Source organism: Grammomys surdaster, unplaced genomic scaffold, assembly GCF_004785775.1.
Source record: "Grammomys surdaster isolate TR1022 unplaced genomic scaffold, NIH_TR_1.0 125901, whole genome shotgun sequence".
Classification (NCBI taxonomy): Eukaryota; Metazoa; Chordata; class Mammalia; order Rodentia; family Muridae; genus Grammomys; species Grammomys surdaster.
Genome location: NW_021620725.1, coordinates 1 through 71,018, shown reverse-complemented (window position 1 = coordinate 71,018; position 71,018 = coordinate 1). Strand labels below are relative to the sequence as shown.

The 71,018-nt window shown below is 38.7% G+C and overlaps 2 protein-coding genes across 2 annotated transcripts in view; one reads left to right on the top strand and one right to left on the bottom strand.

The window, feature by feature from the left end:
• Gtpbp8 (GTP binding protein 8 (putative)) overlaps nucleotides 1-5,882 on the bottom strand; it is a 9,899-nt gene extending 4,017 nt beyond the window's left edge. The window contains exons 1-4 of the mRNA XM_028752436.1: nucleotides 5,526-5,882; nucleotides 4,934-5,032; nucleotides 3,248-3,378; nucleotides 2,029-2,128 (exon numbers count right to left, since the gene is read on the bottom strand). Of these exons, the coding sequence (XP_028608269.1) occupies nucleotides 2,029-2,128; nucleotides 3,248-3,378; nucleotides 4,934-5,032; nucleotides 5,526-5,864 (669 nt within the window). The 5' untranslated portion in view covers nucleotides 5,865-5,882. The remainder of the gene's footprint in view (nucleotides 1-2,028; nucleotides 2,129-3,247; nucleotides 3,379-4,933; nucleotides 5,033-5,525) is intronic.
• A 20,130-nt stretch (nucleotides 5,883-26,012) lies between these two features.
• On the top strand, nucleotides 26,013-54,068 carry Cd200r1 (CD200 receptor 1). The gene is made up of 7 exons (XM_028752423.1): nucleotides 26,013-26,350; nucleotides 47,957-48,019; nucleotides 48,758-49,075; nucleotides 49,194-49,445; nucleotides 51,225-51,321; nucleotides 51,861-51,906; nucleotides 52,746-54,068. Exons 1-7 carry the CDS (start codon nucleotides 26,287-26,289, stop codon nucleotides 52,884-52,886), a joined length of 981 nt encoding a protein of 326 aa, XP_028608256.1. The 5' UTR covers nucleotides 26,013-26,286; the 3' UTR covers nucleotides 52,887-54,068.
• Nucleotides 54,069-71,018: the final 16,950 nt, after the last annotated feature.

Genomic DNA, 71,018 nt, shown 5'->3' with positions numbered 1-71,018 from the left:
ACACACACACACACACACACACACACACACACACACACACACACACACACACACACACTGACTTGAGAGTGGTAGTAGTGGTGCCCTGCACCATGCCCAGCAATTGTTATATCAGCTATAACTCCACTAGGCTAAAATATAAAGTCATCCTTTGGACTGTTTCCCCCCTTCTTGTGTACTTGGGTGACTGCTGATCTCTCATTTCCTTTTCCAAAGAAGAAAATAACATTCCCTTCAGTTTAACTTCAGCTAAAACTGAAGGGAATATATGATTTAACAAAATGATGTGTACGATAGTAAGTCAGGCTATGACTTCACAGCTAGCTTGATAATAGTCATTTTTTACACTAACCCCTTATGCATTACAACAGTGTCCCTAATACTTCACAGGACTCCTGCAAATCTGAAAAATCTCATATTTTGAGAAATTGATAAATGTGGCTGACGAGGTACATGACTCTGTTCACCTGAAACTTCTCTGCTTCAGTTTAGTGGTTTCTGACATTTTTTGAAAAATAAATTACAGTAATTGAGTTCCTCACGTTTCACAAAAAGGAACTTTAAGTCTTATTTTATCTGGAAGTATTACAGAGCAAAATTTATGTGGTTACTAACCTACCAATCTGCATTTTAGTGTGGCTCAATTTTATGCTAGCTGGGAAAAAAAAAACCAACAAACTAGTGAGATATTCCTAAAGTAAAATTTTGAAGATAATTTTTAAATTTTACTTTTATTTCATGTGCATTGGTATTTTGCCTGCATGGATGTCTGTGTGAAAGTGTCAGAACGTCTGAAGCTGGAGTTATAAGCTGTCATATGGTGCTGGGAATTGAATCAGGGTTCCCTGGAAGAACAGTTAACTACTAAGCCATCTTTCTAGCCCAGATTTTTTTTAAATTTTATTTTAAGAATATAAAAATTCTAGTTGTGTGTGCTGTGCTGGAATCTTCTACACTCTTTGAACTTCTTTGTTTTGCAAAATTTCTGCTGTAGAAATTTTGATTGCCTGGGCTATTGTTCAGAGCTAATAGGACATATGTTTGTATTGCCATAAAAACACCATGGATGTAAAGGCATCTAAGAACTCTAAATGAATAGCTTAAAAAACTGTGACTGTAGCTTTAAAAGCTCAGGTTGTAGGGATGGCTCTGGCATGTTAAGAGCACATGCTCTGGGCTGGAGAGATGGTTCAGTGGTTAAGAGCACTGGCTGCCCTTCCAGAGGTCCTGAGTTCAATTCCCAACAACCACATGATGGCTTACAACCATCTCATAATGAAATCTGATGCCCCGTTCTGGTATGCAGGTGTACATGCAGATATACACTAAATAAATAAAACTTAAAAAAAAAAAAAAAGCACATGCTCCTTCAGAGTCTGAGCAGTTCAGTTTCCATCACACCGAGTGGGTGCTCACGGCCTCCTGTAACTCCAGCTCCAGAGGACTCTGTTGCCTCTTCTGGCCTTCAAAGGTATCCCCATACATGAGGCATACGCATATACACATGTACACACACACTCCATACATTCAAAAGCTTAAAACTGAAAGAAGAAAAAAAACCAAAGTGTCACAGAACTTTTGCGTGTTTGATGTGTGTGATATATGCTTGTGTGTATAAACGTGTGCAGCATATGTGTGTACACGTGCACTTGTGACAGCCTGTGGAGGCCAGAGGAGGACATGTGTCTATTCTATCACTTGCCTTTTTCCTTTGAGCCTGAGCCTCTCACTGATCCTGGAGCTAAGTTGGTAGCCAGCGAGCCGAGTGGTCTTCTTGTCTCTGGCCTCTACAGCACTGCGGTTATGGGCATGTGCGTGGTCACACAGCTCTTTATCCGGGTGCTAAGGATTAGAACTTACGTCCTCATGCTTGTGTAGCAAGCATTCTTACCCCTGGACCCATCTCCCCAGCCACTCCTTTACCTTCTGAGGAAATACCTGCTCATTACTAACAAGTATATTTGCATATTCAAATGTATTCCAAACTGTGATTTCTAACTGCAACCATGAGTCTAACGACGCACTTACCACATAAGGCAATGCAAATTCTTCACACATTTCTATGGCAATATTGTCTAACTTTGTAATTCCAACAGCACTATCCACTAATAAAAATGTTCTCTTCAAACTGTAAGAATAGAAAGAACGTTAATGGCAATATAGGATATACTCATTCATCTGTCTCTCTCACTCTAGGAGCTTCACCCTGGGGTCTAAAAGGACTCAATGCAGCTTACTGTACTTCAAAAACTAAATTTCAAATACCAGTTAACTTGAATAAGAACACATTAACTGACTGAGACTTAACACACATATAAGTGAGATCCCCTCCTGTAAGACCTTAACGTCTAATGGAAAAAGGAGACAAAAATCAAATTATTATAATTTTTTTAAAGATCTGTTTATTTTATTTATGAGCACACTGTAGCTGTCTTCAGACATACCAGAAGAGGGCATCAGATCCCATGTGGTTGCTGGTAATTGAACTCAGGACCTCTGGAAGAACAGTCAGCGCTCCTAACCACTGAGCCATCTCTCTAGCCCAAATTATTATAATTTTTAATATTAGTTTAATTTTGCATCATTTATATCTAAAGTTGTAAGAAATAAAGTGTTTATATATATCGACACATATATATATATGTTTATATATACATATATATATTTTTTCAAATTTGTGATGCTGAGTTCAAATCCAGAGCCTTTTAACAAGTTAGGCAAGTAGTCTATTACTGAGCTACATCCCTAGTCCTTTCTTTATGATTACTTTTTTACACTTCAGAAGCCTGACATTATTTTCCTCTAGACTGTGTGATTCTTGAAACATATTATTGCTTGGTTACATACGGAGACCAAAGAATATACATAACACTCTCAGAGTCTGTGATGACTAAGTGGACAGTGTTTACTGAATTTTATTTAAATCAATTAGCTAACAATTTTCATTTTCAAAATTAGCCAGCTAAGAGCTTGGTTTAAAAAAGAAATGGATGAACTAGCTGTTGAATACTCTTTATAGTTTCAGCTTGATAAAGTAAATAAAGTTAAGACTTCCCTGAGGTAGGTAGAAGCTAAACAGGTAGTGTATACCCTGGTTCTCAATATTGCAGAGTTATATAAGGATAAAGTGCACCTACAAGTAAGGTGTTTAATAAATCTGAAGTATCCGTCATGTATAGAATCCCCTTGATTTAAAAAGTGCTTTGTGGTTAAATGTGTAACAACTGTAAGAAAAAATTTTCCTTACTTATTTCGTTCTTTTAGATAAGCCTCTACCATGTCAACAAAGTCTTCGGGTGATCTATAGCCATACCCTGGCATATCCACCAATGTAAAATGTTTTCCAACTCTGAAAAAATTCATTTTCTTTGTGTGCCCCTGATAAAATAAATGAAAAAAAAAGGCTGACTTAAAAATACATCCTTTATTTCATGCCTAGAAATGTTCATCAACATAAGTACTCAATCAACAAATACTTATTAAAAGTTGAAGTATATATTCTGAACTACTGTGAATACAAAGAGAAAAAAGGTGGAGAGAAGTGGCCACCAATAATTACATCATAATTAAATCTTTTCAATTTTCAAAAAATAGGCTTAGCTTAAAAACTTTACATATTAGAAATACACAGATAAAATATTTTAGGATTTTTCCTATTTTGCTGTCTATGAACATCACCCAGATTTAGGCTGTGTTTGCCATTAGCCAATTCTCTGATGAGCAGTGGATACAGAGGAATGACTTACAGTGCTGATCAAACATTTATCCTATCACACAGATTCTTATAACATCCAGATCCAAAGTCTGACAGTTATCATCTGCAGACTAGTGTTTCCATAAACCAAGATGTTTTGCATGTGCAGTTTAGTGTCCTCATAAATAATTTTTTAAAAAATGTACAACCCCACTACTACAATAGTGAAATTAAAATTGATGAAAAGATAATATGGCTACTTGCGATTTTGCATTCATGAAACACTTAGGAATCAGAAAAGGAAAGACAAACTAAAGTCAATAGTTTGAAAAGATATATCAAAGGAGACGGCTTTTTATAAATGATGACTAAGTTCTTGGTTAGTGTCTTTATCTCATCTGTTAGAAAGTGTTTTTAGAATTGTGTATTTGAGAATGAAAAGAATACACCTTCTTTACCTTTCTCTTATACAAGAATGAAATTCATCGTATCTAGAATTCACCGTTTAGCTGGCTTATGTAGTAAGGAAGAAGAGGGGTGAAGAATGGAATCGCTAGTGATGAAGCCAGAGACTCTACCACATGAAGTGGAGAGCAAAAAGATAGCTTCATGAAAGGCTTAAACTTTCATGGGGTGAACCAGTGAGAGTCACAGCTGGTGAAAGTGCTTTGTCTACACTAAGGTAAGTGGGGCCAGAGGTAGTTTGGAGAAAAGGTTCTTTTAGGTACCAGTTGACTGCATCACTGAAAAGGAAGCAGTAGGAAGGAAAAGATAGCAGAAGGCCAGCAGAGCAGTGTTATCTGTGAAGAAAGGCACAGTGTGGCCTTGGGTAAAAGAATATACACATCTGGATATATGCAAAAATATATGAATGTAAGAACAGAGAAAATATACAAGATTATAGAGGACAAAGCAACTTAAACCCCCTTTGTCCTACAACCAGTGTAGAACTAGACACTCATTTTTATAGATGGAAACAGAAAACAGCAATAAAATATTTAACTTAGCAACTAAGAAAAAACTTACAAAGGATGCTATCCTTTAGATATTGGCAAGATTACCAAAATCAATTCAGCTATACTCCCCCCTTTTTTTCAGAAAATACACAGCCACTAGTGATGTCTTACCTTATTACAGGTTTTTAAAAAAATCTTTTCTCTAGGAAGTTAGCGACTATGATCTCCTGCACCTGCTAATACCTACGTCTCATTTTATAAATTCAAGAGATATCCAGCATACCGGTTTTTTTGAGATCCTGACTTCTACATCAGGGGCCAGAGAAAATAAGGCTTTTATTAAAGAGGATTTTCCAACATTGCTTCGGCCTATGAAACACACCTAGAGGGAGGAAAGGAGAATGGAATACTTAGTATTCTCGAAACTGAAGAGTGGTTTATTTATTAAATGAACTTTCGGGGTTGGAGAGATGGCTCAACGGTTAGGTGCACTTGCTGCCAGAGGATTGTAGTTCAAGTTCCAGCCTACATGGCTGCTCACAACTGCCTGAAACTCCTGTTCCAGCGTGCTCTGATGTTCTCTTCTGGCCTCTGAAGGCTTCAGGCAAGCATGTGGCGCACAGACACACATGCAGGCAAAAAATACATAAACTAAAATAAAAAAAAAGCACGGGCTGCTCTTCCAGAACCCCGGAGTTCGATTCCCAGCACCCACACTGCGGCTCACTGCGGTCCTCAACCGACACCGCACACAAGTGGTGCATCCACACTGAGTGTTTTCTTTTGCTTTTAAAAGCTTTCTCGTTGGGTGACAGGAAATGAGCATAGGCGAACTCAAGCTCTCGCACGACAGTAGACAGGGCGGCCGATCTCACCTCCGGCTGCCGCAAACTCGGGGCGTGGTCTAGGCGGACTGCGGAGCTGAGGTACTCGATGCGGTTCCAGGCTGTGGCCGCGAAGATGCTCTCCGCCCTCTCGATGTCCTCAAAGCTCGGGTCGAAGAGTCTCCGTTCGATAAGGCCAGCCCCGGAGTCCACGAGGAGGTACTGCTCCAGTTCCCGCAGCGGGTACACTATCTTCGTTAGCTGTTTCTGTGGCAGCCTTAGCACGTCAGCGAAGACAGGGGACGTGCTGTAAGTCCGGGGCCAAGGTCCTAGTGCTGGCGCTCTCTCAAGGAGCCTTCCCATTCTATGCCTCAACCTAGCAGCTGCCATTTTTTTCCCATCATCCTCGCGACTGGATTTTATTCGTAGGGTCTGGACAGCGCAAAAAAGAACTCTCACTGCCGCGGCGCCTGCTGGGAATTGTAGTTTTCTTGGGCCTTCTCGCCTGCTCAGCTTCTCACCACCTCCAGACAGAAAGGGGGAAAACCCACTGACTTTTTTTTTTAACACCTTGGCTTTACCAACTATGTATCAGATTTGTGTGTTCTGGTCTTCAGCGGTTTCCAGATGTGAAAAACCTACCTTGTCCTGTGATCTTTGAGTCTCAAGAGAAGGAGCCATAGTGACAAACTAGTGGATTCCAAGCCCGTTTTGTCTTGTTTCCGGTCGTTTTATCATTGATTGACATTTATCATAAGTTCACATCACTGAGAAAAACACGTTTGCAAAAATTAAATGAGCTTGTGAGAAATGTGGTTGGAACAGCAACTTGTTTCCAGAGAAGGACTCTATCTCTCTGGCAGGCCCAGCATTGGTGCTGCAGTTGAGAACTGACAAAGATCCATAAACCAGAAATAGAGAGAATTGGGAACAACAGGAGGCCTTTGAAACCACAAAATGCATGCCCCTCACCTCCAACACAGTCATACCTTCAAATCCTACAAGGCTCCACCTTCCAATCCTTTCCAAACAGTTCCCCAAACTGGGGAGCAAGTATTCAAATATATGAGCTCATGGGGGCCATTCTCATTCAACCACTACAACCATTTAATCATTCCAGGCTCTGTCACTCCATTAATTTTTAGAGCATCTGCGTCTACCAGGAGCATGAACTTTAGAGTCAACATATGCTGTGTTTTCCATAGACATTTGTGATCAAACTTTTCCCTAATCTCTAGTGCAGGCAGAAGATCAAAGACGAGACATGTATAACAGACCTACTAAGTGAAAGGGTAGAAAGCTAGAATGGAAGGTTAAGAGAACTAACCCCATTAGAGTTGCCACAGGAGTTATAAAGAGTAAAGATAATTGTGACAATTCAGGAGCATCAAGCCAAAAGTCAGTATTGGAGGAGATCACATTTGGTGAATGGGGTCTTGCAATAGGGTTTCAGTAACAACTTTCAACCTGGCTGACATCATCTTGGTTCCTGGTGTTTTGTCACCATGAGGGAGATATTAGGAGTCAGAATCTAGCTTCCTACATCAAAAGTTTGTCTGGGCTAAGAATGAGAACAGAATTTAGCCACAGTGAGGAAACACAATATAAATTAGAAAGACATAGGGTGTATGCACAACGTAGCAATGTCCAAAATGGAGTTCCTAATATCTGTCCTCCCCTGTTCTGTTGCTTTTGCATTCATTTCCATCACAGTAAATAACAACTGTACCCTTTCAGTTGATGCAGTCAAACTTTCTAGACTTTCTTGAGAGAAAAATCTTGATTTCTTTCCGTATATCCCACACTTAATCTGTTAGCCATCTTGCTTATTTAAATCTTCAACTCATCCTAAATTTGAGACATATCTACTGTTAGTGAAAGGACTGAGTTAGCCAGAGCCAGGCTGATACCATGACAGGATGTAAACTGGCAGGTTGGGAGTCTAGGCCTGTTTCTGTTTCCCAGAAATGAGAACCCAGATCCAGTAACCCGTCGTCATCCAACCACAGCTGCAGACAGCCAATCCAAGGATGCCTTACCACCCTGGAAAGTCCCCAGAGCCCTAACCAATCACAAAGGACTCATATCCCTGGAGATATAGCCAAAAAAAAAAAAAAAAAAGATAAAAGAAACTTAATCCCACCCTAACAGGCTGCAGAGCACACTCTGTAGCGCACATACGGTGGTCTCCATCCTTAAATGGGAGACTCTTGCGTGTTGAATTCTGCTGAATAAATGCTCTTTACTGTTGCACATTATTTGAGTCTGGGGTATCATTCTATGGCGATTTCGGATCCTTACATTAACATCGTGTTCCCAATCCCCACTGTCTCTAACCTAGATAATTTCTGTAGCTTCCAAAATCTTGTGTATCATTGCTTGTTACTACTTTAGGTTTATTTCCAACATGATAACAAACATGATTCTGTTAAAATGTAAGTGAAAATCTCCAGCATTTTTTAGTCTCAAGGAACAGTCAAAGTTCTCCCACTAATGTAAGAAGCATATGTACCCCTGCGTTGCTGCATATGCTTGTTTGGAATGCTTCCTTCCAGATATTATTACATGCCTTGTTTCTTTACTAACTGGATCATTTGTAGTTATCCTTCAGAAAAAGTGGCTTTGATTTTTGAGAACCGAAGAAGTAGTTCACCACAGAGTTAACACATAAAAAAATGAGTATGATGTAGACAGGTATTATACATTTTGCATATAATCCTTAGAGGCATTTGTTTGTTTGGTTTGGTTTGGTTTGCTTTTGAGACAGAGTCTATTACACAGGTCAAACTGGCCTCAAATTCTTGATCATTCTATCTGAGCCTTCTGAGTGATGTACCACCACACCCAGATTTAGTGCTAAGAATTTTTTACTAAGAGTCAAGTGACTGAAATGCTGTGACTATACTCTGCTAGGCTTAGCTGTTAAGGACAGGAAGAAGGTTGGTAGATCAGTGAAGAGATTTTGACATTCTTACAGATCATCACAGTTATTTTTCCATTGTTGTCTGTCTCTGAAACGAATGGGTGTTTGGTTCCAAATGATCGTGAGCATGTAAATCCAGTAGGTATCAAGTTTAGGGTTTCCATCTAATCCAAGAAGAAGGTAAGCACTGTAAGGCTGAGGCAGATAGATGGAATCATGGATATTAGAGTCCGAGTTCAGAACTCTCAGAGATAAACTTTTTTCTTTCTTTTTCTTTTTTTTTTTTTTGTATAGAATAGAGTTTATTTAGGACATAGGAAATGGGGAGGAGAGTTGAGAGGGTAGTAGGGACAGAGAAAGGAGGGGGGGGGGAGAAGATAAGTAGAAGTAGAAGCTGGCCATGAGCATGTGGAGGGAGAGTTGGGGGGAGAGGAGGGGAGTGGGGAGAAAGGGGAGAAGGGGTGAGAAGTCAGAGCTGGAGCAAGAAGGCAAGAGCGGGAGAGCACAGAGATCAACTCTTATCTAGTTTAGACACGACATACTTTGAATACCTGGATAGAAGTAAGGTTAGAGACACTGGGACAACTTGCTTTTGGATATTGGGAAAGGTAATGGACTAGTATTCAAATGTTTGTTTTTTTTACAAAAGATCCTTTCGTATCTTCACTTTCCCCTTCTTTACAACAGTAATTACAATGTACTTGTGAAAACACTAAGCATGGTGCTGGTATATGGAATGGTAGCATTTGGGAGGTAGAAGGAGGAGGACTAGAACTTAAAGGCCCTCTTTAGCTACCTATAAAATTTGAGGCCATCCTGGAATAAATAGAGCCTGTCTTAAAAACATTATTGAATGCTTTCTAGAAAAGGAGATGATTTGAGTACCAAGGATCACTTATGAAAAATGCTTGGTCATATTAAAATTAAGATGGCTTGTATTGGGAAGGTAATAGTAGGGTTGAAGAGGGAATTATATAGGGAGTGACATGGAGAAACTCCCATACACAAATTACCTGAATAGTAATAACAACTGTCAGAATTAATTACATTTTAAATTTATCTTTATTTTCTCGTGTGTGTGTGTGTGTGTGTGTGTATGATGTACATATGGATTTCAGCAGAGATCAGAAGAGAGTGTTGGATCCTCTGGAATTGGAGTTATAGAAAATTGTGAATGTCTTAACTTGGGTACTGGGAGCCAAATCCAGGTCCTTTGAATGTCCAGCAAGGACTCTTTAACCACTGGGCTATCTCTCCAGGGCAATAAAATTGTCTTTAATTATATTTTAAATTCTTTGTGCTACTTTCCTATTAAACAATTATGTAAGCTATAGCTCCGATTGACACAGGTTTGTGACTCCAATACCTGCAACAGGTTGCATTACTTACTACCTAACTTATTCAATGGGTACAGGTTATTGTATGTGAGAGCCAGTATATAATCATCTTGAAGAAATAACAGACATGTTTTTCATGATCATCTTGGGCAGTTCATCAAATCATTGAATTTCATTTATATCTATCTATATGTATCTATTAATTTCATGTAGCTTAGTAATGTTCCTTCAGAGAATGTCTCCAAAGAATTCTGTGTTGTTTTTGTTGTTCCTTTTTCTCTCTACGAAGTCTTTTTGAGTTTCCTTTAAGATTGTATCTGCCATGCTGACAAATTTCTCTAAAGAGATCTGGAGATTAAATATCAAATACTAGGTGTGTAGGAGGTGAGTTCTGAGAATGATTTGGGTTCTGGAAAAAAAAATAAAAATTTGTTTCCATCAAGATTTTTTTTTCAATCAATAGAGGACAAGTTGCTTTAGATAATATTTTCCCATTGTTAATTGTGTATGTTCATTCTAATAGTCTTTGCTTTTGTATCAGTAAAAGGCGCGCACGTGTGCGCGTGTGTGTGTGTGTGTGTGTGTGTGTGTGTGTGTGTGTGTGTGCTCGCTGTAGTGGTTGGAAAAAACCATGAGTTTTCCTGTTCCAAGTAATGAATTCATTGACATTCTAAACTGTATTACTTTTTAGGCAAAGTTTTTTTTTTTTTTTTTTTGGTGGGCAATACTTGGCAGTAGACTTCTGTAAAGGTTTGAATGAGAGTGGCACCCACAGGCTCAGATATTTGAGTACTTGGTCCCCAGTTGTTGGAACTCTTTAGGAAGGATTAGGAGGTATGCACTGTTGGAGGAGTGCCACAGTGGGTGGGCTATGAGGTTTCAAAAGCCAATGCAATTCCCAGTTAGCTTTCTCTGTGTCACACTATTGCTCCAATGCCGTATCTGTCTGCCTGCTGCCATGCTCTTTGCCATAATGGCTATAGACTCCAACTTCTGAAACTGTAAGTCTGCATTCATTCTTTCTTCTCTAAGTTGCTTTGGCCATGGTGTCTCAGCACAGCAACAGAAAAGCAATAGAATCTCTAAACCACATCTCATTGCTTTGCTGATATGAACAGCACACTCTTTGACACACTAAAGAAACAGAGCAACGTTCCACAGGCAGATATACATGTTGCAGTTTTAAAGTCATTCACAGGTTTTTGTCAGGTATCCCTAAGCCTTGCCTCCACATTTGCAGATATAATAGGAAGATTCATAAAACTCAGTATATAGTTGTCTCTGTGGCTAGATTGTGTCACAGTCAGAGGACTCAAATGGAAGGAACGGATGCAGGTTGAAGCTTTGAGAAAGTAGGCTCAAGCTTCTCAGCATTCTCTCCCATAGCACAGGCTGGATTCACATCTACCATCCATGAATTATAATGTGTTAATGCTGCTCACATGGAGAGCTTGAAGCAGCCCGGGATTCTAGGGTTTATATCTAGGGCTGGCCATGTATCTATCTTGTAGTTGTGGAACTTACTCTACTTTTAAAATTTCAGATCCTCAGAAGGTAATCAGGCATCCAGTACTACTATTGTTGTCTTGTTTTTGAGACAGAGTATCACTATTTAATCCCAGTTGTCCTGGAACTCATTATGTAGACTATGTTGGCCTCAAACAGAGATCTACCTGTCTCTGCCTCCTAAATGTTAGGATTTAAGGCATGCACCACCATGCCCCACTCAGTGTTGCTATAGTTTTTATCTTTGTGGCTCCCAAAAGGCTCAGGTAAAAGGCTTGGCTAGTGTCTAAAGAAGTCATGCTATTGCTATTAACAGGTTCCAAAACCTTTAAGAGGAAAAGCCTTGTGGGAAATATCTCAGAGGTTCTCAACCTGTGAGTCATGACCCCTTTAGGTCATAGAAGTCACCTAAGACCATCAGAAAACACAGATATTTATATTACAATTTATAACAGTAGCAAAATTACAGTTATGAAGTAGCAATGAAATAATTTTATGGTTGGGGATCACCACAACACGAGAAACTGTATTAAAGGGTTGTAGCAAATGGAAGGCTGAGAGCCACTGATCTAGGGTATATATATATATCCTCAGAAGGGATGTTGGAAGTCTAATCTCATTATCTCTCTCTTTAGTTTCCCATGAGGTGGGCAGTTTTCCCTTACCAATCCCCTTGCCAGAGACATGCTGCCTCACCACAAGCTCAAACACAATAGGACTGACTGAAGGCTCCAAAACTATCACTTGTTGTGTTTACAGAAAGCTTTCTATAGTCCACACTGTACAAACAAAGCAAGTACAGAAAGCTACTTGAAGTGAGGGACATGTTCTCCAGTCTAGCAATCAGAAGCAGTTCAGGGCCAGTCTTACAATAAACTGGCCTTCGGCCTATGGCCAACTAGGTTGACTCTGTTGGTCTTCCGGCATCCCTGTGGCTCAAGGGGACTTGGTGTCAATGAAACCAACAAACATCTCCATGGTGAGCCTCAAGGGACCAGTGACAACAGGACTTGTCATCACTAGCTGCCAGAGGCAACAGACACACTCCTATTGTCTCCTCTCTCATGTCCTCCTGCGTGTGCATCACAGGCCTCATACAAGGCCTCGCTTCTCCCATTCCCTTTTCCCTTCCTCCACCCAGAGGCAGCCTCTGTGCCCCCTTATCTCTCCCTCTTAATAAACGTCCCACAGGAGACCTGTTGCATGTTGTGATTTTGTTGGATGTCACCACTTAGTTCCATCACACTTCTTTCTACACACAGACCTAAAAGAAAAACATTGAAAAGTGAAAAGTGAGAATTTTCTCATTTGTATTTATTGCCATATATATTTAATTATTATATCCTTATATTAAAGGGTCTGCTTTAAATACAAATAATTTCTTGGGAAATGTTTGGGAAAAACGGGATAGACTTGCCTTATCATTTTAATAAAATGTGTGAAATTCTACATGTCTAGGAAATTCTGATGAAAGTCATTGTCTCAGGCTAGGGAGTGGTACAGTGGCAGGGTGCTTGCCTAACAAGTCAGATGGTCACAGGTTCTGTTCTCACTCCCTCCCTGTTCCCTGCTCCCCAGCACACTACAGCTCCTGTTTAGTAGATCCTTGGCTGATTTAGTCTTAAGCTGGAATCAGATGCTGTTAGGTTATAGAGCATTCCCATTTCCTTTGACTTTCTTACCCTCTTCCATGAGCGGAACCATCAGTTAGTAAAGGGAGGGAGGGAAGGAGGGAGGGAGGGAGGGGGGAGGGAGGGAAGGAGAGAGGGAGGGAGGGGGAGGGAGGGGAAATATGCTTGCTCTAAAAGGCATAACGTGTAGAGTAGGTATGCTAGGGGATTTCCTGATGTTAGCATAGCATACGCAACCACAGGGTATGGGTTTCTTCATTCATTCTACCAACTTTTATACTAATCACTTCCAGAAACATTCTTACATGCACATCAATAACTAATATTTTTACTGTCATCTGGGCATCCCCAGTCCAGTCAAACTGTCACACAAAATCAGCCAACACATACACAACAATCAGAGATAAGCTTAGGGAAAACCAGTAGTCAAGGTAACCGAAGTAAACTCTTTGCAGCATAATCTTTTTTTTGAAGGCTCGTGAATCACATGCTTTAGGATTCTTCCAAACATGGAGGAGCCATCAAGATATCACCCAGACATTTTATAGCAACATCTTTGATGTTTATCCTGATACTTAGCCTTATAATAGATTTGCTTAAAAAAATGAAAGTTATACATGATAAGGAGGGTGGAACATATTTAAATATTTTGAATTAATTTATTTGTTTATGGTGTGTGTTTGGTGTGTGCATGTATGTTTGTACCTTGGCCCACACGTGGAGGTTCGTGGATACCGTTCGGGAGTCACTTCTTCTACCACAAGAGCTGAGGGGATCGAACTTAGGTTGTAAGCATTAGCTAACAGCAAGCACCTTCAACCTCTGAGACACCTTGCTACCCAAAACAAATTTTATTTAACAAATTATCATTCTTATTCATAACTTTAAAACACCTAGATATGTTATATGTGGACATACATCTATAGTTTCACAAGAGTCTCAGGAGTATAAAGCCCAGGCCTGGTAAGGACAGAGATATAATGAAGAGAATACCATAGAAGCATATACATGTTAGTATGTAAACACTATTACATACTAATTAATGAAAGCTAATTACAAGGATGCTTGGAAAAAGTTAACATGTTACAGAGATAAGTTAGATTCTGGGGTACTAGACGGGTTACCACAGAATGGGCTGTCATAAAATAAGTTCAGCTTTTTAAAACTCTTTCTTCTTTTTCTTTCTACCTTTCTGGCCACAAGTCCTGTCTCTCTAGCATGCTACTGACTCCGAGGCTCTCCACAAAAGCTAAGCTCAGTGCCAAGTACTGGTGCTTGGGAACTGTGAGCTAAATCCATACTTCTTCTTCCAAAAGTATTTATCAAGGCATTCTATGCACCGGGAGATGCTAGTATTAAGAAAGCGATAATCTACAGAACCATAGAGGTTAGATAATAAGGGACTGGGAGGGGGCTGACAGATCTCCCTAGGAAATGGAAATAGAATAGATAGTTATGGATGGATGAGGGGGAGCTGGAACAGGAGGATTGAATGAGGAGGAGAGGGATGAAGGAAGAAGAAGAGGAGGGAATTCTGGGAGAGATGGCTAAATTTAAGGGCTGTTTGTGGAACAGTATAGAAACCTAATACAGTAGAAGTTTCTTAAAATATATACATGTCTGAAAGTAAACTACATGAAATTGCCAAGTAACAGGGGAGAGAGCCCCAACTGGACAACTCTTGTCACCAAGTGGAGTTTCAGTACTAGGATTGGGTTACATTTAATTGAATTGCTGGCCAAAGGGGCCCCATGGGAACTCCAAACAAAGATGTTGCCAAGACTACAGATTGCTCTCCACAAACTGACAGCAAGGGCCCAGTGCTGAAGACAATACTCATGCAACTCATGGAACATGGACGAGTTGAGTTAGTGCCTACGTAGAGCCTACACCAGTACATGCTAGCATCTTTGGTACAGGGAGGCACTCTGCATTCTGACAAAAGAGAAACATAAGCACCAAATCCAGCCACGAACTCTTTGATCTACAATCTATCCTGCTTGCAAGATATTCTGGGACAATGATGACACTAAGCTGTGGGAGTAGCCGACCAATATCACATGTGACATAAGGCCCATTGCATGAGATGGAACACCAAGAAAACAAGGCTCTCTAAATCTCAATCAACATGATTGATGCACATATGAATTCAAACAGACAGAGCAGCCTGCACAGGGCCTATATGGGGCCCTAGACTTGAAAAGAGAATGGACACAGCCCCACTCCTAATCCTGAAGCCGTCTCCAATTGCTACATGCCCAGCAGTAGATGGCCAATAGAAAATGAACTCGACGGCATTTCTTGGAGGATCTTTGTCTCATAATGTTATCTCAAGACACTCCTCCCTCCCTCCCTCCCTCCCTCCCTCCCTCCCTCCCTCCCTCTCTCTCTCTCTCTCTTTCTTTCTTTCTTTTGAAAAAAAATATTGTGGAAAGACTTTAGAACGTTGGACTAGAAGAGTCATTGAGTGGTAAGGGCTCAGTGAGATGTTCTGTAGGAGCTTGGAAGATAAGATTGTTGAGAGCAGTGCAGAAGATGGAGGCCTGGCTTGTGAAGTTTCAGAGGGAGATAAAAGAGTCTTTTAGGGCCATTGCTATTTTGATTTAAGATTCTGTGGTTCTTGTTTGCTGGGGCTGATGAATCAGCTGTGATTAACAAGATACCAGAATTACTAAAGTGAAGCTTTCAGATTACTGGAACAATTGATGCTAATGCTGGAGGTAAGAAATTATGGTGATTAAGAAGAGACCAGCATCCCTGCACCTTCACCCAGCCAATATCCTGTTCTGAAAGATATCTGTATTCCCCCTGAACACCCACGCTCCAGTGTCATCCCCTTCCCCATGTCCTGCCTTTCTGTGTTTATAACCCCTGTGTGAATGAATTATGATTTGAAAAAAAAAATAAATTATTTTTTTAAAAAAAGAAAAGATCAGCATCACTTAGGTGAAATCTTCTAGAAAGTGTTTTCTGAGAGCACAAAGAAGCTGTGTTCCAGAGACAGTCAAGGTTGTACCTTGTGTTGGCAGCTGGACATGGCACTGTGTAAGAGTCACCCAGATGGCACTGATTTTGAGGACATGAAGGGGTCATGGAGAACAGCTGAGGCTTGACATTCTGAGAGGCAGGGAGAGACCATTAGTGAAGGTGCAGCCTCAGTGGCAGTTGAAGACCCAGGACTTAAGAGGTCACGCAGAGAAGTTGATCCTATGAGATCGTATAGAGAGATCCTATGAGAAGCTATTTGTGAAAGTGCAGCCTGGTTGCAGCAGAAGACCTTAGCATTTTGGAGATGCCAGTACCATAAGATGACCACCAAGAACAGCAGTAGCAGTGGAGTGGCGGCAGCTAGATCTTAGAAGACAAGCTGTGTGCTACAGAGGGCAGGGCTGGAGAAGTGACCCAAGACTTTTGGAGGAGTTTAGAAAATTGTGAATGGATTCCAAAAATTGGGCAGTTGGGGTTTGATTTTATTTGATTTAATTGTGACAGTGCCCTGACTTTTCCCTCTTGAAGTAAGAAAGTATTTTACTGGAACCCACAGTTAAGAGACTTTGAATTGTAAAATATTTTGGATTTTAAAAGAATTTGGATATTTTAAAGGGCCTGAAATCTTAGTATGTTTGAAATTGTAAAGCCTGTGGGACTTTAAAAGTTATTTAGATCCCGGGATGAATAAGAAAGAAAGGGTTGTGACTTTGTTGTGTGGTTTGTGTGTGTGTGTCAAAGTGACAAGGGTACAGTTGTACTGGCTGGTTTTGTGTGTAAACTTGACACAAACTAGAGTCACCACAGAGAAAGGAGCCTCCCTTGAGGAAATGCCTCCATGAGATCAGGCTGTACAGCATTTTCTCAATTTGTTATCAGTGAGGAAGGGCCCAGCCCCTTTTGGTGGTGCCATCAGGCTGGTAGTCCTGGATTCTGTAAGAAGTCAGACTGAGCAAGCCAGGGGAAAGAAGCCAGTGAGCAGCACTCTTCCCTGGCCTCTGCATCAGCTCCTGCTTCTGGGGTCTAGTCCTGCTTGGGATCCTGTTCTGACTTCCTCCAATGATAGATTATAAAGTATAATCTAAATAAACCCTTTCTTCTCTAACTTGCTTTTGGTCATGGTGTTTCATCACAGCAATAGAAGCCCTAACTAAGACAAGGCCCTTTGTGTACACATTATGATTTCCAGTTTAGTGTTTCTATGGGATTCCTGAATGTGTGAATGACTTGGTCTCTGTTCTCTATCTATTTCTTGTGTCTTTTCTTTGGCTCTTTTTGTTTACTTATTTTGTTCTATTCCAGTATGGTAGTTTTGGTTTTGTCTTTATATTATTCTATTCTATTCTATTCTATTCTATTCTATTCTATTCTATTCTATTCTATTCTATTCTATTCTATCATATTATATATTATTGTCCCTTAGAAGCCTGCTTGAGTTCTAATGAGAGATAGAAATGGGCTGGATCTGGATGGAAGGGGAGGTGGGGAGAAACTGGGAGGAATAGAGAGAGGAAAAATCATAATTATGATATATATTATGTGAGGAAAAATATTTTCAATAAAAGGGGAAGAAAAGCAAAACAGAAAGTGACTTCCCTGCCTCAACACAGCCTGAACAAGAGAGGGGGAAAGCCTAGGAGGCCTCAACCATAGACAGAGAACTTCAGGCCACTGAGGAGTTCTGAAAGTGGGGAAATAGTCTTCTCTAGGGTAGAGGGTAGAGCACACCAGTTGGTTATCCAATACCAACTGGTCAGCCCTGAAAATCTACATACAAATATATTATACAGACTGAGAAGGTTGTACGTATGTATTTAGGAATATGTGTGTGTGTGTGTACATATATACATGTATTATGTATGTTAAATATTTGTTATGTGTATACACATATACAACAACAAATAGCAAGAGGCTATGGATTTGAAAGAGTGGCAGAGAGGATGGGAGAGGTTAGAGCACCAGTTCTTAACCTGTGGGTCATGACCCCATTGAGGGTCAAAAGACCCTTTTACAAAGGTCCCCTAAGATCATTGACAACCATGAATATTTACATTACAATTCATAACTAACAAAATTACAGTTATGAAGTAGCAAGAAAAAATAATTCATGGTTGGCAGTCGCCCCAACTTGAGGAACTGTATTAAAAGGTTGCAACATTAGGAAGATTGAGAACCACTGGGTTAGAGAGCAGAAGGGAAGGGGAGAATGATGTAATTACATTATACTCTCAAAAAAAATAAAAGCAACATATAATAAAAGAGTGATTTCCATTTGACAACACGAGGCACGGCTGCTTGTGGTCCCTCTGCCACTGCTTCTGGTGTTCTGAATTTGCAAAATCAAGGTTTCTAGGTCACCTATGGTTTTATCTCATTCCAGGTCCATTTTCACCAAAGTTGCTACCCCTCAATCATGAGCTCAGTTACAATTGTTCTGTTTATTCTCAGGAAAAAAATTATTAGAAGCAGGGCATTATTTCTTATGGGTTTAGTTGTATTATGTTCAGCCAAGTAAAATATAGTAACACTACTTTGAAAAGGATCTTATCTACTTCCTTTTCTTGATAGGGAACATTTAAAACTCTAAACATTTGCCACAATCCTTACTTCTTTTTTTTTGCAAAGCTGAGATAATCATAACAGTATTTTTAATTAAAACTCCCCTAGATACACTTTTGAATCATAGTAAACCAGCCCAAAATTATTATCTATACTATCCATTAAATTAAAAGTGAGTTGAAGCATGCGATGAGAATCATTAGTAGAAAAACAGTCACAGAAATGAAACTTAGATGTTAATGTAACAAACTATTTTAAGGAAAAACATCTACATGTAGAACATCGGGCTTGTAAAATTCCAATATTTCATGTATGGAATGCCTTTATAGTTTGTTAATATTAATACCCAATACAAATGATCAAAGCCGGTGAGTACTGGTAACAGACCACACTGGGGAAGCTTGTGCTGAAGCCGTGCAGCTGTGAAATGCAAGGGATTCTTCAAGGCGTGCTGTCTTTTCTCTTTTTTTTTTTTTTTTAAGCTGAAGTCTACAAGTTAAACGGCACAGATTTTGTTTTTCAAAAACCATGCTTTTGAATGCAGAACTTTATCTCCGTTTTCCTAATATAGCTCAAGGGAGATTGGATGAAATGGTGAAGTTCAGGGAATGTGTTAAAGAGGAAAGGGAGGTGACTTGCTGCTGTATGATGTAAGGATGAGGGAACGTAAGGAATCAAGGAAAAAGACTTCAGTGCGATGGCCGTGATAGATCAGCCCTTCCACTGAAGAGAAGTAGAAATGTTGGACATCATAATAGTAATAAAATATGCTGGCAGGTAAGAGAGCTAGGCAAGTAATATGAATTCCCTGGGTAAAGTCTATAAGAATAAAGGAAGGAAGAGAAAGAAAGAAAGAGAGAGAGAGAGAGAGAGAGAGAGAGAGAGAGAGAGAGAGAGAGAGAGAGAGAGAGAGAGAGAAGGGGAAAGAGAAAGAAAAAAGAAAAAGAAAGAAACAGAAAGAGAAAAGGAAGGAAGGAAGAAAAGCAAGCAAGCAAGCAAGCAAGCAAGCAAGCAAGCAAGCAAGCAAGCTTTACATGGTAACTTTTTACCTGGTGGTGTTTATTTAGTGACCTACAAGAGCTGGTTGGAAAATTAACCGTGTTTCCATCGGCCTCTTGAATTTGGGAGAGTAGGATGAGGTAAGGCTGAGTGGATGGTAAAATCTCTCCTCACTTAGACCTGATCTTGCTTTGAGTCACAGGATGTCACCCTCTACTTTCTGCCATATCCCAGGATGAAGATTCCTGGAAGAAGTACATGAAAATTATTTCCAGAAGAAGATAAAAATCACACAGGGGCTCGAATTACCTCTAAATTTTCTACAAGAATGTCTACAAAACAGAAACAGTGCCAGATACTTGAGACGAGACTTCACTGAAAGAATAAAAAGTATTTATCTATCTATCTATCTATCTATCTATCTATCTATCTATCTATCTATCTATCTATTTATTTGACAGGGTTTCTCCATGTAGCCCTGACTATATTGGAACTTGCTCTATAGACCAGGCTGACCTCGAACTCACAGAAATCCACCTGCCTTTTCTTACTGAGTAAGATTAAAATCATGCACTATCATTGTTTGGCATGATAAGATTTTTAAAAAGAAGAATCAAATAGACATTCTAGACCAGAAAAAAATTAAGTGTCAGAATTGAAGGTTGAACTAAGGAATTTTGATGTTAGCAATGTTAACAGTACAGTTTTAACAACTACTTCAAAAGAGGGGGAAGCTCATGATATTCTTAAGTTCTACATTTAACACATTGGATTCTAACTATTTAAAACTGTCACTTATTCACTAAAACATTATATTATTACAAAATACAGCATGGTTGGCCATATATAGTTTGAAGGCAACATTCTTAACCTACTGGGAAACTAAAACCACAACAGTTCCCTAGAACATTAATCATTCCCTTGAGAAATCTTGAGCCAATGAAATTCAAATGAATTGCAGGGAAATACCAGGTTTTTTTTTTTTTTTTTTGACTGGCGTGGTTTTCATGTTTTATATTATTTCATTAGAAGTCTACATGGAATTTATTTATTTATTTATTGAATATTACCTAAGACATTTAAGATAATCTCCCTTGGAATATTCTGTTTCAACTTTTCTTCCTTAGTAATTTTTGGAGGTCAGATGATCATTGTCTGTTTGACTTCAGAATGTTTTGCTATGTTGTTAGTTTTTAGCTAAGATATTCGACAGGAATTTTCTTCTTTTTTTTTTCCCCTGTTTGACTTCTGTATTTTTCTGGACTTCCCAATTGGCACCCATAAGTAAGAAATGCTTTAACTAGGAGATAATGCAGAATAATACCTCAAGATTGTATTTTCTTTCTTTTTAAAAAAGAATATTTATATATTCACATTACATCCCAATGTCACTCCCCACAGTACCCCCCAACAGGCAGGCAACAGAATCAGGAACAGCCCCAACTCCAGTTGTTGGGGGGCCTACATGAAACCCAAGATGCATATCTGCTACATTTGTGTGTGGGGCCTCAGCCCATCCCATGCTTGCTCTTCAGTTGGTGGTTTGGCCTCTTGGAGACCCCAAGTTCCAGGTTAGTTGACTTTCTTTGTCTTCCTGTGGAGTTCCTGTCCCATTTGGTTCCCTCAGTCCTTTTGCCAACTCTTCCACAAGACTTCTGGAGCTCCATCTAATGTTTGGCTGTGGGTCTCTGAATTTGTTTCCATTGGTTACTGGTTGGATCTTCTCAGAGAATAGTTATGCTAGGCCTCTGTCTGCAAGTATAATAGAATATCATTAATAGTGTCAGGGATTGGTTCTTGCCTATGGGATGGGTCTCAAGTTGGGCCAGTCATTGGTTGGCCATTTCTTCTGTCTTGGCTCCATCTTTGTCCCTGCACATTCAATATTGTATTTTCAACAAAATTTCTCATTTGTTTGGCTTCTAGGGACATAAATATAGTTGGTAGCACTGAAAGCACTGTTCCTGAGTCCAGAATGGGATCTGATTACTTTCCAGTATTTATCTACATGGCTGACACTGCAAGATACCATGTTAGTCCTTTCAGGAAAGGAATTTGCTATTTCAATTTTGATGACATTGCATACAGTTCAGGCTTTTTTTTGTGAACTGTCTCACCACGTCTTCCTGTAGCCATCTCTTGTGACTGATGAGTGTGCAGCTTTAAATCTGGTCATTTGTGGCCAATAAAAGACATTCTAAAGGATGACTTATGCTCTGGAATTCTGTATGGGGTTACCTGAGTCTTGCGTAGTGATTCTTGTTGATCTGTTCCACTGGTTTCCTTTATCCCTTCATTACTACAAATGATGGCCTGCAGTTTCTCCTCACATGGAACTCCATCTCTGAGTTTCCTTTGCTCAGTACTCAACAAAGCAGTCTTCAGCTTTTCTCAAGAAGATGCAAGGGGTCTCTTATGTATCAATTTCTTTATATGGTTTGTACTACATTTGCCCAGCAACTCAGAAGATTCATTATTACTCTTTTAAATGACACATCTTCTGGCCATGACAACCATACTATCCATTAAGTAATCATTTGTAATTTTTTGTTGTTTTTAAGACAAATGACAAGGCTTCTCTAGGTAGTCCTGGCTGTCCTGAGCTTGCTATGTAGATCAGGCTGGCCTCAGACTTATAGAGATCTACGTGCCTCTGCCTCCCAAATTCTGGGGATTAAAGGCATGTACTACACCATGCCTGGCCCCGTAATTTAAAATAAATTCATAGAAGATATTAATTAAGTGTACATTGTGGTCAGAATCTCAAAGTGAAACCGTTAACAGAACTTAACAAATACAAGTTTGAAAGCATTTATATTGATTTCACAAAATTGTCTGCAGTGGGCAGCAGAGAGCAATATTAATATAAGTTAGGCACATGGCTGGTTTGTTAAAGAACCATACATAAAACAACAACAAAGACAATAACACAACTCAGTGAAACAGTAAGTGTGTGAAACTGAAAGGGAAATATAAATGGTAGATGACTACTCAGTGCAAGATGTATTGAAGACAAGACAGAGCCTTAGGGAGGGGAAAGAAAAGGATAGTCTAACTGGCCAAGGTCTAACTATGAAGTAAAGTTTCTTGGTCTCATTCTTGCTTCTGTCATGCGTCACATGTGTATCTTTGAAAATTTTAACAAGTATTTTTTTTTTGACTAAGAAAGGGAAAATGTAAAATGGGAATAATAAAGATATTATTCTACACAGGGCTATGGAGAGAATTAAATAGGGAATACCTAGGAAGTGTTTAGTACTCCACTTTGGTTGTTAAGCATAGGGGCTTAGCAAGTGTTATTTACCATGAATGTGACCAGTAAGATCTAGAGCTGATTCTTAGCAACAAACAAAGCATCACTAAAGTTTCTTTATATGTGCAAAGTATGATACCACACTAACTAGGGCACATGCTGCTTATTTGATATTATTCATACTTTGTTTTGATACATTATGTCTATTTTTTGCATAATTTGTAAAATTATAACAGAATGGTTAGCTCTTATATGATATACACATAAATATATCATACATATACATATATATGTATATGTATGTATATATATACACACACACAAATAATATATACAAATGTATGAATATAAAATGAAGATAATTTGATGCTGGTGACAGTGTCAGTAGAAGTGAAAAATTTCAAGATAAATATCGGCATAATGATAGGATGTGAAGGTAGACACATATAGTACATCAGCTGCATTCTTCTAAGCTAAGGACTGAACATGCTGGGCAGACACTTGACACTGAACTGCATCCTGGGCCCTTCGAGACTGAGGAATACCCCTGAGCAGAAGATGTTTGATCGAATAGTGTTTGAAGACAGATACATTTTTTTTTTTTTGAGCAAACAAAAGGTACAAGTTTGTGGTTGCCATGGCTTAAAGGGGCTCTAACTAACCTGCTAAGCCTTTAGCTTTTGGCTGCCACACCACTGATGTCGATCTATGCTACTCCATTCTGTTTTGTGTTTTCAAATTTACATCACACCATTTTGTTTTTTTTCTTTCTTCCACAAATTTCCCTATTCTTAATAAATAACAGTGAAAGAGAGTTGGAGGGTTTGTGTTTCTTCTTGAGCAATTTATTTCTCTTGATCTTTCTGTATTCTTTTGTCCTGTTTTCTGGGATCGGGTGCCAAAAAGTACACTCAGGAACAAACTAGGGCCTTGAGATTTTACAAGATGCACACATACCTTTCGTATAATGGTAATGTTCCATGTTCTCCTTAAAAGGAGAAGGTGGGGCTTGGGAAAGTTGGGATGTGGGACTTGAGGGCAGAAGATGTGAAGGAGAGAAAGAGTAGACTCTTTGCAAACCTACTTTGTGAGTTCCGTGGTGTGGAAGTTACTGAGTCAACTTTTACATAGCTGGTTAAAGACTGTGTTGTTCTCAGATGAGCACACAAGGAGAATGTCTGTGAAAATCACTGCCTGAAATCTAAGTCTGGTGGGATGGGGCTGTGGGGGCAGGAGCTGAGCCTGAAGAACTCAGCTGGGCCACTGGCAAACATGAAATCTTTTGCTTTGCTCAGTCATTAGGTCTCCTAGACACTTTAGAAGGTCTCTGGAGCTTAGTTTTGATTTTATCAAGCAAGCATTAAAACAAATGAAAGTAACTTAAAACAACTAAAAGTAATTTAAAAATTTTGAAGGCTGTGAATGTGGCTCAGTTTATAATGTGCTTGCCTAGCATGCGGGAATCCATGGGTTCATCCCCAGTACCACATAAACCAGCTGTGGTAGCATATGCCATAGGATAATCTAAGTATCGGGGAGGTGAAGACAGGAGAATCAGTTCCCAGTTATCCGTGGATACACAGAAAGTTTGAGTCCATCCCATCTCAAAAATAAATAATGAAGAGAATAAAAAAAAGAACAAAATTAAAGAATTTATTTTCTCTCTCTCCTCTCTCTCTGCTCTCTCTCTCCCTCTGTGTGTGTGTGTGTGTGAGTGTGTGTGTACGTACATGCCATTATACATATGTGACAGTTGGCTATGTTATCTTACGCTACTTTGATGTAGTTGCTGCGAATTGTAATCAGGTCTTCATGCATGTGTGGCAAACACCTTTACCTACTAAGCCATTCTGCTCCCCTGATCATCAAGAATTTTTGATGACGTAGACAAAAGCTCATGTCGTTATAATATCAAATAGAAAAAAAACAATACAGGCACAAATAAGAAAATTAGCTGGTTTCATGGAGATTGCTCGGCAGAGAAGTAAGCACTGCTCAGGCTGTCGTCAGAGCCTACAGTGTCAACAGCTTCTTGTGACGGAAAAACAGTGTTTCAATTTAAACGACATTTCTTCACTTTTATTTTTTTTTAAAGGCATCTGGTGAATCATCAAATGGAAGAGAGGATTTCTACTGGTCACTCTTTGTCATAGCTCAGGTCTTCAAGCCTTTCTCACTCTTAAGGATCTTATCTCATTATCCGAATCACATTCACTCACTGAAGCTTGAGAGGTGGAGGAGGGTAATATATATAGAGAGGTTAGTGTTTGGCAAGAGGAAAGATGGCATTGCTAACTTTGAAAGAAAATGCACGCTGTTTTTTTCTTTTTTCCTGTTGGCAATATTTTCTTCCCCTTCCTAGAGCATTTTGCTCTGGGGTAGGAAATTCTTACCACAGAGGTTGTTTTTTTTGTTTTGTTTTTGTCTCTCTCTTTTTTTTTCTGTCTTTCTTCCTCTCAACTGTAATCTAAGTGTATATTAACTAGTAACATTACACAGAATTTTTCTGGAAAGTTAGACTCTCAGATGTGTGACAGCTCAAAGGTGGTTATCTGTGATTACAACAACCTAACTCTTCGAAAGTCAAAGAGAATGGAAAGTCAGTACTGAGCCTCCCACAGAGGTCTGTGACTGTACGTTCACTGATGTGGCAAAAGGAACTCTGTGAATGTAATTAAATTAAGGATCTTCAGATGGACAGACAATGCTGATCACTTTCGAAGGACAAATTAATCACAAATGCAGGAGAGTCAGCATTAGGCGATCAGGTATGTCAGTGGAGCAAAGGCCAGAATGATGTCCACAGGCCAGAGAGCAGAGACATCTCAATGCTGCAAAAGGTTGTGTCTCCAGAAGAAGCAAAGCCCTGGCGATGTCTTGATTTTAACCCCATACAACGCCACTCAGACTTTCGATACTCAGACAAAAGTCTGGGAGTATTTGTATTGTGTTAAGCCACTCATTCTGGGATTGTTGGGATAATAACAGAGAAAGTGGTACCCATTTGATGCTTCCAGCATTATGTATGGGCTTCCAGACTAGACAGTAATTTCAACAGAGTATTTTCAAGTAGAAATATTTATTCTATATTTAAAGAATGAGGAAGGCTGTTTACACTTTTTTTAAAAAAAAAAATTGGAGAACTTTCCAGAAGTTCATTGTGGTTAGGCAATTTACAAGTATGGACCAAAAATCGATCAGTGACCCTCTTCAGTTTTGAATGGAGGTCTAGACATATCCATCTGTCTTGGGCATGTTCAGAGCCTTACTGTACAGTTTATCTGCGAGCAGCAGGAGAAGAGAAAGAACCAATGGGCTGAAAGTAACCCACTCAGTCAGCTTCCTCTGTCTTTGCTTCAGGGCTTTGCACAGGAAATCTATTGCTGTGTCAAGTCCCAGAAGTTTCTTCTCTTCCAAGTTACTAGTGAGACTAAAGCATGCCGAGTGGAAGGAGAGGACAGAGAGGACAGGACTGCTCCCTGCTGATGGGTTAAGAGGTGCGCTACTACGCAGAAGCCAACCGGAGAGCAGAGGGATCCTGGTCATGGTCACTGCTGCTCTCCTACCTGTGAGGAGTAAAAGTACTGAGTGAGCGGCGGAAAACCAGAAAACCGAAATGTTCTGCTTTTGGAGAACTTCTGACCTAGCAGTGCTCTTGATATGGGGGGTCTTTGCGGCTGGTGAGTCTGAACTTTCTTTGGGAGAATGACTAAGGGAGGAGAGACCTGTTCTGCAGCGTTTAAGCCTCGTCCCCTTTCGCTGGGCAATGTAAGCCAATTTCTGTTGTAACTGAGATGAGGGTTCCTCCAGATATGGGTTATCTCGTCACCCATATTTTCTGCTTTGTCTGATTTATTTTTGCTTCGTGTTCTATAAATTCCTCCACTGCCGCTCCGTCATCTCCCCTCCCCCTTTAGGACAACGCAGAATAAATTAAACACATATTCATAGCAATGGAAATTACATGGGTTCTCTGTATCTTCTTGGAAAAAAAACAACCAACTATCATCTCTGGTATCCCATCTAGGTCTCCTTTGCTAATTTGGGAATGTGTCATTTTATTTTTTTTCTGTTGCTTTCTGTGACTGCGGGTTTTATGCATACAGTTACTCTGGTGTATCTGTGATGTATGTTTGCCTTTATCTTGAAGGTATGTGGGCTACAGGAGACACTTTCTGAATCAGGAGGTGCACTCCTCAATGTCTGCAGTTTGGTAGGAGTTCAATAGAATTTGGGGCTACTGTGGGGGTGTCCTGATTTCACTGTAGAAGGTCGGTGGGAGTTGGTGTAGGAGGCTTTTTCGTGTTTCGCTTTTAGTAACTGCAGCAGCTGCAAAGGAACAACACGCTTAGCTCTAAAATGGATAGTTTAACAATGTAAAGGAGACACGGTACTTCTTTCCTTTCATCAGAATTCCTTTACCATCACATTTTTGTCTATTTTCCAGAAAAAGAATATCATATGATAATCTTACTGGTGAGCATACATAAGCTAACTATGATCTACCACCACACCCTTCTGCTGAGAGTTTCCAGTCATCTGTTCTCTTTGATGTGCATAGCAAGCCATTGAGGTAGGGATGGAAGAAAGCTCTGTTTTACAGAGATAGAACCTGAAGCTTAGGGAGCCAACATGGTTTGTCCACAGGAATGAAGGACTAGCAGCATACTTATTTCCATAAGCGCCACAACACATTCGAGTGAGCAGTTTACCTGTATTGTTTTCACTAAGGAGAACCATGATTGCTGCACAACTGAAAGTGCTAAGCTAATATTTGGTTATAATTTGAATGGGGGGGGGGAGAAAGAGTGTCTGGAGTCTTTCAGTAGTTGGGTTTCTCTAGAAAGCGCTCTAAGTCTGTGCAGGATCAGTTTGACAAGGAAAGCCAGACAGGCTGTGTCAGGTTGATGTTAACTTGGTGGACCAGACAGAAAAGCAACAAAATGGAAACATAACAGAATTTGAATTTTGAAGGCTGAAAGGTTCATTTTTTTTAAGCTGTGTCAGAACATAAGTTGGAGACACTACGTTCACCAAGTCTCTGAAATCCAAGCTTGCATCAGAAAATCATCAAGCATTTGGAATGCAAATCAGTAAATTACTTTATACACATGCTTTGGTATGAATAGTTTACCAAGAAATGACTTAGAATGGTGAGCTGAAAGCCAGGCCTGTGACTTTATGGCTTTGCTCATTGCTGCTGCCACAGGAGTAGCTCACTCTTTATTAAGATCCATTCACACAGGAGAGAGCATAGGGCATCAAGGTGAATGTTAGGATGCTCTTGTTTTGCCTACTTACTTTTAAATTTTATTTTAAACTTCAAGCCATGTGGTATTTATTTGATAAAGTACTTGAGGGGAAGTTAACAAGGATCTAAGCTCCTCATCTCATGCGTCCTCCACTTTCACAGACTGTGGCATTTCTTTCTCCTTATTTTGTCCCATTGTCATCTAAATTCTTACATTTAAATAATTTCATGTCCTGACTGAGATTATCCCACCTTCTTTTGAAGTTGCTGATTTTGCCAATATGAGTTGCTAAAAAGAAAAAGGAGCCAACCCTCAACTGTTTTCTTCCCTTTCAGAATTTTTACTCATTTTCTTTGTCTTCCACTAGAGGGCAGGTACCAACAGGAGGAGACACACTGAGCCCTATAGAGACTAAAGGCAACATCAGAAAAGCAAAGAACAGGCCTCTCTTACTTAGTCCTCTCCTCCTTTTTAAAGTTTGTGCTAGCTGTAAATTTGACAATTAACCTAACAAGTAGGTGTGTTTTCCTTTGGGCGTTAGTGCTCAAGATTCTGGTGAAAAGGAATACTAAGAGGTGTGTGTGTGTGTGTGTGTGTGTGTGTGTGTGTGTATGTGTCTCATGTGCAAGAATGCTGAGTGAAAGTTTCCAGCAATCTAAATGAGGGAGTTGAAAATAAAATGAAATCCCTAAGGAATATTGAAAGTCAGAAAAGAAGTAAAAAACTGTGAAGAATAGTAAAACCATGGTGTGTTGACAGTGTTATGGAAGAGTGGACCTGGACTGACAGGTTTGAGCAGATAGATAAAGAAGATAGATAGGCAAGGCAACTGGGAGGCAGGGTATGTAACAGAACAGAGACAGGAAGGTTCTGTGAGATAATGAGATCTAGCTTGCAGGAACAGTGTGTTGTATAATGAAAGAATAAGGCTGCTCTCCGAGGATCTTTAACAGAGAGAATCTGAATACTGTGCAGTTGATGGTGAGCTCTTCTGTTAGCTTGTAAAGAGAAGCGATAATCTCAGGCAGTAGTTTTGGAGAGTGTGGCAGCAGGATCCTGTTCATTGGCAATGACATTTCATAAAGGGTTTCCTTTGAAGCCTGAATCAGGAGTGTCGTCACAGAGGTTCCTACAAAAGAAGGTTCTGTGCCATGGCATTGGTGGCTGAGAAGGGAACTGTAGAGGAAGGGCATGAAGGATGGGCATGCCTATCCACACTGGGAGAATAGAAAAATCCAGCGTTTGTGAATCATTATGGAGCAGATGTTACCTCAAAGCCAATACAGACAGGCAAATGAGAGATGAAGCACCAGAAATGTTTATATTCATGTCTGGGGAGTCATAACTATCTGTGTGTAACAGAGAGCAAGCTCTAAGAAGAGATGGGAAAGGAGACATGTCACCTACAAACTGTATGCTTAGCCTTAACTAGGAGGGAAGAAATGCTCTGAGCTTGAGAAATTAGTTGATACAGATGCTAGGTACAGGGAGACCAGCTCGAGATGGCTAGAACAAGGTGGGGTCGATGAAGGTTCTCACTGTGATAAACTATTTCTCAATATGACCAGGTGAATCTCAGTTGAAGACACTACCCAATAAACCCATTCAGCAGTCGTTTGGCTTCATATTGTGTCTGAAGAATTAATCTACGTAGTCATTGAAATGTTATCAGTGACAATGAGCTTTTGCGTCCTCTCCCTTGATGTTGCTGACTCCCATTTGCTAGCTCCTGACTGGGTCTAGAGAGCAGGACAGAGGGTGTTATGTAGCTTTGGACAGAGGGATGCTAATACTCCCTAAGAAGCAATCACCATCCATCACGTTAAGAAATGATAAACATCACAAATAGATGAAATTTTTATGAGAGTTGACTATAATCTACTCATTTCATTCTCCCTCAAGAACTGATATTATTCATGCATTAACACTAAGCAAAGATTTCAAGGTTTTCATACATAGAATTTAGATGCCTTGCATGTCTGAAAATCTAGGCTCTGTTCATTCTGAGAACACAATCTTATTTGTGTTTAAGGGAAGTGCCCTAGAGAGGTGCCAGCATGGAGGCACAATTAGTTCTTCCATTTAGAAAGAAGGAATTTTCTTTAAGCATCTCCACTGCTCTGAACCATTGATGTGGGGTGGGTTTTCCTGGAGTCAGACTTAGATGCGGTTTTGTGTACAGACATTCCTGCATCTCAGTCACCACTCTCATTGGGCACAGTGGGGATGAGCTAGCTGGGTTTTTGAGAGCTTCCACACTGATTAGAACACTGATCGTTTATACTTCTACTTTATTCAGTTGTTAGGTGGGATGTCCTCAGATGGGATTGATTTTGAGCAAAGGAACCAAGCCATCCTTTGAAGTGTCTGAAAACTGAAGGCTGTCTACTTACTGCTCTCAGTCATAGGAGCAAAGGCTATCCCTGAAGGAGATTCTGGGTGGCACATTCTAGATATGTACTATAGTTGCAGCCTCCTATGTTCTTCATTCCTTCATGAAATTCTGAGCCTCTATCTGGTATTATTCTTCAAATCAACTTTATAGCTTTAATTTTTATTTTACTTTTGGCTGTTAAGTTCTCTCAGTTTTCTTTTATATGAAGTTAACTATTTTATGTCTGAAATATTTATTTTACTTTCGTTATCAAAGCATATATTTGCTGGAGAGGTGTAGAATTATGGGTTGAGATTGATCTCTCCACCCTTTTAGCACCTACAAACCTCTAATGGGGAGTCAGCCTGACTCTCATATCATTTCTCTGAATTTAATCTCTGATCTTCTAGGGCTGTTTTCAACATTTTGTCCTTATTGCTGGGGTATTGCCACACCTAATCTGTCTAACTATGGTATTTTCACCTATGAGAAATTGCTTAACTTCTTTAGACACAATCTCCTCACTTATGAAACAAATAGATATGACAATATTAGGAGATTCGGAATTATTAGACTCAAGGCACCTCTATGTTAAATTCTCCCATCTTGTATGTGGGCCAATAAAGACTAGCCATGCTCAAGGAACTTCTGATAATGTCCCCTCACCTTTCAGTGGATGAATCGGGTTGGAACAGCTCTGCAGGACCAACAGTAGAAGGGAAAGAGCTGAGGCAAGAGTCTCTGTGTGTATGGGAACCCTGGTTTTAGATGCGATGCACTGGAAATGAGAGTCACATTTAAGAGAGAAACAAGAGCAGTTAGAGACTTGAGATTCCTGTTAAGGAAAAATAAGTCACAGGCAAAATGAGGCTTGATCATTTGGTCAGCCAGTAAGCAAGGGAATGTTTCGCCATGAGTCAGTACTGTGCTTTGTACTGGTGATACTTGATGAAGAAAGATGTGGCAGGGTGAGGATGTATTTCAGTGGCAGAGCATTGGTCTACCGTGTACAAAGGTTTAAATTAAACCCCAGAACTTCAAAAAGACAGCCATAGACCCCACTTTCTTGGAGCTTAGAATCTGGCAGGGAAGATAGATGTTATACAAATTCTTGAAAATAATTCAAGAACATAAAATATGTAGGGAAATTACAGGATGGCATTAAAATGTAACCAGCGAGTCTGATCTTGTCTGGGTGTCAGGGAGGCTCCCTGAGGAAGCGACAGGTCAGGTGGGGATGGCAGAGGAAGGACTGTGAGATGAGCTATCTGGGCTGGTGGAACAATCTGCATGATACATGCAGAGAGCTCAGGTACGACAGGAGTGAGGGAACCAACAGTGTGGAGATTTAGCAGAAATTCTGGAAGATGGGAAGGTTAATCGGAGATGCAGAAAAGAGTAGATTACGAAAGAACTATGGATGGTGGTGCATACCTTCAGTCTCTGCATTTAGGTTGGTGAGGCAGGTGGTATAATCCGCCTAGGCTACATACTTAGGGCCTGTCTCAAATGGGCAAGCAAATAAACAAAACGTTTTTAAAAATAGAGGTGGCTGGGTGGTGGTGGTACATGCCTTTAATCTTAGCACTCAGGAGGCAGAGGCATGCAGATTTCTGAGTTTGAGGCTAGTCTGATCTACAGAGTGAGTTCTAGGACAGCTAGAGTTGTGCTGTTTCAAAAAACAAAAACAAAAATAAAAACAAAACAAAACAAAACCAACCAACCAACCAACCAACCAACAACCAACCAACCAACCAACCAACCAACTAACCAACTAACTAAGTAACAAACATAAAGGAGTCCTGACTATTGGGAGAATACCCACACCAAGGTGCCCAAGGAGAAAGGTGGCTTACAGAGAGAATATTGGAGTCGGCAGGGAAGGAGATAGAGAAGAAACATGTAGGTGTTGTGGTGGAGGTGAAGAAAGAGGCTTCGGAAGAAGAAAGTGACCATGTGTGTTGTTAACTTAGAGGGCAAACAGACAGAGATGCCTCAAAGACGAGTAAATATATTTAGGAGTTGCCCCACACTGGCAGTACATGTCATAGTCAACTATGTGTGTATTCAAAGAGGTTTCAGCAAAGGAAGGTTTTAAAGGTGGGAAGAGAAGGGTTACACGGGATGTTTTCAAACTATCCCCATTCCTGTAAGGATTCATGACATGAGTGGGCTCTGTCCATATTTTCTGATAGTTGTTGAGCAACTGTCTTGTTTTCTGTGTAAGGTAGCAGTGACCTTTATGGACCATTTTACAGAGTCACGATAGTGCTTTTTTTTTTTACCACGTATAAGCATGACATGCATGACATTCCTGCCCATCATAATCTTCTAACTTTATTTATTTGATTTGATTTTAAAAGGAAATAATTGATACAAATAATTGCATTTTAATTCTAACTTCCCTAATCTAAAAACCCAGCCAGGCAACCCAGGTGCACAGATCCTGCCTCGAAGACCTAATTTCCCTATAAGGAGGCGGGCGACCCCGAGATTGCAGTTTGAGTAGAAGGTGGGGGAGCAGTCAGATTGCTGCTACTGCTGGGGAAGTAAGTGGGAGGAAAATCGATGCTGAGAGCCCCAGCCACTCATTCTAGAAGTTAGGCAGCAAAGCAAGGGGAAGAGAACTGTAGCAAGAGGGGAAAGCAGAACCATCCCACCCCCAACCTCCATCGACAGTGGTAAACCTGGGAGCTTATTCAGGATACTTATCTGAGACGATGTGGTGACTCAGTAAAAATATCTTTTTGATCTATGTGTGTTCATGCAGTTTCAAGGTACTTAGTATCTATCTATCTATCTATCTATCTATCTATCTATCTATCTATCTATCTTTTTCTTTCTTTCTAACTTTATCATGAAATATCTCTGTCTGTCCAACTTATCCACTGCACGATACGGGAACCTTTACTTCCATGATCCCTTCTAAGGTGTCAACCAAAAAGTTGAAGTGGTAAATACTGGCAGATTCCAAATGATTAAGTCTAGCTACTTCTATTCCCAAAGCAAATCTTAACTAGTTCCTTCTTAGATGTTGCCCAGGTACTATTGTAATCCAGGACTTTTAAGTCCTGATACACAGAATCAGGTGGTGGGGGCACATGGCTTTAATCCCAGCATTCAGGGAGCAGAGGGAGGCAGATCTCTGAGTTCAAGGCTAGCCTAGTCTACAGAGTGAGTTCCAGGACAGCCAGGGCTACACAGGTAAGCCATGTCTCAAACAAACAAACAAACACAGCCAACCAAAACAACAACAACAACAACAAGATGTGCCACAATGAGTCTCCTATGAAGCCTAAGTTGCTAGAGACACTCAGGCTTTCAAAGGTCCAGGCATCTTGCCTTTCATGAACCTTGGTAGGTGATTATGGATAGAGCTGCAGTTAAGAGTACTGCCTTAGTTTTTTTTTTTTTTTTTTTTTTAGTTTCTATGCTACCTGGATTATCTCTGTTATTATTCCACAGTTAAAAGATAGTAGCTCATTTCTGATGGACTCATCTTCAATGTGGACTTTAACCTCCCAGTGATACGGCATCTGAGACCTGGTTCCATGCCGAGGGCCCTGCCAGCTACCAGACACTAAGCTACTTAACTGTTACTTGCCTTGAACATTTTTACTACCTCATGTATCTATAAGCACGCCTTCTTTGGTCTTTTCAAAAGGAAATCATTTTACTGTTTGCCTCTCACTACTTCAGTACCTCGAGGATCCTATTTTCCCAGGATTTAACTTCTATCTTCAAGCACACTTTGTCTTCCCCTGTCCTTAGATACTTCCTCAATCCTCAAGCACCAGCTGTTGCTCTATCTCTGTCCCAAGTTTGCTATGAACAGGAAACAAAGCCAAGGTCTCGTGCCTCCCGTCTTATCTAGGGCAGAATTCTTGTCTAAGCCTCCATTTTTGTGTATTCAGTCATCTCTGCTCTCTAGGTCCCTTTCAGGCTGGTTTCACCCCTACATCTCTACTAAGATGGCTTCCCTTACAGATCTCAAGGGCCATCACTGAAATGCTTTTTTCCAAGTAATAAAGTTCTTACTTTAAAATTTCCCCTATTAACTTGATCTGCATCCTTTATATCACAAGATCTTACTTCTGGACTTCTTGACACCACACTTGCTTTCTGCTCTGCTGCACTGTTTCCGTCAAGTTCATAGCCTCTAACAGAGCCCTAGGTGCACACTTTTGAAGGTCTGAGTTTGACCTTTTCTCTACTTTCCATACCACAGCTAGACACTTGGCGAATGACGGGCTTGAGCTAGCTTGAAGTCACTCTTGGTTAGTTCCTATCATATTTTTAAAATGTTAAACTAGCTGCCAGTTAATAGGAAACTCAGATTTTGCTGCAAATCCTTAATTTAGTTTCTAGAGTTGTTAGGATGATTAGGTCCAACAAAGTAACTGACATTTTTAGCACAGTTTGTATTCATAAACATTTAAAAATGATTATTTTATAGTTTTCAAAAACTTTTCACATGCATTGTAAAAATATAGTTAGTTTAGCTCTTTACAGATTGACATTTTGGCTATTTTCAGTTTCTTGAGAAATAAGAACCAATACTTGATTTAACATTTTATTATATGTCTTTGCATATCTATTTAATATGTATCCACTGGCTGTTATCCCTTGTGGTCATGGTTCATATATATACATATCTATAGTATTTGTCTTATGTCAGGGAACAAGTTTCTCTCGCTGACTATTTGATTTGATTTGATTATCAGGCAATTAGAGGTCTCTTTCTTTCTTTCTTTCTTTCTTTCTTTCTTTCTTTCTTTCTTTCTTCAGTCAAAGTCTTTATTAGTAGTTGGCACAAGTAGCTGACACAAATGGCTACTTTGCTGTGGAAACTAGAATAAGATTTATTATTCACCACAGTTATTGCTTGTTTTCTAAATTTTATGTATTCATTGAATTTGTTGTTTGAATTCTTTTTCTCCTTCTTTTTTTTAGTTTTTTTTTCCCCAAGACACGGTTTCTTATTATAGCCCTGGCTGTCCCGGAACTCTCTCTGTAGACCAGAACTCAGAACTCAGAACTCAGGCCTCGAACTCAGAAATCCGCCTGTCTCTGCCTCCCAAGCGCTGGGATTAAAGACGTGTGCCACCACTGCCTGGCTTTATTTGAATTCTTGTGTCTTGAGATTTCTTTCTGTAATCATTTTTTCATGTCTTTGTTTCGGAAACTACCTGGCTGTTTTATTTGATCTCCATGCTCCATTGGAACAGTAGAATTGTTCTAACATGTTGTTAAATCTTTTGTTAAGACATTCATCATTTTGTTTTCTTTGTTTTCATTCAGCTTCTCCATTGTTTTCAAATTGGTTGTACGCTTTCTGTATATTTTCTGAGAAAAATCAGCCTTTGTTAGTCATAAATGTTGCAGATAGTCTCTACAATTTTGCTTAGCAATCTTTTAGGTTTTTTTTTTTTTTTGGCCATACAAAGGATATAAGTTCTAGAGTTAAATATTTCGGTATTTTTATTTATGGTTTCAGCTTTCTATGGGGGTTAGAAAAGTTTCTGGTTAAACTCATCTGCCCCATTTTACCTGAAACTTTCTTTCTTGTTTCAGTACTTAAACTCCGACACTCCCAGGATGCCTTGTGGCTCCTGGCAGCATAGGGTCTTATCCATCATCAGCCCTGTTTAAGATTAAAAACCACAAATTGCTCACCTTTTCTTTCAACACTTTAAAAAATTACATTTAAATATTCCTTTCCTTTGTCTGAGGAGCTAGATAGGAACCTGATTTTTTTTTTCATGTGGCTAGCTATTTTTAAATTACATTCACTAATAATGTGACTAATCACCCTTGCCTATCGAAGCTCAAGTGACACTAATAATGTTAGACTCTCAGTTCTCACATGTGTAACTAAGCAGCTGAGCTTCTCAGAAACCTGTAAGATTACAGGGATAACGAATGAAAAGTCAGTAGATTGATTGGTGTTATGACTCGGATTTTGATATCTTCTTTCCTTTGTCTTGGGCTTCTACTCAAAATGTTGTTATTTAACACCCAGATAAGTACTGTCTGCTACTAAGTTGGAATTTCTAATAAGAAAAGACAGTTCCATAAAGCCAAAGACTAGGAAACAAATCCCATATCAATTGTGTCAGTTAGGCTAAGACTATTAAAAATAAAACACACCAATTTGTATTTTTTATTTATTTGCAATTATTTAAATTTTCTCCCATGTTAATGTATACTATGCTGTATAATATATGACATTTGTAAACATAAAGGGACAATTATACATTAAGGTCCTAAGTAAATGAAAAAGTAGACTATTGTGAGCCTCCCCCCAACCCCCGACTTCTGCTCTGACGGAAGCATATTCTGAGGAAATCACTCCCTTTGCGCAAGTGTTGTTTCCTTAATTGATTTCTTCATCACTGCATATATGTACTTCTCTGAATAATATAATATCTTACTTTTTTGTGTGTTGTGCCTGACAGGAATATTGAATATTCTATTTTATAATGGCTTTCAATTGCTCAGTGCAGATGAATCATCTCAGTTTACTTTTCTTCTGAATTGAGAACTAACATTTCTGCATCCCAGGAAATCCCTTAAGCCTAGCAAAGTAAGATCCTACTCATCATATATGCTGGTCAAGATTCAAAAACCAAAATCATGTCCCTCTGTCCCCCTCCCTTTTTTTTGTTGCTATTTTTGTTCTTGATGTTTAAACCCTCCGGTTAATTTTCATATGAGTGATGAGAGTAATCCATGGGGTTTTATTTTACATGTATGTGGTTTATGAATATGTTTAAATTTGTGAATATAGTGTGTGTGTGTGTGCGCATTGGATCTTCTGGCTAGCTATCACAGACTTCCGCCACTTTCCTATCATAGTGCTAAAACCATTGCATCAGAGTAGAATACAGTGAAGTCATTTGGATGATGATCATCTTAGTCTGAGAACCTCTGGAAAATTTAATTCCACAATTCAATGGAGTTTTGACCTCATTCCATTCGTTACTCGAAGAAATCTTGGAAGTAGGACACTTTTCTAACCTACAGCTACAGCATGTAGCTTACAAATGTAGAAAAACACTCACTAAGTCACAATTAAAGTTGCCACATTAGCCTTTACATAGGCTAGCAGTTCTCTACATCATAGTGACCATAGGCAAAAGTCACCCTGCAGCAGAGCTTAATAAAGATCGTAGTGTAACTAAGTAAGGGTGTCTGCCAAGGCCACCTGAATTTCTGGATCTTTTATGATGAAGATGTAAATCCTAAAGTTGCGTTCATTTAAAATAAAACCTTGACCCTGGTGTACTGGAAAACACCTCTAACCCTGGTACTTAGGAGGCAGAGGCAAGTGGGTCTCTGTGAGTCTGGTCTATGTAGCAAGTTCTAGGGCAGCTAAAATGACAAAGATAGGCTCAAAATAAATGAAACCTCGATTCTTCAGGAGAAATGTGTCCTTGATTACGACAGATTTAGTACCTCAGGTTGCAATGTGCTTTTATGCTATACTTATTCCTTGTCTGTAAAATAAATGACAGCATCCTATGTTTTTCAGAAAGGAAAGAACTGAACCACAATCCATCTAATTATATAAAACATTCAAAAGAAAAGGAAGACACAAAACTCCCATCTCTCGGGCTCTCTAGCCTTCAGACATAGCTTCCTGCTCCACGCCCCACGTGGCTCAGCCCTGAGTGTACTAGATTACTTGCGAAGGGCCGAAAGAAAACAGTTAAGGAGCTTGAAATGAATTGGCAAAGCCAGAAATGCTCTAGCTTGGTTTTCCTTAGCTAGTTGCACCAATTCCGACAGATTTTTTTTTTGTGTGTGTGTGTGTGTGTGTGTGTGTGTGTGTGTGTGTTAAAGAACAAATGAAGATGACAGGTTTTGAATTTGATTTATTTATTTTTTGCAGTGATACAGTTATGAATTTATATATTCATTTTTTAAAAAACCTAGTTTGGGAGTGATTTAAAGGTTTTAATATAAAGTTTGTTTATTAGTTTTTGTTGTTGTTGTTTCGTTTTTCGAGATAGTATTTCTCTGTGCCGCTTGGGGTGTTCTGGAAGTCACTTTTTAGATCAAGCTGGCCCCGAACTCAGGGATTCACCAGCCTCTGCTTCCCTAGTGCTGGGATTAAAAGCATGTGCCACCACACCAAGCCATTTAACCACAAGTTTGCATTCCTCTAAAAGACTTGGTAAGGAATGAAAAGGAAGGAAATCTCAATTTTTTGTTTCTTATTTTTATGCACTTGGAATACTAAATGACTGTTAACAGCTGCTTACCTCTACGGCGTGCTCTGCTCCATCTGAGCTGACGATGGCTCCCAACCAGGGGCTGTTAATGTCGAGGTTTCGGAAATGCCTCCCTTCAGGTTTTTCTGTTTTTTTTTTTTTTTTTTTTTTTTTTTTTTTTTTTAAAGAACTTGCCCTAAAAAATGCAGCATTTTGCAACGGATGAAAATTGTTTAATCTCACAAGGAAGTCATGTGCTGTTTCTGAGGGCCTTTTCCTGTCACTGAGGAAGCTTCTCTCCAACTCCGGGTTTGCACAGTCATGCCTTTAGCACTGTGTCCCGTGTGGGGGTGGTATTTGCTTGCTCAGGCAAATGACAAAGATGATTTGGGAAAGGAAACTTCTGCTGTTCAGAGTTACTAAGAAGTTTCGGTAACAGTAAAACCAAAAGGCATTCTACTTTGACGATTTTGATTTAGGTGGAAAAGTTTTCTTCCCTCCGTATTTAAATGCTACTTTCGTTCATCACTGCGGTCTTTGTTTTGTGCTTATTTGTGTAGCGGTGTATAGTGATAGTACACGTGTTAAAACTTAGGTGTTTCTTTTCTTATCTTTTTTCTTGAAACAATATTTTATTTTTAAATTAGCCTACAGACCACCAAATTTCCAGATGGGTTCTTTTTTTATATACATATTTCATTTCGGTTTAGTAGCCCCCTGCTCCTCATTTAACTGTCTTCATCAGTCTTATCTTTCCACTTTACTCTGTGGAAATAAAGAACCTTTGTTTCCCACCCCTTTCCTTAAAGCCCCACTCTGCCCCACTACGCCCCACCCAGCCCTGCCCCCACCCTCAGTCTGATGGGCTCCTTTGTCGTTTCCTGGCCTTTACTCATATTTACACCTACGTGGTTATAAATAAATGTAGATGCTAGGGACTACATATGAAAGAGGTCAGATGACATTTGTTTTTCTGAGCCTGGGTAACCTTACTGACTGTTTTCTAGTTCCATCCATTTCCCTTTGACCTCCGTTTTTTCCGTACAGCTGAACAAAATCGCATGAGTCTTACATGTACAAAGACATACTACATTTCACATAGCTATCCCTCCAGGCTGCCTCCAGTAACCTTGCTATGGTGAAGAGTAGCGACAACCATCATGGACAGATTTCTTTGGGTACATGCTCAGGAGTGATGTCGCTGGCCCATATGGTAGATCATTTTCAGCTTCTCAAGAAGCTTCTACGTTGATTTCCACAGTGTGGCTGTCCTCATTTTTATTTATCAAGAATGGGTAATGGCACCTCTTTCCTTACATCTTTGAAATATTTGTTGTCATTTGTTTCCTTCATGATGGTCATTCCGTCTGGGCTGAGGTGTAGTTTCCTGGGAGGTGTGGTAGTGCATTCCTTTAATCCTAGAACTGTGGGTGCCAAGCTAGGTGGATCTCTGTGAGTTCCAGGCCAGTCTGGTCTACATAGTGAGTTCCAGGACAGCCAGGGCTACATAGACAAAAATTTACCTCAGAAACAAAATGAAAAAGAACAAAAATAGTTTAAAATCATTCTTGTTTTTGTTTATGTGTGTTTGTATGTGCCATGCTCTGTGGAGGCCCCAAGAGAACACTGGATCCCCTGGAGCTGATGTGGGTGCTAAGAACTGAACTTAAGTTGTCTGGAAGAGCAAGAAAGATTCTTTACTAGTGAGCTATATCTTCAGCTGCTAATTTTTTTTAACTATATTTATTCCTATGTGCACAAGTGTGTGTGTGTATGTGTATCAGGTATGCAGGCAGAGGTCAGAGGTCAACTCATGAAAACTTGGTTCTCTCCTTCCTCCATTTGAGTCCCAGGATTGGACTCGAATCTATCTAGCTATTTAGCCACACCACTCCTGGGTCTAGTCCAGCATGAATCCAAGTCAGTGTACCACACAGATGCTTGCATGTTCATTGCTACACTATCCACCATAGCCTGTACATGGAAAAACAGATAATGAAAAGGTTTATGGATGAAATTATGTCACATGCTACAAAGCACATGAAGCTTCGTATCATGTTAAGTGAAACATGTTAGACTGTGGGAGAAACATCTCAGGCTTCTTTCTCATGCAGAATAGATGTATATGTACATGCATAGATGTCTGGAAAAGAGGACCAAAGGGAGAGATCTGGAGGTGGGAAGTCAAACCGAGATATTCAGGAAAATAAAGACAAAATCACAAGCTCATTCTCAAATATAGTATCTGTATTTGAACATGTATATGTATGTGAGTGTGATATCTATGTACATACGCATGTATACTTGACAGGAAAGTGGAAAGGGACTCTTTGAAGAGGCCCAGAAATATGTGGAAAGTAGGAATGGGACAAGGCAGTGGAGGGGACCAGAGAAAGGTCTAATGCCACATGTATTATTTTGCCACAATGTATTTTTTTGCTAACTCAAATTTTAATTAAAGATAAGTATCTTTTGTGTATTGTCTCTCATCTGTCTTGTCTCATTTAGCAGAATCATTTTGAAGATCATCAATGTTGGCTGTTTTCTTTTTGGTATTGAATATTCCACTTTATAGAGAGTTTATACATTTATTTATTTTAAAATATTGAATATTTTTATTTCCTTTGAGAACTTATAGGGTGTAGAACTTATTTTTTGACAATATATAGTGTATTTTATCATATTTGACCCATCTCTGACTTCTCCAGGATCCCCTCCATTGATGTTCTCTTAAAAAACAAAACCAAGACTAAAAATCATTGACTCTAATTAGTTCTGCCTGTATGCACATGGGTGTAGGGTCATCCACCGAAGTATGGTCAACCTACCCAGGCACTGCACCCATAAAGGAAGCACACTGTCCCTCCCCTAGTAGCTGTCCACTGTCAATAGCCTCAGCTAGGTGTGGAGACTTCTATGTTCCTCCCCTTCCCACACTAGAGTTTATTTTTATTTCCTTAGTATTTCATATAGTTTTTCTTGTTTTATTGATTTCTGATCAAAGATTATTATTATTATTTTTATTCTGTTTTCAGGTCCTTTGAATGAATTTTAAGATTAAAAAAAAACCCAAGTATTTAATGTTTTTAATTTTCTTGTAAGTGCTGAGTTAGTTGCTCATCTCACATTTTCTTGTATTTCTGCTTTCGTTTAGTCAGAACAGCCTCTAATTTCATTAGGGATTTCTTCTTTAACCAGTCATGCATTATGGTGTGTGATGTTTTCCTAAATAGGTGATGCTTTCTTAAGTGTCTCATTCTCACTGATTTCCAATTTAATTAGGTTCTGATTGGAGGTCATTCTGTATGATTTGAAGTCTTAAACTTTTTTTTGTGCACTTGAATGTGTGCTATGCTTGCTCTAAAAATAACTATTAGTTCAATGCTACATTGCTTTCTTTGCTGCCATGCAATGTCTGAGCTCAACACTTGGCAGCAGATAGAAACTATGTGCAGTGAAATACATCATGAGTTGACAGTGATGCTTATTATCCACACGTAGAATTTAGGATTGTTCCTGAAGCTTACTCATTTCATATCTGCATCTGGCTCTCTTTAGGTTGTAACCAAAGACTGACCCCTAGGTGTTGTGCATGTTAAGCTAGTGCTATACCACTGAGCCTCATCGTCAACCATTTGTCTGACTTACTAAAACAAATAAATGGTATTGACCTAAATCCTTTGATTTTTATTTTTAACTTAAGAGTTTTCATTTTTGGATGAAGAAGTATATACATTTTGAGATAAAACATGATGTTTTGACTCAGGTATAAGTTGGTTATCCATTTTAGTTAATTAGCATATTACATTAAATTATATACTTTCCATGTGATGAATGCATTCAAATTCTTTCTTCCAACAATTAATTTTAGATACTCAGTTGCATTGATTATATTTCCTATTGCCATTCTAGAGAACACTATGGTATACTCCTATCTCTAACATTGTACCTATTGGGCAAGTTTTCTTTTTCTTCTTTTTCCCAGACACTGGTTGTCTGTCATCATCTACTCTCAGCTTTTCTAAATAGATCATTTGATTTGTCTCATAGCAAATATACTCATAGTTTACAAATGACATCAAGTACTGTCGTCACTATGACTTTAAATTATCTTGATTTTGAAGTTATTGTCATCAAGTTACTAAATTCTGCAGGTGCCACAAGGTCAAATCTTATTTTTAAAGTTATTTGGGAGGGTTCCTCTACATGTGCTTATTCAGTAAACATCAGACACACTTAGATTTATTTGTTTCATTTAACCTGTAGCTTTACGTCTTATAAATAATTTAAAAATCATTTAAGTGTTTCATAACTGTGTAAAATGATTATTTTTTTTACAATCAGACCTATAAAAATAATTTATTCATAAATACTGATTTCTACTTCTGCTCTTATTTTATCTTCTCATTCTTGAAATTCTAAGCGAGAAAAGAAGACAAAAAAATGCACACCTACTATTCCTTTCATCTTATGGTAGATTGTAATAGAATGTTAGATGTTTTTTCACATACTGCATTTTTCTATTAAACAATATGTTCGGTTACTTAGTGGAAATGTATAGAACAATTCCTCACTATTTGAAAAGATTTTCATTGTACTTCAATTGAGGGATGTACCAGACTGTCAACTGATCTCCTGTGGATGGATATTTGGGTTTCTGAAGACTTGCTATTGTATAAAATATTGCTAGGAACCACCTTGTAAAAATATTTATCTTACTATTATTTATGTATCTTTGGGATATATCCCTAGAAGTAGGATGTATAGGTCAAGAGAAGAATGCATGAGTAACTTTGCTGTATATTGTTAAACTTCCTACTCTCAAAGTTGTGAAATTTCATCCACTTACCCAACAGGATATGTTCTCAAGTGATTATATTTTGTCCATCCCAGAGATCAGAAATGGTATTTCAATATAGCCCTAATTCGTATTTCTTCCATGTGAATGATGTTAAGTATCTTCCCATGTGACTAAGAAACATTGTAAATTTTCCTCATAAACTGATCATGCTTTCAGACTGGCTTGCTATAAAGATGTGTTAATTGCTAGTATCCATTCTTTTAGCAGAAACTACTGGAAAAGTAAAAAGGATCATTAGTAAATAAATACTTTTAGCCCTAGTTCAGGCAGCCATGTATCTAGTTTGCAAGCCACTGTTCTACATAATAACCATGCAGAAGAAGCCATATTCTCTTGGACCTCTCAACATGGCGAGGGAGTATTGCACTGGATCCTTGAGGTTTTAGGATTATCTTAAATCTGCCTCCCTAACCCACCTGTGTCCATTTACACTTAGAACTAGAGCTGTCCTTTCCCAGCGTTGATTCCAGAGATCCGTCTGTTTTTTGTTTTTTTGTTTTTTGTTTTGTTTTTGTCAACACTGACTAGCCATAGCTTTTTAAAACACCCATTCATTTCATGCTTCCCTTTAAAGTCATTTTTTCTTTGCAATCTCTTTTCTCAGAAGTTCCACATCCTAAGAATTCCAAGTCCCAACTCACATTTCATCTCTGATCCAGAAGCTTTCCCATTCTCTCGTCCTCATGGTACTCACTCCTGTTCAAAACCACACTAAGTATCTCTGATCCTGGAATAGTTATTGGTTATAAAAACGGAGAGTGGGGAGGGAAGCGGAACTGCTGGACACCACAACATATTTTTATCATTGGACTGAAATTTTACATTTTATTTTTGATATAGCTGTTTAGTTTCCAGGACCTTACAGTCTTGGGTAGAAGGAATATTTATTAATTAAAATTTTAATGACTCTTTTACTTTGCCAGTAATTTCTGTTAAAAAAATGGATACTACCAATTAGCACTTAGAACTTATCTCACAAAATGTTAAATTTCAAACCATCGATGTGCTATGATTTCAATCAAGGAAAATCCCTGTTTGGTTTGCTGTTCTTGTTTTGTGCTAATAACCAATCAACACATTACAACCATATTGGAAATGCTTTGACAGATAATTAAGAACATTCTTCACACTTGGAGATAACACTAAATACCTCTGATCCTGGAAGAAGAAATAGTTATTGGTTATAAAAAGAAGAGTATGGAGGGAAGCAGACGTGTCAAACAAGGAAGACCAAGTCAGAAGTTGTGTCTAGGGCAAACTGCTCAGCTGTGGTAATGCATGTATTCATCAGAATTAGCATTAGCTCTAGCAGTCTGAAAAGGCCTGAAGAACATAGCAAAAAGGTGTTAAGTTCAGCAACGAAAGGTCTTATTTCACCAAGGTACTGTGGGACTCTACTGCAGCAAATGTTGCAGGAAGCACAATGCGTTACTTTTTTTTTTTTTTTAAATACAGGGTTTTTCTGTGTAGCTCAGGGCTGGCCTGAACCTCATAGATATCCACCTGTCTCTGTCTCCCGAGCTCTGGGATTAAAGAAGTATTGCCACTACCGCTTCCTTGATGCCGATTCTTCAACAATAATCATAACAACAAGACAGTGCTTGGTGTTCAGAGAGTGTTTGGATTGTAGGCTCTCAAATTACTTTGTGTACAGTTAATGTTTATGAACTATTTTATATGGTTATGCCAGTCTACACTTGCCTGATCTTGTCTGATTTTGTAAGGTAAGCAGGGCCATCCTGGTCAGTACTTGGATCAGACATTTTTCATGTTCATTGTCCATTTGCATTGTCCTTTTTTTTTGAGAATTGTCAGTTCATTTCAGCTCATTTATAACTAGGTCAGTTGATTTTTTTGTTAACTTTTTTTGAATTTTAAAAATATTCTGTGTATCAGTCCTGTATTAGATATATAATTATCAAAGAGGTCTCTCCCATTCTGTAGACTTTTTGCTTAATTATTTCCTTTGCTGTACAGAAACTTCGTAATTTAATGAAATTTCTTTAGTCTATAGTTGGCTTTATTTCCCTAGTGACTAAAACTTTGTTTATTGCTGTATCTTGGATGTTTATTCTATACTTTCTTTTAACAGATTTGAGTTTCAGTTCTTATATTAATGTCTTCGATCCAGTTAGAGTTGATTCCTGTATGAAGTAAGAGATAGGAACATGCTTTTATTCATCCACATATGGACATCCAATTTTCACAGCGTGAATTGTTGTTAAGGTTATCTTCCTCCCATGTGTACTTTTGGCATCTTTGTTAAAATTTAGGTGGCTGTATTGGCAATGTTGTTGGTCTGTCTCCACAAAATGATGGTCAGGCTTTATTGCTAAAGACAACACCTATATTGTATATGGAACATGAAGAAGTTGGCTGCTGCCTACCTAGAATCTTCATCTTTACTATAGTTTATGGTACTGAAAGGTAATCTGCATCCTATCATAGGAAAAAGTTAACATTCCTAAATGGGATGTCTCCATCAAATTCTTTCTTCCAAGGCTCAGGAAAGTCTGTTGAAGAAGGGGCAGAAAAATAGTAAGAGGCAGAGGGGATGGAATATAGAAAGGAAACAAGGCCTTCTAGGCACAGAAGAACTGACACACATTATGAGCTGACAGACTGTGGCAACATGCAGAGAGCCTGCACAAGTCTTAGCCAGATGGAGTCTGAGTGGTGAGAGGGGAGTTGGATAGAGACCCAACCCTAACCCAGAAGCTATCTCCAATTGATAACTGATCACAAAGGAAAACTATCTTTTTCCAACTGAGACTCACTGAGTATGCAAACTACTCTTAAAGGCAGGTACCATGCCCAGCAGTAGATGGCCAACACAAAATAGACTCCATGGTACTTTTGGAGGCTTCTTTTATCCTAATGCTTTGTCTGGGTATTTCCCCCTTACAGATCTTTTAGTTATATATTACGCTTTCTGGTTTTGTGTGTTTTAATGGAGTTTCCATGTGTGAGACCCTGTGTGTCTACATGTGTTCCTGGTGCTTTTACTTTAGCTCCATTTTTTCCTGTTTTTTTTTTTTTTTTTTTTTTTTTTGCTTATTGTTTTTTGTTTTGTTTTTACTTTATCTTATTTTGTTACTATTTTTATATTTCAGATGTCTACTATTTGCTTTCTGATGAGAGAGAGCAAGAAAGGGTGTGGATTTGGGTAGGTGTGGAGGATCTAGAAGGAGTTGGGGAGGGGCAACCACAAATATAATCTATTTTATGAAAGAATCTATTTTCAATTAAATTAAATGGCTGTAGCTTTGTAGTTTATAACACATCCTCTATTCTGAAGGAAGGAAAGAAAGAAGAAATATCTTCTTCCATCACCAGCCCCTCCCCTTGCTCATACTCTTCCCAGTCCACCCTAATCCCATTTCTGCTTTTGGGTCATGGCATCATTTTGCTTTCACATGCAATAACATGGGTAACTCACCTCGCTGTACCTGGCTTATTCTGCTTAATAGCATGTCTTCTGATTCCACCCTCTTTCCAACTAATGACCAATTTTTGTTGTTATTTTATCCTTTTATGTTGTTAATTGCAGATTTCCTGTATTTTTCTTATTTCTCCTGATATTTCTCATAGGTGTTCTTGTGCTTTTGTTTGAAATATACATTTATAATTAGTCCAATTTTATTATTAAAAAACATACTAATACTTCATGGTAGTGTAGATACCTATATGGCCAGCTGTTCTGACATCATGATTCTCCTGTCTTCCCCTCTGAGCAACCAGTCCTGGTTTAGGACCATTATAATTGTGAACAATTCTACAGAACTCACGAGAGGAGTGGAAAGGAGAAAGGGCTCTCATCCTTCTCCTACCTTACTCTATTTCATTTCTGCCATTCAGTCACAAAATAGAACAGCTGGAAGGAAGCGTGAGGATGAGCTCTTTGTGATTCTGTTGAGAATGGCTTTGTTTCTTCATCTGTGGGAAGTGTTCATTATTGGACCAAATGGCTTATTTTAAAATTAATTAATTGATTTATTCACTGTACATCCCAAAATCAGCCACCTCATCCCAATCCCCCCTCTTGTAGTTCCTCCCCCAAACCCCCTTCCCTTCTCCTCTGAGAAGGAGGAGCCCCCTGGGTATCACCTTCCAACCCCCTGCACATCAGTTACTGCAGGACTAGGTACATCTTCTCTCATGGAGGCCAGACAAGGTGGCCCAGTTAGGGAACCTGGATCCACAGGCAGGCAACAAATTCAGGGACAGCCCCTACTCCAGTTGTTGAGGGACATGCATGAAGACCAAGCGGCAAATCTACTACATATGTGCAGGGGGCCTGGGACCACATGGCTTTAATTAGGGGAGGACATCTAAAGAAAGAGTTTAATGAAGTCAGCTTATGTGGTATGCCTACACTGGACCTGGCAAGGAGCTAGGAGAAGAAAGGTAGGTCTACTATACAAACTATTTGGCAAAATAAGGTCACGCATAAATAGGAAATGATTGTTTAACATCTTATAAATGTAATTTTCATGATGTTGACATATCAGTGATGGTAAAACTTTGAATTCCTGCTTACAATCATTTAAATATTTAAGCACTTGTATTTAAATATTTTCTAGAGTCAAATTGTACTGATAAGAATCAAACAACACAGAACAACAGTTCATCATCTATGACACAAGGTAATATTCTTGCTTACCCTGTGGCCAGCACTGTGGGAATGTGAGTTGATCTTGTTTAGAAGCAATAACTAATGCCTTGGCTGATGGACAGATTTAGGATGAGTAAAAGAATCTGGTGATGTGAGTGTTATGCCATAAGGGACACTGAATGCTTGCCTCTAAACCTTTGTCATTTTAGAGTGATGGGAAGACTGTGGCATTAGCACCCTCCCAGGTCTCTGTTGAAGAATTTCTTTCTTCATCTGATTAGTTTACCTTTATTTGAATGTGACTTGTGAGGATTTAAGTTTCCCAAAGAGTCAAGTGACACTGATACAGGACAGTGAAGACGTTAATGCAATGTTTATCATAAGCACGGATTATCTCATCAAGTTCTGCTCCTGTTAAGTCGATGACATTTCTGAATTTTTTTAACAAGTGATTGTGACAGATAATTTTGTTGAGTAAACCACCACTCAGCAAACTTGCATCCATCATGGACTCTTTACATCAGCATACAAGCAATGTAAGGATTTATGGTGCAAGTTGGGCGTAGCCCACATGCCTGAACTTTTATTTTAGAAGATGAATAACGTATTTAATTTTGATAGATTAAACATAGGAAAGTGAGAAAAAATCTATTGTTGGAATACATTCATTAGTCAAGCATTGTTCTAGTGTAACTTCATATAAGTTACTGTGGATAGACCTAACTCACAAGGTTTCCTTTTCTCATTCTCTCTCTCTCTGTGTATCTAGTTACCACTACAGTGTCTGTACAGATGGGTACAAAGGCTCTGCTCTGCTGCCCTTCTGTTTCACTGACAAAAGCAGTATTAATAACATGGATAATAACCTCCAGAGGATGGCCTTCCTGCATAATAGCCTACAGAGTAGAAACAAGGGAGACCAATGAAACCACCTGTAGGAACAGGAGCATCACCTGGGCCTCCACACCTGACCACAGTCCTAACCTTCAGATCAATACAGTGGCCCTCCAGCATGAGGGGCATTACTCATGTGAGACAGTATCCCCTGAAGGGAATTTCCTAACAGTCCATGACCTCCAAGTGCTGGGTAAGTGACAATGTCACATATTGTGGTATTTCAGGTCACCAATTTTAGTTAGAAAAAATGTCCTTGTGATTTGTGACAAGATTGAGTCTTTATATTTCCTTTTCATCTATCTCTACAGTCCCTCCTGAAGTAAGCTACTTTCCAGGGAAAAATAGAACTACAGTTTGTGAGGCAATTGCAGGCAAGCCTGCTGCACAGATCTCTTGGAATCCAGATGGGGATTGTGTCACTAAGAATGAATCACACAGCAATGGCACTGTGACTGTCAGGAGCACATGCCACTGGGAGCAGAACAATGTATTTGCTGTGTCCTGCTTTGTCTCTCATTCAACCGGTAACCAGACTCTGTTCATACAACTGAGTAGAGGTGGTGAGTACCTTCTTTAATTTTTTTTGCCTTTAGTATGTATGTATGTATGTATGCATGTATGTGTTTGTGCATGTGCCATAGGAAGTATGTAGGGGCCAGAGAACAACATGTTCTTCTACCATATGGGATAGAAATTTGGTCCTCAGGCTTGCCAGCATGTGCTTTTACCTGATAAGCTATCCACAAGCCTATCTACCTGGTTTCCCTTGCATTTTCTTTTTCTCTGTTTTTTTTCTACTCTTTATCTTCTTCTGAGATAAGATTTCTTTTTGTAGCCTTGACTTCATGGTCTACCTTTATCTGCTCCGAGTGGTGGGATTACAGAGCAGTTGTTCCTTCCTTGAGAGGGAACTGGTATTTAATTTATTCTTCAGTAGTAGATAATGAATAGCTCAGAACAGTGAAGACAATTTGAGCAGCTTATTTGGACATTGCTCTAAATCTAGGAAATCCACTGCTGTGCCTGAGAAGTATTCTGTAACCTTGTATCAAGTGAAAAGAACTGCCAGTACTAAATAATTCTAATCTGTACTTCTCTAAATGTCTTTTAAAGGACCATCATAAAATATTCTCATACTTCAGTGATGTGTAGACTTTAACTCTCAGATTATTGATATAATACATCAATACTTTTATATGTTTTATGCTTATTGAGTAAACAATCAAGAGTGGTGATTCTCCTCTTTCTGATTTTCTTGCAGTTGTTCAAAGTGAGCACCAAGTTTTTCTGTTCATTCCATCTTGTCTCTGAAGACAATATTTATTGGAAATTATTTATATATTTGAAGCTCATGATACAATGATAAAAACAGGAACATCCCTAGCTTTATGTTGGGTTTCAGGATACAAAATGGCAATTAGGAGTAATGTCTTTGCACAACATGGCTTCTCATTCACAGTTGTACAAATCTGAATATATGTATGTGTGTACACACACATACACACACACACAAACACACACACACAGAGGCCTTTGATAACATTTCTCTCATTATTCTCTCTTATCTCCTTCCATTGAACTTCTCAACATGCTCCCTTCTACTTCTTCATGTGCATGTGTGTGTTATGTGTAGATGTGCATGTGTGTGTTATATGCAGATGTGCATGTTGTAGATGTTGTGTTGTTGTCATTGTTGATGTGTGTGTGTGTGTGGCACATTGTATTTATTACAGGTTGCTTGCATGAGTATGTATGGGGTATTATGTAATTGAACAAGGACAACCAATGATCCATCCCCCCATTAATGGTGGAATGTTGACAGGCCCAGTCTTGTACACATCTTGTACCTGTAGCCTGTGCTGCTTTGAGTTCAACACCTATTTTATTCCTGGAGGATAGGGTTTTACAACAGTCCTTCTTATCCTCTGGCTGTTACATTCTTTTTACCACTCTTCTTCCATGTTCCTTGAAACTAGATGGGGTGGTACCGATACAACGTTTAAGACTGAACATTCCATTCAACAACCATTTATTGTCAGAACCTTGAGCAATTATAAGTCCCTGCATTAAACATCAGTCACTGAAGATTTAAAGGAGCATTAATTTATGAGTGTAAAATAAATGTTTAAAAGACAATGGGACAGTATGTCCATTTAGCAAAGCAACAGTAGAAGACCTGCACCCCCTCTCCCACAGAACTCATGATCTTTCTGGCCACCTGATTTTGAGCATGTTTCAGTACCAGACACGCACTCCTGCTTTATCTTATCAATGAGAAGTGTACTACTGTCTGGACTTACCCCCATTTGAACCATAAAACTTTCTGTCTGTCATTACAGGTGACCAATCATTACGATATATTCTGTACATCATCCCACCTGTTATTATTTTGATCATCATAGGATGCATTTGGCTTTTGAAAAGCAGTGGCTTCAGGTATTAACTGATGAAATTTTTCTTCAACCTTATTGGATTAGAAAAGGGTGAGAAGTATGGGACTGACTGACTGACTGACTGACTGAGTTTTACAGAAGGGAGGAACAACAATGTTCTTGTAAGTGTTAGAGTAGAATTACCTTGCATGATGACAGTGTTTAGTGAGTTGCTCAGATGGCCAAACATGGTGAGTTAACTCAATTAGAGCTGAGAATTAGATCATTCTAATATCTTTAATTTGAGAAAATAGCATACACACACACACACACACACACACACACACACAAAGAGATGGCATCACATACATTTTATTGCATCAAGCTTCTATTTCACCGTTTTGCTTTTTGGCTTAAGAACCCGAATTCTTTGTTATAATACTTGCAAATCGGTGTATTTCATTCATTTCTGGTAGTTCATTTCTGATTTACTGAGACTTGCTATTAATTATTAGAACATTTTGATACTGTAACTGTTTATTCTAAACAATGATTTTGCCTGTGCTAACTCCAGATTGTTTTGTTTCTTATTTTTTTTTTTAGAAAATGTAAATTGCCAAAATCGGAAGCTACTCCAGCTATTGAGGAGGTAAGATAAATTAATGAATATTTGCAGACTTTAAAACCACCTGGTCTTATATCTAGCAGAATAATCTGTAATTTGCATTAGTATTAATATTTTTTGAACAAACCAATTCTGATTTTGCAGTTAGCAGTCAGACATACTTCTTTTGCTAAATACCTGTCATATATCTATAATATATCTTATAAACAGTTATAGTATCAAAATGTTCTGACAATTAATATGTTAGTCTCAATAAATCAGAAATTAACTACCAGAAATCAACGGAGTACACTGATTTGCAACTATAACAAGAAAAATTCTGGATTTATCTGTCTATCATCTATTATCTATCTATCTATCTATCTATCTATCTATCTATCTATCTACCTATCTATCTATCTTCCAACCTACTTTTTTGTCTGATAAACCGTATTTTAATGACTTTGCCCTATTTAGATTGTAATCTCTGGAAATCAAAGTAGATATTCACGTCTCCATAAAACTGTGTTCAATTCTCTACTTCTCTATTTTAAGCACCACTATAGTTTTTCTCTTATCTAAGCTTAAAACATGTTCCTTAGTCTCCTATGACCAACTTCTTATTTTCTTTGACTCATTATTTTGAAATAGTTATGTCACCACATTCCTCTACATGTCTACATTCACTCAACAACCATCTCACACAAAATATAAAAAATTAACAAATGTTTTGATAGATTATTAGAACAAAGCTTTGATCTTCTGCTCATATGAGACACACATATAAACATTATTAGTAGGTGCTCGCATGGTAGAAACATGAGTAAATTTGGTAATGATTTCTAGCTCTTTTGAATGGATTTTAACTTTGAGCTTTTTCCAAGGATGAAATGCAGCCTTATGCTAGCTACACAGAGAAGAGCAATCCACTCTATGATACTGTGACCAAGGTGGAGGCATTTCCAGTGCCACAAGGGGAAGCCAATGGTACAGACTGGCTTACTTTGTCAGCCATTGGAATCTAGAGCCAAGAAAAAGAAGTCAAGAGACATCATAATTACTGCTTTGCTTTCTTTAAAATTCTACAATGGAAAGACTACTTGGAAATTAGCTCTTCCAAAGCTCTTAGAAAGCACGAATGTTCTAGTGGATTTGCATTTAAGTTCTTCTGTCATTGGAAGTTTGGAATCTTTGCTGCTACCTGTTAATTCTAGGAAGAACTGATTTAATTATTACAAAGAAAGCACATAGTTATGGTAAAATATTAAATTGTGCAATACAGTATGATGAAAACTGAGTTTCTTCAAGAAATAACTGCAGAAGGAACAAAAAGATTCATCACTAAACAATTTCATGTGAGTTCTTCCAAAATAATTCCTGTGCATACGACATGACTGTGGTATATGTGTGCAATTATATGTTTATCTACAAATGTGTACATATGCACACATCTGCTTGTCAAGACATCTCCTTGTCAAAAACACACTCGAGTTTGGGATTTATAAAAGCTAATAAAGTTAGTATTGGATATATTTTTATATCAGCATAAATAAAACTACCTCAATCTTTTTAATGGCTACATAGAATTCCCCTGTATGATTACATTGTAATTAATCATGGCCCTTGGATGGGCATTCAGATTTGTGTTATGTGTGGTATTAAACAATACTATATGGAATGTTTCTTGTGGTGAATCTTTGCATTGAGTGCACTTCCATTTTTCAATTTTAATTGACCAGTTGGGTGATATGTCTTAAGGTTATGATATTAACTCTATTATTTAATAGAATTAGATTCACATCTTTGTTATATCTATGAGAGAGAGAGAGAGAGAGAGAGAGAGAGAGAGAGAGAGAGAAAGCATTTGTAATGACAGTATTTTCAACTCCTCATATTGCTACAAAAGTGCTGAAATCTCATGCACAACAGTTTTATGGATGTTATGAATTGTGTACTTTTAACATCCTATTCTGATGTACTTATCAAAGAGTAACTGTCTTTGAACTATATATGTAGGTGGGAGAACTTGCAGTACTTTACATGCTAAAAGGATGATAGTGGGATGATATAACATTTCCCTCCATTTTTCTTTGGAGGAAAATGTTGGGAATAAATATATTGATAATTTTTGGTGTATGTTTTTAATCATTAAAAATAAGCCTGTTCCCTGTATATCAGGAAAAGTATTAAAAATGGTTTTTGACTTATTTTGTTTGCCTTGTTATTTTGAAATGAGGCCTTGGTGATTTCTAAGGTAGTTCCCCAACTGACTGTAGAGCCCAGGCTGGCCTCCCAATGGCTGTGATTGCAAATGTATGGATGCATACTTACAAAAGAATTTTATTATGATGTAGTGATAGAAATTAAAACAAGACCCATTCACTCTTTCCATGTCCCAACTGAGATATTTAAGGAAATTACTTTTTCTATTACTTTTTCTTTCCATTCAGGAAAATTAACTCTCTTTTTCTTTTTCCCCTTCTTCCCACCCTATGTTACTACTTTGAAAATTACGCATTATAGCATATATGTTTTAGTTATTTTGTATGTAGCTAGGTTTTTGTGATGGATTTAATAGGTTTGCCCCCCCCCCCCCATGTTTCAATTCTTGACCATAGGGAGTAACATTATTAGGAGGTGTGGCCTTGTAGCAGTAGATGTGACTTTGTTGGAGGAAGTACATCACTGTGGAGGTGGGCTTTGAGGGTTCCTATGCTCAGGTTCCACCTAGTATGTGGATCTAATTCCCTCCTAGTTGCCTTCAGAAGACAGTTTCCTCTTGGCTGCCTTTGAATCAAGATGTAGGAGTTTCAGTTTCTCCAGCACCATATCTGTTTGCACTCAGTCATACTTCCCTTCATGTTGATAATAGACTGAATCTCTGAAACTGTAAGCCAGCCTCAACTACATGCTTGCCTTCATAAGAGTTACCTTGGTCTTGCTGTCCCTTCACAGCAATGAAACCCTATGTGGTGGTTTGAACATGCTTGGTCCATAGGAAGTGGCTCTATTAGGAGGTGACCTTGTTGGAGGAAGTGCATCACTGTGGGAGTGGGCACTGAGGCTCTGCCCAGTGTGGAAGAGTCAGTCTGTCCAGTCTGCAGTTAAACCAAGTTGCAGTACTCTCAGCTCCTTCTCTAGCTCTATGTCTGCCTGTAGGTTGCCATGCTTCCTACCATGATGATATTGGACTGAACCTCTGAAACTATAAGTCAGCCCCAATTAAATGTTTGCCTTTATAAGAGTTGCCTTGGTCATAGTGTCTCTTCACAGCAATGGAAACCCTAATTGATACCCTAACTAAGGCAGTTTAATTTATAAACATCCAAAAATAGCGATATGAGGAATAATTGAAATCCCCCCAAACTTTATTTGTTAAAATTAGGCTTTATCTTTGCATGACTCAGGATTTTTTAGTGGAACAGAACCAATAGAAGGAATACATATTAAAAAAGAATTAGATGGTTATTCCTACACAGGCAAAGCAAAGACTCTAATAATGGCACAATCCATGAGACAGAGTGTCTAGCAGTCAGTCCAAGCTGTTGCTGATGGCCTGGAATATTCCAGAAGAGGTATGCTCTTCCCAGCCTTAAGCAGGCTTTTTTTCCAGTTTTGAGCAGGCTGAATAGACCTTGAGTGCTTGCTACAAGGGACCTTAAAGACCTAGGTGGAGTCATCTGCCTTGGTTGCACGTGCAACTTCCTACAGGAACTTAGAGGAGTAGACTGCCTGCTGAGCTTGCTTCACAACAAAATCCAAATATAAAATATAAAACATAAAATATAAACATAAAATATAAACGCAGTGCAGAATATTAAACTTGGAGCCTTGGTCAGAACCTTGTCTTGGGTTCATGTTTCTTTCATGCTGGCAACTGCGCCTGCCCTGCCCCCCTGTCCCCAGGTAAACCCAGTTCATACATGGCCACTGGACAGCTACAGAGAGGCACTAGTGTTCAGTCCACATTGGAGAGCTGAGTCCACAAAGAAGCTGAATTCTGATGTCAGTGAAGATGGAAACAGCAGAGGCAGCAGCTGCACAGGGTCAGCTACAGAAGTATTGACCTATATTCAGACATTCCTAGGCCATTATGGGCATGGACCAAGTGTGTCCCATTCCTGCATGATCCGGCAACAGACCTGGTGTTTTCCGAATAACCGTGGTTATACAGATGCACAGTACTCAAGAGTTGTCAACGCTGCTACTCATATTTAAAGAAAAGCTTGGGAGACATCTATCTTCATCAAGAATATTGGCTAATAGTTTCTCTTTCTTATGATGTCTTTAGTTTTAATATCAGTGTGAAATGGAAATAGAACTCTATGGATTTGTGGCAGGCTTCATACTTGCTATTATTTAAGTGCTAGAAATTTCTAGTAAAGGCATCCTGTTCTGAAGTCTTTATTTTTTTTCCAATTGGAAGTTACATCATTACTGGTTTAGTCTTATAACTTGTTGGGTTTTTTCTGACCTTTCATTTACTCATAATGCTTCCTTATGGGCAGTATGTTTCTCAGATTCTCTACTTCCACTTCTTTTCAGTTATCTGGTTTGTTGGTTAGAAAATATTCATGGTACTCTCTAATGATATTTTAATTTCAATGCATTATTGTTACTATTTGTTATTATTATAAATATCTGTAGCAGGACAAGAGACATGTGTATCACTGTGTTATCCTAGTAACCAATGTACTGGAATCACAGACATGAACAACTGCTCTTAGCTTTCTTATGATATTTTTGTTTCTAGGATCACAGTTGTAATGTTTTCCCTTTAATTCTGGCATGGCATTATCTATGTGTATCTTCTCCTTTTTTGATAAATCTCCATGTATGAATTTTGTTTATATATATTTAAATATCCAAAGTTGAGGTCATTAATTTTTCTATTATTTTCTGTTTCCTATTTTAATTCCTTTCTGCCTTCTTTCCTTCCTACCTCCATGCCTTCCTTCTTTTCTTTCTCCTATCATGTCTAGCTCTCCCATTCCTTTCTTTCTTCTTTTTTCACACAATGGAGAAAGTTAATCTCCCTAAAAAACTGTGTTGGAGATACTGTATATCCTACATCAGAAGTCAAATCTGACTTCTGTGTTATCTTGTTTGAAAAAGTCAATTAAAAATTAAGGTTTTCAGGAAAAAAAGGCACATATGTATTATCCATTCACCAAACAATGTCACTTTGACTACCAAAGCACTCAAGAAGTATCTATATTGTGGCAGGGATCAGACCCTACTGATAATCTATCATCTGGAGAATGAAGTGAATATACCATATTGACCTTTCATAACAAGATATCATCAGTTGCTCCTTTTGACTAACCGAAGTGGAAATAGTGCTAGTCATGGGAATTTGAAAGGCACTGGAAGATAAACCCAAAGGATAGCGCTACTTCCTACTTAGGAAACTGAAAGAGAATGCGTGAGCAGAAGCATCATTCCATCAGCAAATGTCCCCAATCATCATCTTTACACTCCACAAATAAAGGGCTGGTGGCAGGAGATAGCATATGTAAATTGCTATAGGCCCAAACACACAGAATAGAGGAAAACAGTGAGTAGAAAGTATGAAGAAGCTAATATTAACATTTGAGTGGATAATTATTCTGTTGCAGTCTTCTAATAGGTTATTCACCCACAATGTGTCAATCCTAAGCACACTAAACAGCACTAAACGGACTCGGGCTTTGTGTGTATGTAATAATAATAATTAATAATAATTAAAGAAGAAGAGGTCAGGAGGAGCTGGAGGAGAGGAAGTGGGCCGGCAATGAAGTAAATTTAAATTTTCACTAGTTTACAAAACAGCAGGCATCCATGCAGGATTTTCATGGCTACTTCATTTTGTTTGATTCTGCCATATTCCCTTTCCTTCCTATACCCCTTTGTATTCCTCTTCCTTCCCATGAAGCTGTTTGGTGGCACTGGCCCTATGTCATCACAGAACTGGAATGTCTGCAGTCATCTGCTCTATCTGGAGATGTCCTTGCATCTCTCATGCCCTTAACACGTCTAGTCTTAATTGATTAATGCCCTTCCCTTGGATAGTAGCAAGAGACTTGCAACCCATATCTCTACATCTAGTCTCTTTTTAAGAGTCATCTTTCAGAATGCAACCATATATCCTTACAAAGTATCCCCGCAACACCCTTGTCTCCCATAGTCTTCAACAGCAGCCAGCTCTGCATCCACTTTGTGTATTGGATGAATTGTGTATTTCTTAGCTTTCCCCCACTCCTGTTACCACATGTGCTTTTCTCATCCAGCCCCATGGATTTGTTCTCCTAGTCTTAGTTCAAACTTTATTTCTGTGTAAGCTTGTACCAAACTCCGGTCATCTCAAAATACTGCTACCTCAAAGATTCTACTCTAAAGCTATGTTTATCTCCAACAACTCAAACTAGATCATTTATGTTCTACCTATGAGAGATGGTACTGCTGCCTCTTTAGGCAAAATGACATCAAAAGCAAATATTATGTTTTATTACTCAACAATTGGCTGACAATATGAGTAGAACGGAGATCTTTGACTTAGTTGAATGCTTTACTTATATGGATGTTTACAATGAAAGCCATAAATGTTTGCTTCAGGTAGATCAATGAAGAATATTACTTGATATTTATTTTTATGACTGTCTATATTTTTATGTGTATGTGTGTATTCATTATTCATGTATATATTACTTTATATCCCCCTCCTGGAACCACTCCCGAAATCTGTCCCTTCATTCACCTCCTTCTCCTTTGAGCTGGTGGGTGCACCCTTGAGTACCCCCCACTTTGACACATCAAATCTTTGTGAAGCTAGGTGCATCCTCTCCCATTGAGGCCAGACTAGGCAGCCCAGCTAAAAGAACATATCCCATGTACAGGCAACAGCTTTAGGGATAGCCCCCCACTCCAGTTGTTTGGGACCCATATGAAGACCAAGCTGTACTCCTGCTACATATGTGTGGGAAGGCCTAGGTCCAGCCTGTGTATGTTCTTTGGTTGGTAGTTCAGTCTCTGAGAGCCCCAAGGGTCCAGGTTAGTTGACTCTTCCTATGGAGTTCCTGTCTCCTTAGAGGTTGCAATCCTTTCTCCTGTTCTTCCATAAGAGTTTCCAAGCTCCACCCACTGTTTGGCTGTAGGTGTCTGCATCTGTTTGAGTCAGCTGCTGGGTGGAGCCTCTCAGAGGTCAGTCATGCTAAACTCCTGTATGCAAGCATGACATAGTATCACTAATAGTGTCAGGGATGGGTGCTTGATCATGGGATGCATCTCAAGTTGGGCTAGTTATGGGTCAGCCATTCCCTCAGTCTCTGTTCTATCTCTACATCCCTGAATTTCTTGTAGACAGGATAAATTCTGAGTTGAAAGTTTTGTGGGTGGTTTGTGTCTCAGTTGTTCCATTGAGGTTCCTGGGTAGCCACGGGAGGTGGCCTCTTTAAGTTCCATGCCCCCAATGCTATAACAGCTAAGGACACTCCCATTGATCTTTGGGTACCTTCCTTATTCCTGGTCTCTGTCTCATCTGGAGATAACCCTCTACTTCTCCTCGACTGTCAGTTGCAGATTTCCATTCATTCTCCTGGCCATTTGGCAATCACTCCTGTCCCTGTCTTTACAGTATTTTTAGTATAAGGTTTCTCACAGAACCTGAAGCTTACTTTTGGGATAGATGGGCTGGCTAGCAAGCTACAGGGACCCCCTAATCCCTACTTCTCCTGTATTGTAATTGCAAGTGTACAAAACTGAATTTATTTATTTAAAACCTGGTTGTTGAGAATCTTAACTCAGGTCTTTATGCATCCATGGTAAATATTTTACCAAGGAAGCCATCTCCCCATTACCGATTTTTATCATTTTAACATGTTTTAGGTAAAAATATGTTTGAATTGTGTTCCCTGATATAGATGATACATGGAAATTGTTAATAATTACTTCTGTCCTATGTCCAGTTAACATTTCTTAATTTGAACCAATACTATTGGTCATACTTTCTTGCCCTTCTGTCTCATGAAAAGATTGATGCTAAAGACATGGGGAACAGGCTTTAGAGAGAAGTCTTCTATTACAAATGTCTACAGAAGATAGAAACGAGACAATAGGAATGAACTTCACTGACTATTGAATGATATGGACCTCCAGACTAGCTCTTCTAGTTACTCATGGTATTACATGTATATTCTTGTAATGCTTGCTAGATTTTCCAATATAAAAATCACCTTCCTATACTAGGTGAAGCACTTCCCTGAAAAGTTATACATTAATCCAGGTTCAGAATTGAAAACAAAATTTTTCCAAGATTCCTTGAAGAATCCTTTGTTTTTCCTCAATTTTCTATAATTCAAACCACCCATCACAACACTTTAAAAAATGCAAATGTTGATATTTACAGAACACTTAATACATGTTAGAAGCTGTGTGTTCTACATGTGTTAATTCATTTAGACTGCATATTCCAAGAAAAACAGTCTCAATTTACAGAAAGAAAACTGTGTATAAATGTCATTTCTTATGTCTAAGATGCATTGTCTTAGGGTTTCATTGCTGTGAAAAGGCTCCATGACCACAGCACCTCTTATAAATGAAAACATTTAATTGGAGTACAGTTTCAGAGAATTAGTCCATTTATCATCGCAGGAAGTATGCACAGTGTACAGGTAGACATGGCACCAGAGGAGGCTAGAGTTCTACATCTTGATCCACAGATAGCAGAAGGAGACTGTGTATCACAATGGGTGTAGCTTGAGCATATATAAGACCTCAAAGCCTGCCTCATATCATGTTTAACAAGCCTTGCTTTTATCTACAAAGATTTTTTTTATGTACAGTACAGACAGTTTAATCCTCTGCTATTGAGCTAGTTAACCAACCCTTTAAAAAAGGTTCTGAAAAGAACCATTATTTGGAATGTCTGATTAACCAGCTCTGATTATTACACATGAAACTACATCTGAACACCATTCAAAAGTGATTACTACAAAAAAGATATAGACAGTTATAATTAACCTTGCTTAGGAGAAATAAAAATGAAAGGGTACCAACAGTAGCATTCAGCTGTATCACTGCAATGAAATTTAAATGCACATGTTCAATAAAATAGTTCAGAATACCAATGTTGAGAGCCTTAATTCAAAAAAGAGGAGAAAATGTACTTAGAGCATATATTTTAAAGAGAAGAATTTTATTCTTTATTAAGATACCATGTGAGAAGTTATGAAGAATTTTTGTTGGAACAGCTGCAAAATAGAGAAGCACTAGTTTACTACTTTCACTGCAGAGAAAACTGTTAAAGAAATTCATGTCAAAGTACAAGTATTAGTTCAATGTCCCATATTTGATTCCATGGCTTTCATAGGAGGATTTTCTGCAATACAGTCCTATACAGTCAAGATATTTAAGATTGTTTGATTTTTCTTCTCACTACCCCACTGAAAGCTTCTTGTGCAACCCCACATAGCAAGTCAGTCAGTCTTCATTGTAGCAGGTCAGGACTGACCTTGACCCCCTTTCCTCCTTATTCTTTTTATTGTTGGGCACCTCCTCTTGCACTATGAATGCCTTTTGCTGATCCGGGACCTCCTCTCTGTGAATAACCAGCTATACCATGGGGAGGAGCAGCCCTATAACCTCTGGATGGAGCAGCACCCCTTGTTCCTCTGTGACCCCTTCCTGTAGCTCCAACTTGAAACTCTTCATAATTTTAGTATAGATCTTCATATCCAACATGATAGTGACAATTTTTGACATTTTGGTTTCTTTAAAATACCCAGATCTATTATAAGAACATGATTTCATTTTATTTCCAGATGTGGGATATGGACCTGCTTCAGACTGTCCATAAGAACTACCTATAATTTGACTTATGCTCTAGCAGGGGTGTGATTTTGCCAGCAACATGTAGTTTCTGTGATTGTGTGATATTTAGAATTTGGGGACTTTTCAGAGGACATAAAAATGATAGGGACCTTAGAGTCAGAGTGGGATGTTGGTTTTTGGATGATTACTGTTTGTTTCTGTTGGTCTTGGCTTATTTATTATGTAGTCATGCTCAAAGAAGAAAGAAGAGGAAATAAGATATCCTAATGGTGAAGATCAAACTTGCCCCAAGAATCTTGACACTCCTAATAAGCAGTAAGTAGTCTAAAGATAACATTGGCCACTTTCTGACCCATAATTTTATTCAGGGATCTTTTTCACTTCCTCTCTATTAGTTTTTATCTCCTATCTAGTGTTAAGCATTTGGAATGGTGGAGAATGGTGGAAGAAAGAAGAACCCACATAGTAGCAAAAGTCCAGTACAAGTGATGCCAAAACATGAGGCTAAGCCGAATGGGAAATTTAATTTCAAATGCCATAGAGAAAACAGCTATGGAAAAAGGGATAGATTTTTCAAGACACCAACAAAAGTTTGTTGTGGCTACTACTACTGGGATATCCCCTGCTTTGCTCCCAGAAGGGATTTTTCTGTTTTTTTTTCTTTTGCTTCTTATACTCTGTTTTTAAAAAGGTTGGAAAAATGGCTGTGCCACTAGAAAAATTGTGGGTAGAAATGGAAGGATTTAAGAAACAAAAAAATTGTTGAAATGGGAAAACAACAGGGTTCACTCTGCTCTCTGTTTTCTGTAAGATTTGCAGAGTTGATTGTGCAACTGGAAAAATTGCAGGTAGATGTGGAAGTGCTGAGAGATGAGGAGTACAAGAAAAGGGAGAACAAACAGTTTCAGTCCTAGTGACTAAGAAAGAAAGAAAGGGGTTTCCCACAGGAGGAAAGGGGGAAACAAACAGTGCTGGAGGACAGTTAGGTCAGAGGAAAGGTCAAAAGGTAGGAGGATGTCTTGAGAGATAGGGTTAATCTCAAACCAACCATACCACCAGAGTGGGAAGAGGGGTGGCCTAGGATTATGACATCACCATCATCAGATTTTCTAGTACATTCCTGTTAATAGTGGGGAACACGGTTATGATGAGATAGGATGGTATCCTATAGAAATGATAGAGCTAAGGTATATTAAAGAAGTCATAATTTCATGTGGGATGCACTCACCTTATGAAAAACAAATTCTCAATAACTGGGATACTCAGAATTATTCCCCCAAACTGGCAGGAATTGATGGCAGCTGTACTAGAGGCCAGTCCAAAGTTGCAATGGTTAACATGGTGGAAGGAAGAACCACAAATATTGAACAGTAAAAGGGAATGAATATAGTAAAAGATCAGTTACTGAGTGAAGGGTGATACTCTGAAATACAAGAACAGATTCAATTTGATGATGCTACTATAGAACAATGTTACTTAGTGGCTTTAGGAGATTGGGACAAAGTTGTAGAGCCTGGGAAAAGGTCTACCTCATCTACAAAGTTTATACAAGGCTCTGGAGATGCTTTCACACACACACACACACACACACACACACACACATTATTTACAAAGATCAGTCTCAACTGTGAACAAAGCCATATCAGACACTGACATAAAACATATTGATAGAGACCTTGAGCATATGACAATGTGAATACTAAACATAAAACAGTTAAAACAGTTATTAGGCCATTAAAGGCATGGGCAGTACCTATGGATGAATGACTGTAAGACACTTCTTTCTCTTGGGCTGATTCTACTCACTGTTAGCAGCTTTCCTCAGCAGGTATCCTGTTGAGATGGCTCTGACATCACTGATATCTTAATGTCTTCAAGGCAATCCAGGATTCACCTTCAAAGCTTCACAAAATGGCCTTTCAAGGTCTCCATCTAGGGATATCCCTGGCACATACCTTGCCTTAACAGCTTTCCTTAGTTTCAAAGGAAAATTCCTTAATGCCTTTTTTTTTCTATCCTTGATTCTGAAGCCAGGACCACATGGCTAAAGCTGCCAAGTTCGACTGCTTGTTGGGGCAGAACATAACCCATCTTTCAATCATATCTTCACCACCTTTCTACTTTTAAAGGCTTCCATCACTGCTTAAACTTGGCTGATTTGTAACTTGCTCTATAAACTGTGGTGATCTTCAACTCAGAGATCTCCATACCTCTATCTTCTGAGTGCTGAAATTAAAGGTGTGTATCACCAGGTCCCAACCTAAGCTTTTCTTCAATTCCTTTTCACAAGATGGAAGCTTAGCTGGGTAGGCTCTTTCCTTTGAGGTCACTACTCCCTTAATTCCGTTTAATATTGTTGATCTATTTATCTCTTTGAATACAGAATTTAGCTTCATTCCACTTCCTTGTGTCTCTTTACTTCTTGAACCATACATCTTGTATTTTTTCCTTGCTCAGCTTGCTCTCCTCAAGTGCTCTTCATAACAGTGAACCATAGGAGAGAGTCGATACTAGGCTGTTTTGAGATTTTTTTTTTTTTGCTAATGCAATTAATCTAAATCTTCTCAACTTAGCCTCTGACAGACACTTTGGTCAAGTGCAAAAAGCAGACACATTCTTCACCAAAATATCACAAGAATGATCTCTAGGCAACATACTAAAATTCTTCCCATCTGAAACCCCTTGAATTTGCCTCCCCCATTCAAATCAAACTCAACACCACTGTCTTCCATTTTCCTACTAGTATGGTCCATTAATCCCCAGTTTAAGCATTTTACTACTTTTCTAATCTAAAGTCACCAAATCCACGTTTCTCCAAACAAAAACATGGTTAGCAATATCCCAGTCCCCAGTACCAACTTCTGTCTTTGTATGGGCTTCATTGCTATGAAAAGGCACTATGATCACAACTTTTAAAAACCAATTAGTTGGGGCTGGGCAAATTGCTTGGCCATAGGGAGAAGCACTAGTAGGAGTGTGGCCTTGTTGGAGGAAGTGTGTCACTGTGGAGGCAGACTTTAAAGTTATTAATGCACAAGCTATCCTCCGTTAGATACATACTTCTGCTGTCTGTGGATCAAGATGTAGAACTCTTGGCTCCTCTAGCACCATATTTGTCTACATGCTATCATGCTTCCCACCATGATGATAATGGACTAAACATCTGAAATTGTAAGGCAGCCCAAATTAAAAGTTTTCCTTTGCAAGAGTTGCCATGGTCATGGTGTCTCTTCAGAGCAATGAGATCCTAACAAAGACCCCAGTTATGATTACCTGGACAAGACCTATACAAGACTGGTAATGTCAATACACTGTTCTTGAAGGGTTAGGGGGTCAAAAGGTACTATCTTTCTGTAAGGATGTATAGGAAGCTAATGGCTGCTAGGCAGAGGCACACTATTTTCTTTTAAAAATATTTGTTTATTTTGTATATATATCACATACATGTCATATGTTATACACATGTAATACATATAGTATGTTAATATGTATATATGTATGAGGTGTATGTATGTGTGTGCAGTGCTCATGTGGAGGCCACAGATTGTCTACAGGTATCTTCCTCAATTGCTCTTCACTGTTCTTCACTGTTTTGCTTTTTTTTTAAGGGTGGAGGGAAGGGTCTTTCACTGAAACAAGAGTTTGATATTTCAGCAGGATTGACTGACCAGGAACCCTGGGGATCTTCTTTACTCTGATCTCCACATCCCTGCTCCAGTGCCCAGATGAATTGATCACAGTAGTTACATTCAATGTGATATCTCAACAGGAGCACTATTATGATCCGACTTTCTTCCTTCCTGTTGACTTCCCTACATTTATGTCAATTTTCTGGTGCTGCTAACGAATCCCCTTGAGAGTTACAGGGAAGGATGGAAAAGACTGGGGAGTGGATCTAGATATACAAATGAGAATTCAGCAAAAGACATATCTTATGAGAAATACCATGTCATGAGAAATTGGCAATTTTTTTCATTTCCTTCTCTATATAGCTATTATGTTAAAAATCATCTATATTGCTCAAGTCATAGTTTAGGGAAAAGCTGTGGTAGAGGTTGAAGCCAGATGTCTTACTCCAGAGTCTAGGTCCTTTAATTCAGGTTCACTAATTGTCTTTAGTTACTACTCAATAGCTCCCTTGCTTTTTAAAAACTTAAGCTGGAAGCAATTTTCTTTCCTTGTTTATGACACTTTTCTGAGGGCAGGGCAGCATTTAGTATGTAAGAATAGCATATGGAAACCAACTGTGTAGCTCTAGACCACGGGAGGATATTGTATTATTGATTAAAGCCACAGGATGTGACTGCAAAGAGCACACATAGCCAGACAGATCTGCTCTGCTGGTCATTTGTTTGGTGCAAGAGTCTGATAACTGGTAAGTAGACTGGCATTTATGATCTAGTTATTAAAACTTCTTCACTCACTGAATTATCTCCTCCAAAATCCAAACTTATTTAGACTTGCCTTTTGCTCTTCTTCTTTTTCCTTTCTTTCTTTCTTTCTTTCTTTCTTTCTTTCTTTCTTTCTTTCTTTCTTTCTTTCTTTCTTTTTTTTTTTGTCTTTCGAGACAGGATTTCTCTGTGTAGCCCTGGCTGTCCTGGAACTCACTCTGTAGACCAGGCTGGCCTCGAACTCAGAAATCCACCTGCCTCTGCCTCCCAAGTGCTGGGATTAAAGGCGTGCACCACCACCGCCCAGCGCCTTTTGCTCTTCTTTCTATTTATTTCAGTACCTCTTTTGTGTTTCTCTTCTCCTGATGTTGCACTGAGATTGTCCTCAGATCAATCCTCCTCTTACTTTCTCTCCTATTATATTCCTAAATAGATTCATTAAAGAGCTGGAGTGTGGTGTATAATGCAGTGAGTGCCATCAGTTGAATTATGACCTTATGATAGGAATTCAATTTATTCCTTTAGAGAAACGGCAATCTTATCCACTATGGCTTTGCATTTATTTCTAAATACCCAGAGGCACACACCGTTATTTCCATTTAATGCTAATAATGTATTTTTTTATTGTCTCCAGACTTTTGTTATCATTGAGAGTTAACTTTCATGACTCTGTTTCTAAAAACAAAATAGGTATTTTATTGGTTTTATTTTAAATCATTAAAACCATGTATTATTTTAGGGTGGCTTTTCACTTCTTCTGTTATTTTTAATTACACTTTTGAACATAGCTCTTGTGACCTGATATAGTAGACTTGTAGACTTGTAGACGTAGTACCTAATATATGGTTATGTGTGTGTGTTGTGTGTGTATGGGGGGAGATCCAGAGAGTGCTTTGAAAAGTCTGTTATGAATTTCAGGCTTTAATTCTGATATGGTAACAAGAGGGCATTATAAATTATGATGCTTACATATGAAGAGGCATAGAATTATAAAGTTGCTTGTGAGCTGCAGAAGAAACACAGTGGGAGTCAAAGTGAGTATAACAGAGGACTGAGGAGCTTTAGGAATGAGTGATCCCCAGATGACTTCACGGAAACATTGTCTTTGATATAAACACATTGCCACTTTTAGCATTAATTGAGTAATAGGATTTTTCTACCTATTATACATATTACTTTAGTTCACAAAACTGAAATGCTTTCTGGGTTTTTCTCTTGGGGTTTCAAGTTTCTCATTGATTTTATTTCTTCTTTCTTTTGTCTTATTGATTTTTCAAGATACTTTCATTTTCATCTTGGTTGGATTTAGTATTGAAATTGATGTGTCTGTGAGGGATTTCCTAGATTAATTGATAGAAAAGACTCATACTGACTGATTAGAGATGGCATCACAGCATTGGCTGAATAAAAGAGAAATGTACAAGAAAGTAGCATGCTGGTATATCCCCTTCCTTCACTTCCTGACCCACTGTGGTCCTTGGTGGTGGGATTGTGTCATGGAGAGTCTTCACATCAGAGCAGGAAGAAGTGGGAGGCAGAACATGGATCTACTTATACCCTTCAAAGACCTGTCCCTACTGGGCTGGTTCTTCCAAGTAGGCTTTTTTTCCCTAAAAGCCCTTAGACTCCAAAATAGTTCCACCAGCTGGAGTATAAAGCGTCCAAACATGAGCTTGTTGCGGATGTTTTAGATTTATCCACAGCACTCCCTTAAGCTGTCATATCCTACTTTGTGAATAGGAGAGTCTGCTAGATAGGTATAATGAGCAGCAGCTTTTACTGTAGAAGTACTTGCCAGTGGCCCTTTAGGCATTTACATTTCTTATTTTTCTGAATTTAATTTTTTTTTACTTATTCACTTTACATCCAGTCCCCTCCCAGTCACTCCTCCACAGTCTTTCCACCCTCCCCTTCCCCTTCTTCTCTGAGTAGGTGGGATCTCCCTGTGTATCCCCGCCTCCCTGGCATTTTAAACCTCTGCAAGGCTAGGTGCTTCCTCTTCCACCTAGGCAAGACAGGGCAGCCTAGCTAGAAGAACATATACCACATACAGGCAACAGCTTTTGAGATAGCCCCTGTTCTAGTTGTTCAGGACCCACACAAATACCAAGCTGCACAAATGTCACAAATGTGCATAGAGGCCTAGGTCTAGCCTATGTATGTTCTTTGATTGGTGGGTCAGACTAATTTTCTTATTTTTAAATGACATTTATTTTTGTGAAAATGAGACATACTTTTTACATGAACTTCAAGAATACATAAAAACACAAATGCCTTAATTTTTATTGGCCACATACACTGTTAGTATTAGCTGAATGATTTTCTGTGATTATACATGTAGGTATACATCTTGCATTGAAAAAAAAAGAGTTAAAAAATACTTTCACTGGACATGGAGAGCTCAGTGGTTAAGAGTACTAGTTCCTTTTTCAGAGAACCTGGGATCTGTTCACAGCACCCACATAATTGCTCACAACTCCAGCTCCAGGGAATCTAACACCTCTTCTGGTCTTTATAGGCACTGTACACATGTGTGGTGCAAAAACATACATGCAGGCATAATACACCCATACACACAGAAAATAAAAAATAGTTTCATCTAAAAATTTGATTTTAAATAGAGTATTACTTTTATTATTTCTGTTTTAAACTAGGACAAGAAACTGAAGGCATTTTTGAATTTGAGATTAAAAATAGCTTTATCATATGCGGCCTGAGTGGACACAGTATGAATTAAAGACTTTGAATAATAACGAACCATAAGGGTAGTTTGTCAGCTATAAAAAATGTACAACACTAGTGGTGTTATGATGTCACCTGGTTACTTTCTCTGGGAAAGCAAAGATTTAATGAAGAGACACACATAGTTATACAGAAATTTATTTAGCAAAGCATAGCAAGCACTGCAAAAGAAGGTGGATGTAGAAGCATCTTGAGTTTCATGTTTTGTCTTTTAAAGGAGTTTTATTAATATTCATTGGGTGAATATTAATATTGAATATTCACTGATTCTCCTGAACCATGATGCACTAGATACATGTCTCTTTCAGATATTTCTTACCATAATCCTCTAGATAAACCTACAAAGGGAGAAGTGTCAAAACGACAATATAACAGACATAATAATGAACCAGAAGTCTTTTGAATATTCAGATACTTTGTTAATACACATGTGTGGAAAAGTGCCCTGGAGTCTTAGTTTGTGACTCAATGGAATCAATCTATCTGTAGTTTCAAGTAAGTTTATTCTGGCTGTCAAGACATACAGATAACAAAATATAGCTGTAATTTTTTTTATTACCACATATCTAGAGACAACTTAAGGTCTCATGATTGATCTTGTACCTCATGACTGTCAGATGAGGAATTTGCTACCTTGTGTTACAATATTTTGTCATTTTAAAAATTGTTTTTTTTTTATCATTAAACTGAGGCTGAGGTTTTGTTAGAGGTTGTCAGGCTGTGCAGCAAGGACTGAGGCCTGGGCTGTCTTATATGATCTGCTTCCCCCAGCTCCACAAATCACAGCAGCGTTCCCATGAATGTAAGGAACGAGGATGATGGGGGAGTCTATGCTTGTGTAGAGGGCAGAGGTATTAGAAATGCTCTGTGCTTTCCACTTCGTTTACTGTAAACTTAAAACTAAAATATAATTGCCTTCTCTTCCTCGCTTCTCTCTAAGGGACTTCATTTTAGGAGAAATTTTCTGGCCTACCATAATATGTAAGATATTTGACAAATTTAAAAGAATCATGATAAACAAAGGGAGATATCTACATAAAACAGCTGGAGTACATAAATGAGCCTGGAATACTTCCCTCCATATTTTCTTAAGATTTATTAAACATTTTTAATATTTATTATATGTATGTATGTATGTATGTATGTATGTATGTGTGTGTGTGTGTGTGTGTGTTTGTGTGGGTGTAATGTGCACATGAATTCTATTGTATGTAGAGTCCAAAAGAGGGCTTCAGATCCTCTGGAGCTGGAGTTATGGGAGATTTCGAACTGCCTGATTGGAGCCGGGAATTGAACTCAGGTATTCTGCATGAACAGTGCATGCTGCTAACTGCTGACCCACTCTAGATCCTATCATTTTTGAAAAGAACAACATAACTTTGTTACATTGGAAAGTGCTAAAAGAATTCTTTAAAACACAAAAATAAGATTGTGAGCCATATTCAAGAACTGTCATTTTTGCCACTACAGAGGTACATTTGTAAAACTATGTTTTCACCTTTACACTGTTTGTTGATCTCATTTCTTTAAAGATAAGTTTTTTCATTACTTTATCTGTATGTGTATTTTGCCCAGACGCATACATGTGCACCTTGTGTATGTACCTGCAAAAGCCACAATAGGCTGTCAGATCCTTTGGCACTGGAGTTGCAGATGGTTGAAAGGTATCTGATATGGATGCTGGAAATCAAACTCAGGTCCTCTGTGACAGCACTACATGCTCTTAAATGTTGAGCCACCAATTTTTCCATATTTATTTATTTGTTTGGTTGCTTATCTTTTTTTTTTAGATCTGTACACTTTGTTATAGATGTTCAGGTAGGATAAAGTAACCCATGACTGCTCACTTTGGCTCACAGTGTCTGTTTCTTTTTGATGCTATTTATTAAAACGTGGTGAAACCAGACAAAGCAGAGTCACCAGGACTAGTGCTCATTCTGAGTGACAGAAACAAAATAGGCCCAACTCTCAGGAATAAACCAAATTCTGACTGATTACCAAAACCGTTTGGAGGTGTTAATAGGTTGAACATTATGTTTGTCAAAGGTCAGGAAGACATAGCACCTGTGAGCCTTTGAGCAAATTTGCATATGGATCAGATGAGAAATGTACAAAGAGCTCAAGAGATCTCAAAGTACAAAATGATTATATGCTTTACACGTATGTGTGATCTTTTTGCTCATGCAGTTAATGCTATTACACGAACTGGTTTATTTT

What these genes read in the sequence shown, in the direction of transcription:
- Cd200r1 (XM_028752423.1), top strand. Translation starts at nt 26,287, where the DNA reads ATGTTCTGCTTTTGGAGAACTTCTGACCTAGCAGTGCTCTTGATATGG. An exon ending in TTCATCATCTATGACACAAG is followed by an intron (nt 48,020 to 48,757) that starts GTAATATTCTTG and finishes CTGTGTATCTAG; the next exon opens with TTACCACTACAGTGTCTGTA. An exon ending in CCATGACCTCCAAGTGCTGG is followed by an intron (nt 49,076 to 49,193) that starts GTAAGTGACAAT and finishes CTATCTCTACAG; the next exon opens with TCCCTCCTGAAGTAAGCTAC.